Source organism: Talpa europaea (assembly GCF_964194135.1).
Source record: "Talpa europaea genome assembly, chromosome: 8".
NCBI classification, from domain to species: Eukaryota; Metazoa; Chordata; class Mammalia; order Eulipotyphla; family Talpidae; genus Talpa; species Talpa europaea.
The window spans coordinates 51,052,932-51,123,168 of NC_140075.1; the positions used below are offsets into that span (position 1 = coordinate 51,052,932).

General features: G+C 50.4%; 3 protein-coding genes across 3 annotated transcripts; 2 read left to right on the forward strand and 1 right to left on the reverse strand.

The window, feature by feature from the left end:
* Nucleotides 1–6,220: 6,220 nt before the first annotated feature.
* On the forward strand, nucleotides 6,221–7,003 carry LOC311175264 (proliferating cell nuclear antigen-like; the record flags this gene model as incomplete). The annotated part of the gene is made up of 1 exon (XM_084240165.1): nucleotides 6,221–7,003. The coding sequence occupies one exon, from the start codon at nucleotides 6,221–6,223 to the stop codon at nucleotides 7,001–7,003; it is 783 nt and encodes a 260-aa protein (XP_084096291.1).
* A 15,234-nt stretch (nucleotides 7,004–22,237) lies between these two features.
* PIF1 (PIF1 5'-to-3' DNA helicase) lies at nucleotides 22,238–28,225 on the reverse strand (the record flags this gene model as incomplete). The annotated part of the gene is made up of 12 exons (XM_084240167.1): nucleotides 27,665–28,225; nucleotides 26,773–26,905; nucleotides 26,563–26,688; nucleotides 26,287–26,440; nucleotides 26,085–26,199; nucleotides 25,899–26,005; nucleotides 24,802–24,941; nucleotides 24,361–24,467; nucleotides 23,640–23,727; nucleotides 23,326–23,471; nucleotides 22,485–22,676; nucleotides 22,238–22,297 (listed from the first exon to the last, which is right to left on the reverse strand). The coding sequence occupies exons 1-12, from the start codon at nucleotides 28,220–28,222 to the stop codon at nucleotides 22,238–22,240; spliced, it is 1,926 nt and encodes a 641-aa protein (XP_084096293.1). The 5' UTR covers nucleotides 28,223–28,225.
* Nucleotides 28,226–46,282: 18,057 nt separating this feature from the next.
* On the forward strand, nucleotides 46,283–60,436 carry PLEKHO2 (pleckstrin homology domain containing O2; the record flags this gene model as incomplete). Its single annotated transcript, XM_084240901.1, has 5 exons — nucleotides 46,283–46,546; nucleotides 51,248–51,379; nucleotides 55,563–55,667; nucleotides 56,986–57,084; nucleotides 59,420–60,436. The coding sequence occupies exons 1-5, from the start codon at nucleotides 46,370–46,372 to the stop codon at nucleotides 60,434–60,436; spliced, it is 1,530 nt and encodes a 509-aa protein (XP_084097027.1). The 5' UTR covers nucleotides 46,283–46,369.
* Nucleotides 60,437–70,237: the final 9,801 nt, after the last annotated feature.

Genomic DNA, 70,237 nt, shown 5'->3' on the forward strand with positions numbered 1-70,237 from the left:
TGGGTATAGTCAGAAGCGCGGGAGGGTGAGAGAATTCACCAGAGCCAGAGCAGGGAGCAGAGCAGGCAGAAGGACCGAAGTACACTGCTGAGGGGAGCAGCGGGCGGCAGGAGAGGTCTGCGCGCCATGTGGGGCCCTCCTCCAGTGGCCGGGGAGCAGCCGGGGATTGAACCAACACTGCAGAGGCTGCGGGCAGCTTCGCAACCCAGCGATCAACCACTGCGCCACCGGGGAGGCCCTAGTCTAGGATTCTTAATCAAGTGGAGATATTTGAGCTGGGACCTGAATGACAGAAAGAGCTAGCCGAATTAGCATGTACTAAGGTCCTGGGGTAAGAAGGAGATTTGTATGTTTGACTAGCAAGAAGAAGGCCAATCTGGAACAATCACAGTAGCAAAGCTACCCAGGGCTAATTACTTGGATTCTGGAGGCAGAGTGAGGCCCTTCTACAAAGCTATAAATTCAGCTTTTTCTCTGCCCACCTCCATCTCCTCGGTAGCACAGCTACTTGAACCCATGCAAAGTGAATGATGAACACTGTGTGTGAAAAGTAAGTAAAGAGTAGAGGTGTGCTACAAGAGCCTCGAACAAATACAGATTCACTCCCCAGATTACTAGCTGTGTGTCTTGGGGCATGCTGTTGTTCATGTATATTTTTTTTAATGTGTTTTTCCTAGAGAATTAGTACAGTTTCATTTTCTTTTTCAAATATTTATTTTTTGCGTAGAAGAACTGGGGTGTAAGCCAGTGGTGTGGGGTGGAGGGCGGGGAGGTGAGAGGATTCACCACAGACAGAGTTGGGGGCAGAATGGGTGGGATTACTGAAACACTGCTAAGGGGAGCAGTGGGTGAGACAGGGGAGGTCTTCGCACCATATGTGGGTCAGCTCCCTGGCCAGGGATTGAACTCAGGCCACAGCAATGATAGCATCTTACGCTACCAGGGAGGTGCCCTGTTGTTCATGTGTATAGTCATCGCCACAGTGCCAGCCAATCCTCCTAGGACTTTTGTGAGCCATACAGTTGCATCTGGGTTACAACTGCTCAACTCTGTCCTCGTAGCTGTAACAAGAAAGCAGCCATAGACAATATAAAAACATAGTTGTGTCTGTTCCAATAAAACTTGTTGATAAAATCAGACTATGCGCTAACGCTTGGCTTAAACAGCACTTGATATATGCCAGGTACAGTTGTAAGAACCTTACATGCAATAACATCTCTATAAGGTGTTACAGAGGGGCATGGCAGGTGAGTTCTGTATCTCAGTGTATATCACTCCCACTGAGTTTCAGGTGCACACTCCAGAGATCTACACACACAGTTGTGCATACATCTGGGGAGGTGCAGGAATGGGGAGCACTTTGTGGGCCCCCTGGATGAATGATTTTTAAGGTCCTTTCTGCCTCAGGCAGTGACAGGTGGTGGAAGTGCTAGGAATTGCAGAAGGCTGGTGGGAAGGCTCTGAGAGACAGAGTGGGAAGCAGGGCTGACAAGAGGCTTCTACCCAGCTCTCTGCCAAAGTCTGTAGGTGAGCTCTAGACACCTATTTTCCTAGGGAAAAAAAAAAGGTGGCCCCCACTCAGCCCTGGAGGACTTCCTTCCCTAAGTGAGTAGCAGAAAAAGCCTGGCATGGGGAGGAGCCTGTCAGGAGACCCCCCCTCAGGCTTGTCTCTGGCTGGTGGTGTAAGGTCACACACATCTCTCCAACTGTGTGCCTCCACTGTAAAGCAAAGGAGTTCAATTAGACTCAATCTTTCCAACGGCAGATAGTTGGAAAGAGGAGATGTATAGGGCACCTCCTCTATACATTGGATCCCACCAGTGATGCAGCTGCCTTCAGCACATGAGTTAAGATCATGTGCCCAAGGAGAGTGGGAGACCATTTGCAGGCTTTAGCTACCCAGATGGGAAGGCCCGAGAGACCACAGTACTGGAACCAGATAAACAAAGAGGAGCTTCCTCATCAACAAGGCAGGAAGGAGATTGAACCCAAAGGTGTAGGAGCTAAGGAGCTAGACCAGGGGTCGTGGGAGCAAAAACTACAGGACCTTAGGGGTGTATAGGGGGGCCACTGGGCCTTGACTGAGGCCTGGGCAGAGGGAGCTAGAATAGGACAGAGAAGAAAGTCAGGTTTGGTAGAAAACTTGCCTCTCAGGCAGTTTGAAATGAAAGGTTGGAGCTGAGGAGAGATATGCGTAGAAAAGACAGCCCAAGTAAGGTAAAGGGCAGGCAGTAGTCCCTGCTCAGGGAGATGTTGGTAGTTGCTACAAGAATTAAGTTTTGGAGGTTCCATTGCTCCCCTGCCACCCCTCAACAGTACTCTGGGAGGTTCACAGTGCGCATTAGCATGTGAAAGAGTCAGAAGGAACTGGGGTAAGGGAAAAGAGGTGGATTTAGCTCCATTTTACACTCTGAGGCTGCTGTGGGCCTATGGGCTCGCTGAGGCTCACATGTGAACTTCCTGGAAGAATGTTCAAGACAAAGAAACTTAATCAGGCATCTAAAAGATTTAACCATATGACAAAGTCCAGTGTAATTTTAAAAATGTTTTGCAGTCAGCTAGCTTCAGTTTGAGGAACAGATAAGGGTAAGGGTGGTGGGGCAGGGGCAGAGGTGCTTAAAGCCACCTGAGATTTTTCTGTGTCTAGCAGAACCCAAACTCCTTACAGCATTTTAACCCCTGAGGACGGGGTTGCTATTATTTTTCCAGATGAGGAAGCTGCCAGTTCAGACATGTTTAGAAGATACCACAGGATCACAAAGCAACCCTTCACCAGGCAACCTCTGAACTGCCTTCAGTCACTATAAATCAGTTTGCATTTTCTAGAATTTAATATAAAGGAGTTGTATACTATGCACTCTTTCTTGTCTTCTTTCAGTCAACATAATCATTTTGAGACTCATCCATGTTATTGTATATCTTAATAGGCCGCTCCATTTTTGTTGCTGAGTGTAATGAGTTACATGAATATACAACAATTTGTTTACTATTCACCTGTTGATGGACATTTGAGTTGTTTCCAGGTTTTGGCTACTACAAATAAAGCTGCTGTGAACATCCATGTACAAGTCTTTGTATGGATGTATGCATTTAGGATAAATACTGAGGAGTGGAATGGCTGGGTTATAATCATAGGAGTATATGCTTAATTTGTAAAAAAAAAAAAAAAAAAAAAAAAAAACCCAACACGCCAAACTGTTTGCTGAAGTGATTAGACTGTTTTACAATCCCTCCAGCAATGGACTAAAATTATAATAATAGAATAGTTTCATGTCTTCACCAAACACTTCTGTCTTAATTTTAGAAATTCTATTTTTTTTTAAAGATTTATTTATTTATTTGTACAAGCACTGGGTACAGTCAGAAGCGCGGGAGGGTGAGAGAATTCACCAGAGACAGAGCGGGGAGCAGAACAGGCAGAAGGACCAAAGTACACTGCTGAGGGGAGCAGCAGGGGTCAGGAGAGGTCTGTCATGCCATTTAGGACCCTCGCCTGGTGGCCAGGGATCAAACCAGTGCTGCAGAGGCTGCGGGCAGCTTCGTAGCCCAGCGCTCAACCGCTGGGCCACCAGGGAGGCCCTCATTTTAGAAATTCTAATAGGTGCATGTAATTTTATGATTTTAAGTTTTAAGTCTGTCATTGATGTTGAGTTGATTTGGGCACATAGATATCTTTCAAAGTGTGTGTGTGTGTCTCTGTCTCTTTGGGTGTGTGTGTGTGTGTGTCTGTCCATCCAATTACTCCAGCATCATTTGTTGAAGGGATTATCCTTTTTCCAGTAAATTCCCTTTCTTTTTTTTATAATTTTATTATTTTTTAAAAGATTTATTTATTTATACAAGCACTGGTTACAGTCAGAAGCACAGAAGGGTGAGAGAATTCACCAGAGCCAGAGCCGGGAGCAGCTGGGGATCGAACCGGCGCTCCAGAGGCTGCGGGCAGCTTTGCAACCCAGCGCTCAACCGCTGCGCCACTGGGGAGGCCCTAAATTCCCTTTCTTTAGTAGATGTATGCCTAATTAGGTTATTATTATTTTTTTTTTTTAGTTCACTGACACCCTTTGTGTCTTTTATTATGGAATTTGTCCATTTTATCTAACTTATCAAATTTATTGGCTTAAAGACTTCATGATAGGCTCCCCGGTGGTGCAGTGGTTGAGCTCTGGTTGCGAAGCTGCCCGCGGCCTCTGCAGCACCTGTTTGATCCCCGGCTGTTCCCTGGCCACCATAGGAGGGTCCCACACGGCGTGCAGACCTCTCCTGCCGCCCGCTGCTCCCCTCAGCAGTGTACTTCGGTCCTTCTGCCTGCTCTGCTCCCTGCTCTGGCTCTGGTGAATTCTCTCACCCTCCCGCGCTTCTGACTGTACCCAGTGCTTGTATAAATAAATAAATAAATCTTAAGAAAAAAATCAATTGAACATAGAAACATGGTTTTATTTCTGGATTCTCAATTCTATTTCATTGATTGATATGTATGTGTATCCTTATGCCAGTACTACACACTGGTTACTTTATAGTAAGATTTTTGTTGCTGCTTCATTTTCTTGTTTAAGACTTTCCTTTTTTTTTTTTAATTTTTAAAAAAGATTTATTTATTTATGCATACAAGAACTGGGGTACAGGCCAGAGGTGTGGGGGCGGTGAGAGGATTCACCAGAGACAGAGTGGGGAGCAGAACAGGCAGACTGAAATACACTGCTGAGGGGAGCAGTGGATGAGTCAGGAGAGGTCTGCTGTGCCATGTGGGTCACCTCCCTGGCAGGGGATCGAACTCATGGTGCAGTAGCTGTGGATAGCTTCATAGTGCTGCATCTTAACCCCTTGCACCGCTAGGGAGGCCCCAAGACTTTTAAGAGCAAAATTGAAAGGAAGATATAGAGATTTCCCATACACCCCTTGCCTTCCAGTTATATCACTCACAAGAATGTTACACTTTTTTCTTTTAACCAAAAATGAACCTGCATTGACACATCATAATTACCCGGTATCCATAGTTTACCTTACAGATCACTCTTCTATGGATTGGGACAAATATATAATCATCTATCTATCATATATACAGAACATTTTCACAGCCCTGAAACAACTTTGTGCTCTGCAGAGGAAGTCACAATCTCTGTAGTTTTGTCTTTTTGAGAATGTCTCATAGAGTTAGAAACATAGAGTATATATAGCTTTTTCAGGTTTGCTTCTTTCACTTAGTAATAAGCATTTAAGGTGCAGTAAGTCTTGAAGTCAAGAAGGGTGGATTCCTCCAACTTTGTTCTTCTTTTTTCTAGATTGTTTTGGTAAATCTGGGTTCCTAGCAATTCTATGTGAATTTTAACATTACCTTGTCAACCCCACAAAGCTGTGATTCTGATTGGAACTGTGTTGTCATCTGTAGGTCAAATGGGGAATTCTTCCACCCTAATATTCTTTCTCCTGACCCATGGAAATGAGATATTTTTCCATTTATCTAGACTTCTTTCAACAGTGTTTTCTGAATTAAATCTATTCTTAAGTATTTTATTATTTTTGCTGCTATTATAAATGGAATTTGAAATTTTTTTCAGATTATTGGCCTGTATATAGAAATACATCATAAACTAATGCTACTTCAACAAAAAGAAAAAATACAGTTTATTTGTGTATATGGATATTTGAGCCTGCAACTTGTCTATTGCTAAGTTTGTTTATTCGTTCTCATAGTATTTTTGTGGATTCCTTAGGACTTTCTATATATAAGATCATGTCATCTTCAAAAGGTTTTACTTTTTCCTTTCCAATCTTGATGCCTTTATAACTTTTTACCTAATAGCCCTAAACAGAACCTCAACTACAATGTTTAATAGAAGTATCGAGAGGAGACATCCTTATCTTATTTCTGATCTTAGGGGGAGGCATCAAGTCTTTCACTATTAAGTATGAGGTTAGCTGTGGACTTTTTCTCTTGTCCTTTGTCAGAGTGGGTAAATTCCCGTCTATTCATTATTACAAAAATTATTATTATGAATGGGTTTATGAATTATGAATGATTTTATCAAATGCCTTTTTGCATCTAGTGAGATAATCGTCTGTTGTGTTTTTTTCTCCCATTCTATTAATAAAGTATAAGCGGTCTTCCTGGGTCTCAGGCTCTTGCCACTGTGTTTATTCGCTCGCTCTCATCCGTGAAGTCAAAGCCAGCTACCTTTCTCCTTTCTACGACCTGTAGCCTTGTCGTTGGGATTCTGCCACCATGTTTGAGGCACGCCTAATCCAGGGATCAATCCTGAAGAAGGTGCTTGAAGCACTTAAGGATTTCATCAATGAGGCTTGCTGGGATATCAGCTCCACCGGCATGAATCTGCAGAGCATGGATGCGACCCATGTCTCCTTGGTACAGCTCACCCTGCGCCCAGAGGGCTTTGACACTTACCGCTGTGATCGCAACCTAGCCATAGGTGTGGACATCACCAACATGTCCAAAATACTAAGGTGTGCAGGCAATGAAGACATCATTACACTAAGGACTGAAAATAATGCAGATACCTTGGCGCTAGTATTTGAAGCTCCAAATCAAGAGAAAGTTTCAGATTACGAAATGAAGTTAATGGATTTAGATGTTGAGCAATTTGGAATTCCAGCACAAAAACATAGCTGTGTAGTAAAAATGCCTTCTGTTGAATTCGCACGTATATGCCGAGATCTCAGTCACATTGGAGATACTATTGTGATTGCCTGTGTAAACGATGAAGTGAAGTTTTCTGTAAGTGGAGAGCTTGGAAATGGAAATATTAAGTTGTCACAAACAAGAGGTAAAAAAGAGGTTGAATCTGTTACCATAGAGGTTAATGAGCCGGTCCAGCTAACTTTTGCATTGAGATATCTGATCTTCTTTACACAAGCTACTCCACTCTCTCCTACAGTAACACTCGGTATGTCTGCAGATGTACCCCTTGCTGTAGAATATAAAATTGCTGATATGGGCCATATAAAGTACTATCTGGCTCCCAAGATCAAGGATGAAGAAGGACCTTAGGTATTCTTAAAATCCAAGAAAATAAAGCTAAGGTGTTTGAGAACTGCTTCTGAGATGCCAACATTTACATAAATCTTCACTGTCATCAAATTTGTACCCCTGAGTACAAATGTAGGTAATAGGTTTTGTAAATGACCTATTTTTCCTGTTCTCTACAATTTGATTTAAGGTACTAAAAATACTTCCGTTTCACCTAGCAATACTTATTATGATCTGTATAACAAAAGGATGTTGTCTCTAAATTGTTTTCAATTGAAACAAGTTACTTAAATTGGAAAAAAAGGTATTGATTTTTGGATGCTAAACCAATTTTCCATTCCTGGATAAATCCTACATAGTCATGGTATGTAATACTTTTCATGTATTGATGGATATGTTTTGCTAGTATTTTGTTGAGGATTTTTTTTGTGTGTTTATATCCATAAGAGATACTAATCTGTAGTTTTCTTACATTTTTATCTACTTTTGTTATCAGAGTAATTCTGACCTGATAGAATGAGTTAAGAAGTATTCCTTTTTCTATTTTCTTGAAAAGTTTGTGAAGAATTGGTATTAATTCTTTAACTGTTTGGTAGAATTCATCAATAAAACATCTGAGCCTGTGGGTCATTTTAAAATTAATAGTTAAATTTCTTGTTTGTAGGTCTATCTAGATTGTCTGTTTCTTCTTGATTAATATGATAATTTCTTTCTAGGAATTTCATCTAAGTTGCAATTTATTGGTGTATATTTGTTGATAGTAGTCCTTTAGAATCCATTTTATTTCTGTAAGTTCAGTTAGTCATGTACCCTCTTTCGTTTCTGGTTCTAGTAATTTGTGTCTTATCCCTTTTGTTCTTTACTATTCCAACTAAAGATTTGCCAATTTTGCTGATCATCTCAAATAACCAGCTTTTAATTTACTGATTTTCTCTATTTTTCTGCTCTCTGTTTCATTAATTTATACACTAATCGTCATTATTTCCTTAGCTCTGATTGCTTTAGGTTTAGTTTGCTCTCCTTTTCCAGTGCTTTAAGGTGGAAAATTAGATTGTTGATTTGAGCTCTTCGTTACAATATATAGGCATTTTCAGCTATAAATGTCCCTCTAAACATCCCTCTAGCTGCATCCCATAGTTTTGGTTTATTATGTTTCCATTTTTATGTATTTTGAAATATTTTCTAACTTCCTTTGTGATTTCTTCTTAATTAAAATATTTTCTAACTTCCCTTGTGATTTCTTGTTAGGATCATTTAGTTATTTTTAAGTTGTGGCTTAATTTCCAAATATTCTGTGAATTTTCCAGGCTTTTTTGTCATTACTACCTAATTTCATCTCATATGACTTCACTTTCATTTTTTTAAAGATTTTTTCCTGGGTAAAATATTTTAAGTCAATATATATTTTTCTTTTTGTATTTAAAGATGTAGCTCCACTGACCTCCGTATTTTTAAAACATGTATTTTCTCTGGCTGCTTTTAAGTCTTTTTTTTAATCACTTTTTAAAAGCAATATATAAAATAAAAGTAATAAAAGCAATATATGATATATGTTGGTATTATTGTTTTGGGTTTTGTTTGGGGCCTTCATACTTTACTAATTATATTTTATTAATGGTACATGACAAGGTATCATTCCTCCTAGCTCAGTGGGGATCTGGAATGAAAACTCTATCAAGAATGCAAGATTCTCTGTGTGTTGAGAGATTGAGTTGGGACAGGGACTCCCCAGTGGCCAAGGACCTTTGTTTCTCCCCCTTTGGTACTCTCTTTTTTTTTTTAAAGATTTATTTATTTATGCATACAAGAACTAGGGTATAGGCCAGAGGTTTGGGGGAAGAAAGGATTCACCAGAGACAGAGTGGGGAGCAGAACAGGTGGATCTACTGAAATACGCTGCTGAGGGGAGCAGCAGCGGGCGAGACAGGAGAGGTCTGCTGTGCCAGATGGCTCAGCTCCCCTCCCTTGCGGGGAGGGGGGGTGGATAGAACTCATGCTGCAGTGGCTGCAGACAGCCTCATAGTGCTGCATTTTAACCCCTTGCGCCACGAGGGAGGCCCCCGCTTTGGTACTTTCAGTGGGGCTGGTTGTCCAGCGGGCTCTTCTTTGGAGACCATGTGGATCACAAGGTCCATTATCCTATTGTTATAGTCAAATTCATTGTCATGTCAGTAAAATAAGCTTGACAAAGTGATTGTTGAGGGCAATACCAACCCTAGTATCAAAGGTAGGAAATAGTGGGTGTCACTGTTAAAGTCACAGGAGGCAATCTGCTTCTCAGCATATCCCACTATGCCCTTTAGGGGGCTCTCTGATGCCTGCTTACCACTTTCTTGATGTTATCATATTTGGCAGCTTTCTCCAAACATCAAGTCAGATCCATAACTGATATATTGGGGGTAGGGATACAGAAGGCCTTGCCATTGAGCTTCTCATTCAGTTTAGGGATGACCTAAACTCGTGACTTTGGCAGTCCCAGTCGAAGCAAGGATGATGTTCTGAGCAGTTCCTTGGCCATCACTCTACAATTTCCCAGAGCGACTGTCTTCTGGGTAGTAGCAATGTTGTGGATTATGGTCACAAGTCATTCCATGATGCCAAAGTTGTCATGGATGATCATGGCCAGGGGTTCCAAGCAGTTGGTGGTACAGGGGTACCGTTGACAATCTTGAGGAGGTTGTCATATATCTCATGATTCACATCCATCACAAACATGAAGGCATCAGCAAAAGAGATAGAGATGATAACCCTTTTGGCCCCACCCTTCAAGCAAGCCCTGGTTTACACAGGGTAGTGAGGATACTAATGGACTTAACAACATATTCAGCATCAATATCACTCTATTTGATTTGGCAACATCTTTTCCCCGGAAAATGGAGACCATTTTATTTTAAGATTTATTTAGTTTTTTTTATTTATGCATAGAACTGGGGTGTAGGCCAGAGGCGGGGAGTGGGGGATAGGTGTGAGGGGATTCACCAGAGACAGAGTGGGGAGCAGAAAAGGCAGACCTACTGAAATGCACTGCTGAGGGGAGCAGTGGGCGAGACAGGAGAGGTCTGCTGTGCCATGTGGGTTGGCTCCCTGGCCTGGGATGGAACTCATGCCACAGTGGCTGGTGATAGCTTGATTATGCTGAGACTTAACCCCTGTACCACCAGGGAGGCATTAAATCAAAATTTTTAAAAATTTTCTTACGGGCCTCCTTGGTGGTACAAGGGGTTAAGACGCAACCTATGAAGCTGTCTGCAGCCACTGAAGCACGAGTTCCATCCCTGGCCAGGCAGCTACCCACATGGCACAGCAGACCTCTCCTGGCTCGCCCGCTGCTTCCCTCAGCAGTATATTTCAGTCATTCTGCCTGTTTTGTTCCCCACTCTGTCTCTGGTGAATCCTCTCACCCCCCACTCCACTGGCCTGTACCCCAGCTCTTGTATGCATAAATAAATAAATCTTTTAAAAAAAATTTTCTTACATTGTTAAATTTTGGAAAATAAGATGGAGGCCATTGATGACAAGCTGCCCATTCTCGGTCTTGACTGTGCCTTTGAATGTGCCATGGGTGGAATCACATTGGAATATGTAGATGATGTAGCTGAGGTAAATGAATGGGTCTTAATGGTGACAATATCCACTCTGCCAGAATTAAAAGCAGCCCTGGTGACCAGACCACACTTTTACCATTGTTTTCTCAGTGATGCAACCAGCACAAGAAGATATGGCTGGTGGTTGGATGGGAGGAGCAGAGAGTTTGGGTATACCTTCTTTTCTCTTCTTAATTTTTTTTTTAAAAAATATTTATTTATTTATTTATTTATACAAGCACTGGGTACAGTCAGAAGTGCGGGAGGGTGAGAGGATTCACCAGAGCCAGAGCGGGGAGCAGAGCAGGCAGAAGGACCGAAGTACACTGCTGAGGGGAGCAGCGGGCAGCAGGAGAGGTCTGCGCGCCATGTGGGACCCTCGCCCGGTGGCCATGAATCAAACCTACGCTGCAGAGGCTGCAGGCAGCTTCGCAACACAGCGTTCATACGCTGTGCCACCAGGGAGGTCCTCTATTCTCTTCTTAAAAAAAGATATTTGTTTATGCATACAAGAACTGGGGCTCTGTACAGGGGCTAAGAGGATTCACCAGAGACAGAGTGGGGAGCAGAATGGAGGATCTACTGAAATATATTGCTGAGGGGAGCAGCAGGCAGACAGGAGATAACCCATGTGGGTTAGCTCCCTGGCCAGGGGGAGTGTGCTGCAGTGGCTGGCAATAGCTTGATAGCGGTGTCTTTAACCCCTGCGCCACCAGAAGGCCCTGTTTTGGTATTATAAATATTCCTGAACTTTGTTCTGGGGTGCAAAAATTCCTTGGAAATAATTTGGTCCTTTTGGATCTTGCTTTTGTAGGTGAGCCCAGAGCAGTCCTCTGTTTTTACCCAGTTCTGAGTCAAAAACTCTTGAAAGTGCTCCACTTGATTCATTAATTGTGAGCTTTCTACTTTAGTTTGTGGGGCCAGCACTATTCCCAGCCCTGTGAAAATTCCAAGAGCTCGATAATCCTTTTTGGGCTGTTCTTATCCTGGTCTTTTTCACATACAGGCACTAAGCTGCACTGCTGAAGGATGCCTTCTGTAGGACTCTGTTCTCTCTGTTGATTGCTCTCTCTTGTTGCTTTTCTGCCCTGTGCCCCCTGACTCGCACCTTCCTTTTTTCAGTGAGACACGACCACAGACTCCATCTGCCTTCCACTCACTGCATTCCAGTCTGGAAACTCTTCATGCTGTCAGCTGGAGCAGGCGTAGGACTCACCTCATTTATTTCCTGCTCTCAGAAGTGTTTTTCACTGTCTGGCAACCAATGTTTTGAGAGCATTTGCTTCATATATTTAGTTGGGCATTTTAGTTGCAAATGTAAATTCAGTCCCTGTTACTCCATCTTGACTGGAAACATCCTTATGATCCTTCGCTAATTGGTTCAGCTGCATTTACTGGGGGAAAGCCTGATGTGTGCCCACCTCACATGGGCCTTGCAGCTCTCTAAGCACTCCAGATTTTCCATGAGCCTCCCTGGTGGCACAAGTGGTTAAGTCTCAGCACTATGAAGCAATCAGCAGCCACTGCAGCAGGAGTTTGATCCCAGGCCAGGAAACTAACCCACATGGCACAGCAGACCTCTCCTGTCTCCCTTGCTTCTCCCCTCAGCAGTATATTTCAGTAGATTCACCTGTTCTGCTCCCCACTCTGTCTCTGGTGAATCCTCTCAATCCCCCGCCCCCCAGGCCTACACCCCAGCTCTCATATGCATAAATAAATAAAATAAATAAATCTTTAAAATCAATCTTTAAAAAAAAAAACACTCCAGATTTTCTACCTCAGGAACTCTGTATGATCCCTTTCCTGTGACTGGAATGTACTTTCTAGCTATCCTTTCCTTAGCACAGAGTTCTCTCCGCCTCATGTAAAGTGAATTGCTCTCTTTTATTTCCCACCACACTTCTGCTTCCCCTGACAACTTTTTTTTTTACTAGAACACAGGCAGGAGTTTCTGTCAGATTCCTGGAACAGCTCAGGGCCAGGCACACTGTAGATTCAATAAATATTTATTATATGAGTGAAGTCTCCACATATTTTGTGCTACCTGGATATAACAGAGTTCAGTCAAATCTGGGGTGCTTGGCTGATAGGAACACTGCTAAAGCTTGCTGCCTGAAGATCCCCAGCTGGGAAGGGATACTGGGCCCCTGGATTGAGCCACACTCTCTCGGCTGCACTCTCCTTACTGATAAGGAAGGTCCCCACTAGCCGCTGGGGAGGCTGACAGGTGGGGCTGATGAGTTCCAGACCCAGGCCGCTTGGCCCGCACAGCCTGAGAGAGCTAGACCCTGGGCAGGAGCCAGAGCTAAGCTTCCATGACGTGGTCGTCCTCCAGGGCCATGCCCCTCCCTAGGCCCTTGTTGGGATTTCAGGTCTTGTCTACCCTTCTCTGCCATCAGGCTCTGGGGAGAGAGGGAACAGTCCCTCTTTCCTTTTACTGATAAGAAAACCGAGACTGGAGGCAGTAGGTAACCTCCCTGCAGCAGCTGGCCCTCAACAACTGACTAAGCAGTGTTTATACCCCAGGGTGTTTATGCCCCAGGGTGGAAATCTCCAAGCATGTAGGTTTTTGGCTTCTCTTCTCTTTGCAATCTCTTCTAATAACTTGTACTTCCTGCCAGCTACTCTGTCCTGGGCCTTTAGAGAAAGTTTTTGAGAATCCTTTTGGTCTGACAGGTGAAAAATCTCCAGCTGAGAGGATTTTTTTGTTTGTTTTTGAGTTGGTAATGAAGTGTGTCTGGGGGTCAAATATAGTCCTGTGTCTAAAACACAGTCCTGGGGAAGGAAGTAGAAGCAGGCAAGACCCCAGTGTCCTGCCTGTGAGCCCCCGGTCATGCATTTGCCACAAGATGGTGAGAGCTGCATGGGATGGGGGAAAGCGAGTGGAGTCCAGTCCTGGGGATGCTCCACATGGCCGAGGTCACCTCTGAGGGGGCCTGCCTCACTGGGCCAGGGATTTGACTTGGAGGATCTGGTCAATTTGGATGAAGGAGAGTGGGGCAGACTGCCTTTGCCAGGCTCCCCAAGTGTGTCCTGCTGTGTCCATGCCAGTCTCAGAGTGAAGGGGTGTTAGTGTTGTTTGGCAGATGAGGAACCTGAACCCAGGGTCTGAGACTGTAAATGGGATGTGCTGAATACCAGGTGATAGATGGATCATTCCGGGGGAGCCTCAAAGTGGGGGGTATAGTTCCCATACCTCAGGAGGTTACCAGGGTAATATGTGGTGTGGGGCAGTTCATTGGAGAGGAAGAGAGTGGAGTTGAGAGACTGTGCAGCTGTGGGGTCAGGGGAGGCGCCTGCAGAGGCCTGGGCTGATAGGCAGTGCAGGATCTCTCAGAGATCAGTGATCCAACCTGTTTTACGAAAAGTAGAAAGGGGCTCTGCAAGGGCACAGGAGAGGTTAATGGTAGAACTCGAAGTGCAAGTTACTCAGAGACCAGCTTCCTCCTGTGATAGATGCGTTTCCCCTATGGATCAAAACTCCCATCTGAGGTTACTAGGAGGATCTAGCCTGGCTTCTTCACTGTGGACAGACCCCAGGCCTCTCCTCCTCTTTTGTGAAATGTTTTCCAGTCTTGAATGAGGCCCTTTGGTCCAGCTCACCGCCTTGGCCCCTTTCTGCTCTAAGTGCCCAGAGGAAGAGGAAGCCAGAGCTTCTTCCTCACTCAGATCCCTGTCCCCCAAGTCCAGTCTGACACTGACCCAGGGTGGGGCAGGCCCTCCCTCTGTGTTCACATGCCTGGGGAGTGAGAGCCTGGTCCCAAGAAGGCAACATGATCTGCAAAGGATCCCTGACCACCCTCTCTGTCTGAACCCTGGAGAGGGCATCTCAGTCACTGTCGGTGAGGGCCACAGGGAAATTAACCTTAATGAGGGGAGGAGCCCCCTACCCCCCAAGGACTGGAAGAAGGGAGAGAAGGAAGCTGGAGAGGGAGACCTAAAGCCTCCAAGGGAAAAAACTTACTGAGCTTCTGGAAGGTGTCCTAGCTTGGGTCCTTTGGAGCTGGGAGCATACTCAAATCAAGGTAAGCTGTTCTGGGGCCCAGGCTGGGTGGGGGAGAACAAGAGGCCAAGCCAGGAACCAAAGAGAAAAGGTAAAAGGGAGGTATGGACCTGGATAAAAGAGGGAAGCATTAGGAAATAAGTCTCTCTCCCTCTCTCTCTCTCTCTCTCTCTCTCTCTCTCTCTCTCTCTCTCTCTCTCTCTCTCTCACACACACACACACACACACACACACACACACACCTCAACTATTTGGGCAGAAGCAGGGGCTGTGCAGGGGACTTAGCATGATGCCTGATCACTGTTCAGTGTTGCATACTGTCCTGGTCAGGAGAGGGGAAAGTGTTATAGGGCAACCCCAATGTGAAATGGGTTGGCCTGAGCGTGGGTCCTCACCCACGTGCTTAGAAAGAACTTAAAGTGAGACCCAACTGCAGGCACACACTAAAAGGTTAATAAAGGGTTTATTTACAAAAAGGGGAAATGAAGAAAGGAATAACCCAGGGAGAAAGAGGGAGAGATAAATTGGTGAATGCGTCCTGTCAGTTCCGCTGAGCCGGGACCCCAAATAGCACACTGAAGGCCAGTGAAAAACCAACACCACCAAGGCCCAAATGTCTGGTTATATGCCAACCTTGGCTGCTTAGCTCCACCCTCAGGTCCCAGCAAGCCTCCCTTCGGTGGAGATGACATTATGGGATTTGTATTCCTTGGTGTCTTGGATCTCTTTGATCTGGGGTGGGGGTGGTGTCCACAAAACTTGAGTCTGTGGAATTTGTTCAGGACATCCTCTCCCCCAAACAAAAGTTTTTAATTTGGCAGTGGCCAGACCTGGATTTCAGAGCCTTCAACTTACTAGCTGTGTGGTCCTGGGTGGATCTCAGTCTCTCTGAATCTGGACTTCTTCTAGAACTAAATAGCTTGTTTCCTCCTTCACACTGGGCAGGCTGTGAGGTCAGATGTCAATCCTACCCCACCCAGACCTCCCCAGTCACCCTGGTTGTGCCACTTCTTTACCTGAGCTTACACCACCCCCACCTTGGGACTGCCATCCCCACTGCCCTCTGGGGTCTATAGAAGATTTCTGGGAGTTCCCCAGCCCTTCTAAAGGAGTTTGAACCAATCCAGGGCCTAAGGAGGGAGGAGACCAAGTGGAGACTGGGGTCTGGGGGAGGGGGCCCTTTTTAAAGCTCACTTCGGGAGGGGAGTGCATACCTGCTTCACCTCATGTCCTTTCTATCCCCCTCACAGGATATTTGGGGCTTTCCTCCCCTTCCCTCCCCTTTCCCTAAGCTCTGGCCCTGCTAGTCTCCACAACAAGGAGTGAATGTTATTTAAAAGGAGATCAGGAGATTTGCCTTAAATAGGCATGAAGTGCTGTGCCACAGGCCAGTGGGGAGGGGTGGGGGAGGAGGCCGCCCTGGGTGGTGCAGTGGAGCTAGAACACCCTCTCCAGGGGGGTGCACAGCCCTTTACAGTTTGCCAAACAGTCTCAGGATCCACCCTGATGTGGTCAAGCAGGCCCTACCCCCCACCTCAATGCTGTGGATGAGGAACTGAGACCCAGCTACAAGCACCATGCTGTGAACAGATGCTTGGATCTTTCCGCCACAGTCCCTGGAGAGGGGAGCAGGGCTAAGGGAGGCAAGGAGCCCGGATGCTAGGGGGCTCCCCTGAACACTTGCCCTTTCTATCAGTTCCCAGGTCTTTGGCTCCTGCCCCAGGATTGCCCCTGTTTGCCCTCTCAGGGCCAGCTTGTAACTGGATGCTCTCCTCACTCAGCACCTTCCCAGGGAGCTGAGGCTCTATTTACTGAACCCAACTCCTACTGAGGAAGGAAAGGGAGGGGGCACCTGTGGAAGGGGGTGGGCATCTGCCTACTGAAGGTGAGGCTGAAGGAGGCAGCAGGATCCTAGAGGGTAAGAGAGGGGGAGTGGGAGGAAGGCCAGCTGCCTCCGCACTCCCAGTAGGACCTGTCTGGCACCTGGGGCTCTCTTCCCCATTCAGGGTCTCCCTCCAAGCCCCTCCTAGCCATTGATGTCTCAGCAGGTGATGCTCTTGAAATCTTAAAGAAATGGAGCCCTGGGTGTGGAGTGTAGAGACAAAGCTAAAGGAAAGAAGGCATCCATGCTTGCGAAGGCCCTGAATACCAAGGTGAGGCCTCAGACACTGGGATGACCATCCTGGCTCTGTCATTTACAGTCATGTGACCCGGAGTTGGCTACCTTCTGTGAGCCTGTCCCCTCCTCTGTAAACTAGGTCTAAAGTTCCCCTATCTGCTGTCAAAGACGGAGGTTGAAGGAAGTAGGGGGCAAATGTGGAAAATGCATGCACTAACCAGGGCTGAGGCCTCGTGATTGTTGTAGGAGGAGCAAGGACCAGACATGCTGTCCTCCGTCCTGTCCTCCTTCCCCTTAGTGGGTAGGCACAGCTCGGACCCTCCTAGAAGGAAGACTGTGAAAGAGCCATTCATTTTCTCTGTTTGCCAGTGAATTCCTTTGTTATTCTCCAGAAGACTCAGATGTCTAAGTGCGGGGAGGGGAAGTAGAGGCTGTGCTGGGCGACCCCCTCAGGTTATAGTAAAAAAGGCCACTGGATGCCAACCTGGAGGATTTACCAGGGCCTGGCCCTACTCAGTGCTTTACCTGTCCTTACCAATTTATCATTTCATGATTACCACTAGGGCTGAGGATTTAGGCAGCATTTCCAAGGTCACGGAAGCAGTAGCTGGCTTCAGGGCCCTCTTCTGACTTTGTAAAAAGCCCAGGACCCTGAGGCTTGCAGTGTGGCCTTGGCCAAGTCTCCTCACCTCTCAAAAGTTTCCTTTTCTCTCCCCAAAAGGTAGGGACAACGTCCCTTTGTCCGCTCAGGGTTATTGTGAAAAACAAACAGAAGGGTTAATGAGCACAAACCATGAGTCATTCAGTAGATGCCCAATGCAAGCTTCTCAACAAAGGAACCACCCCTTCCCTGTATTTCTCAGCATCGAGTTCTTGAGATTCCATGTGCCTCACAGGGGCGCAGACAGTAGACAAAGGACCAGGGAAGGGCCCGATCGTCCACTTGGCGCCATCTAGTGGTCCACAGTGTGTGGCGCTTGGGGAGTGGGAGGCCTCTGAGATTCTGTGGGCCGACCTCAACTGAGGTGGGAGGGGAGAGGGTGAGGTAGTTAAAATATGCCAGCATCTCAGGAAGGGTGAGGGCATGCCTAGTAGCTAAGCCCTCCCCTGGCCACCCAACCTAGGGCAGGGTGAAGGTGGCGCTCCTCCAGTCCTACCATCTCAGCTCCTCAAAGTCCCATCTCACTCTGATAGCTCCAGGAAGACCAAGGGGGGCATAGGGTTCTAGTTCCAGTTCTGTCACTGCCTAGCTCCCCAGGTCTCAGGGACCTCCTTTGCAAAATCAGAGTCAACATCCCTACCTCTTAGAACCTGGCACTGTTCTTTCATTTCTCAAATATTTTATGGAGAGTCTCCTCTCTGAAGTCTTCAGCCTGTGAACCAGGGGACACAAAAACTTCTAAACTGGATCTCCTGCTGCCAAGGGGTCCACCACGTTCTAGGGGTGGCAGACTTATCAATTGTAATTACACCCAGAGGACGATCACATCTGGTGCTGAGGAGGAAGCATGGAGGCAGGGAGACAAATGGGAGCCAGCCGGAAGTGGGACTCTCCCCCCACTGAGCTCCCCACCTCAGGCCCCTCAGCTAAGGTCTGCCTCCCCCAACACACACTTTCTCCTGCTTTAAAGTAAAGTGGACCACTGTGCTCTGTTTTTTACACTTTCATCCTACACAGTTCTTTTTCTTTTTTCTTTTTAAGATTTATTTTATTTCTTTCTATTCATATAAGAGCTGGGTAAAGGCCAAAGGGGCGGGGTGTGTGTGTGTGTGTGTGTGTATGTGTGTGTGAGAGGATTCACCAGAGACAGAGTGGGGAGCAGAACAGGCGGATCCACTGAAATACACTGCTGAGGGGAGCAGCGCGCAAGACAATAGAGCTTTGCTGCACCATGTGGGTGAGTTCCCTGGCCTGGCTGCGGATAACTTCTTAGTGCTGAGACCTAACCCCTTGCGCCACAACGGAAGCCACAGTTCCTTTTTCTTAAATGCCATCCTTAACTTGTTCACCTGACACACTCATTTCTCATCTTTCTGGAGGATGGAGGAGAGGAGAGGAAATCCCTGTCACTGGACTGGGCACTGGGGTGCAAGAGGCAGGGTCTCAATCCTGTTCTGGGGAACATTCTGGTGCAGGACACAGGCTCACAGTCAAAGACAACACAGTGTAGGTGCTCAGAAGCAGGACTGGACCTTTTTGCCTAGGAAGGGGCGAAAGGATAGAGCTAAGTGCTGAGAAACAGTCACCAAGGGTTAATCTGGTCATTTCAGGCTAGAAAAAAGCAACGAAGCCAAGGAGATAAGAGGGGGACGACATTCCCACCCTGAAGCTCCTCTTTAATTATTTATTTTGATTATTGAACACTTGTCACAGTTTGAGATGATGTTATTTGTTGCTTGTTCATAGTCCGGATCCCTCAGCTCACTCTAAGCTCCCCAAAGCAGAACCATGTCACTCTGGTTTCCAGTGGGATTTCCAGAGTCAGCCCAGAACTTGGTATAAATATTAACCTTGGTTAATATTTGTTGAATAAACGAATGAATGAATGAAAGAATGAATGAATGAATGAGCATACACACACATGAATGGTGGGGGGAAGTCTCCTTTATCTCAGTATGACAGGATGGTTGTTGGGCATATTTTTTTTCTTTGTTCTGACGATTCTTACTTAGACTTACACCCCTGTCCCTATGTTCCAAATGGGGTTATTAGGCTTCTTTGGCTCAAATCCAGAAATTACCTGAGAGGACACAGTTTTCTTGGCTTTTGCTTCCTGGGTCCAATCCCTTGAGGGAATTGTGCTGGGGAGAAGGAGAGAATCGAGAGAGGGTTCTAGAGACTAGAGAAGGGCAAGTGATCTGAGAGCACCACAGGGAGGTGACAGCTTTCCCCAGGGTACAGTGAAATTCTGGCTCCTCCATTCCAGCTGGGGTCCAGGCAGAGTTGCTGAGGTGTCAAAAGTCACCACAAGGCTGAAAATGAGAAACTTGCTCCTATAAAGCTCCCTGCCGGTATGACCCTGGGGTTGGGGAGCCCCTAATTCTTTGTAAGATAGGGTTCCCCTACACTCCTCTCCCTAGCAATACAGGTTTGAAGTTAGATTAAAATAGACATCAAGAAAATTAAGAACTGGGGCCTCCCTGGTAGCACAAGGGGTTAAGCACAGCACTATGAAGCTATCTTTAGCCTCTGCAGCACGAGTTTGATACCCGGCTGGCCAGAGAGCTACCCACATGGTGCAGCAGACCTCTCCTGGCTCACCCACTGTTCTCCTCAGCAGTTTATTTCAGTCAGTCAGTCTGCCTGTTCTGTTCCCCACTCTGTCTCTGGTGAATCCTCTCACCTCTCACATCTCTGGCCTGTACCCCAGCTCTTGTGTGCATAAATAAATAAATCTTTAAACAAAAAAAGAAAATTAAGAACTGGGAGGTTTCTTGTGCATACCACTCATGGTTAATCCACTCTCATGACCTGGCCTGAGGGCCAGGGATGCCTAGAGCTCCCCCTCATATAGCCTTCCCCCAGGGGCCCTCTGGAGAGTGTCTCCACAATGAAAAGGGATGCTAAGGGTAGAACTTTCTGGTACCCAGGCAGTCTCCTGAGGAAGACATCTTTAAGTATATCATGTCTCCATGAGACCAGGGAGAGCAGAGATTAGTTCCTGGGTAAGGGGGAGAACAAGGGGTGGGGATGAAGTGTGTTGAGGGAGGGTCAGAGAGGAGAGTCCCAGGAAGGACACCCAGACATCCTCAACAGCCTGGCTCTGAGGGGGTGATGGGAGACTCATCTCCTGGCAGAAGTCCTGTCTCTCTTGTCCCTTGGTGGCACCTTTAGCCTCTTGCCAGTGACTACCTATTCAGGAAGCCACCTTTAGGATCTGGATGTGATGTGAGGAGGCAGGAGTGCAGAAGTCCCTCCCTTGGTGGCTACTCTTGATGCCCAGGTAGTGGTGGCTGCAGGGGTTGCACCCAGCTCCATTCCTGACAGTGGTTCTAGTCACCCCAGTTCCCACCTGTTTCTGGGCATCAAAGCAGTTCTGTGAGTCAGCCTTCCCTTCCCTTTCTTTCTTCCTTGAGCCTTTTTTTTTCTTAAAGATTTATTTATAAAGAGCCTCCCTGGTGGCTCAAGGAGTTAAGAAGCAACCTATGAAACTCCCCGCTGCCACTGTGGCACCAGTTCAATCCCTGGCCGGGGAGGAACCCACATGGTGTAGCAGACCCCTCCTGACTCACCCACTGCTCCCCTCAGCAGTGTATTTCAGTTGATCTGCCTGTTCTGCTCCCCACTCTGTCTCTGGTGAATCCTCTCACTCTCCACACCTCTGGCCTGTACCCCAGTTCTTGTATGCATAAAGAAATCTTCAAAAAAATATTTATTTATACATACAAGAACTGGGGTGTAGGCCAGAGGTGTGGGGGTGGTGGGTGGGTGAAATTTTTATTTATCAGCCAGAATTGATACCTTTCCCTCATAGGCAAGGAATCGTAACAGTTTTAGCCAGCTTAGGTGGACCCTGAGCATTTTCCAATAAGCGTTTTGATCAATGAAGTTCATTTGTTTGATGATTGCTTCCCATCCGTCAGAGCCCCAGAGAGGCCCAAAGTGATAGTGTTTCCAGCTTGGCTGCCAGCCTTTTTGGGATGTTGTAACAGGTCTGTTCCATCTCCCATGTGAATTCTCTAGTGTGACCTTATGTGACTATTCGGTGACAGTGATTCACCTGTGGTTTCATTGTGAGTCACCAATTTCAGAGAACTCAGCTTTCCAAACAACCAGTGAAACTAACAAACCCTCACCTAAGGGTGCCGTGAGCCCAGCCATCTGTGGTGTAAGCAAACACCTCTGTGCACACGTGCACAGGAGCCTCCCTGGACCAGGTACAGCTGATGCGCCAGGCAGGGGGCCTTCTTAAAGAGAGCAGACTCATAGTTTTCACATAATTCACATGTTTATTTGTCCTAAATAAATACAATCAGAGAATATCCACTGTACACACACACATACAGTATTGTTTCTTCCCTGAAAAGGCAACATCAGATCTGGGCACTGGGTCTGCAGTCCACATTCTCAGGCTGGGATCAGGGAGTATCCTGGCTGCACCCAGGTTCCCCTCTCTGTTGGGGGCCTGTTATTGGCCTGAGCCCCTCAGGACTCCAGTAGCCTGTTTCTAGTCCTGGGGCAGCCATCTTTGCTGCCTCTCCCCTCCACAGCCCAAAGAGCAGCATTCAGGGCATTCATGATCATGTGACTCTGTGACCAGCCCTGGCAGAGAGCTTCTTCCTGTGCCACCAGGCACCACCACAGGCCCATTTCTAATTGGCACAGTAAAGGCTACCCCTGCTCCTGGAAGCAGCTTCCCCAGGGGAAGGGTAGAAACTGAGGCACAGCTGGTAAATGGATGGCAAGCTCTTCCTCAAGCCTCCAGGAGACTTTTCTACCCTAGTGAAAGGAGAAAAGATACTGACTGTCCTCTCCCAGTTGTTCCCCCAAGGTCCAGTCCAGCTGTGGAGGAGGAAGCTGGGAAGACCTCCCTCTGTCTTCTTTCATCTCATAGGTTCGGGTCCATGTTCTCCTGGTCTGAGGCTGCCTCTTCATCATTTGGGAACTCCTGGATCAGTCAGAGAAGCCCAATCAAGGGCCTGTGCTGTCTCCCAGGGATACAACCTGGGGGCATCTCCTTCCTCTTACCCTGCTCCCAACAGAACCAGAGAAGATTCTACCACCCCTTTCCAGGGGGTCCCTCTGTCCCAGATTGCCCACAGCCATGTGGTCTACTTTGGGTAACTCCCTCTTACCAGACTGAGGCCCCTGTCCTGCCGTAGGGCAGCATAGAAGCGTAGCACACGGGGGTCACAGCGAACCACCATGGGGTCAAAGTCCAGCACACGTAGGCCCTGCATGTTCCGGGCCCGGGAAAGAGCCACATAGGCCTGGCCACTGGCAAACACACGGCCCAGTGAGATCTCCACACAATCTAGGGACATGCCCTGGGGGATGGAGGGACAGAGTTGAAGCCAGAACACCCTCAAGTCTTTCATGCCCAAGAGCCTAACCCCACTTTTACCAACCCAGTTATTGTCCCTGAATCTCCTCCCTCAGTCCAGAAAATCTCCAGGCAGAGAAACAGACTGACAGCAGATGTGTAGCCAGGAGACACAGATCCAGGATAAGAGCAGAGAATAGAGGAGAAAGGAAAGAGCTCAGGCTCTAGGTCAGACAGACATGGAAATAAATTCCGGCTCTGCTTCTCACTAGCTGTGTGACTGTCAACAAATGACTTAACCTCTCTGAGTCCTCGTTTCTTCTTCTATAGAAGAGGAATGATTAACACACCTATTCCTCAGACCGTGGGTCGAAGAATTACATTTAACACATTGAGTAGTGACTAACTACTCAATGAGTAGAATGGCAGGACAGGAGAATACAGAGAGGAAGTGTATGTGTCTGGGCAAGGGAGAGAAAAAAGGCAGGGAAATGCATTAAGGAAAGGGTTTATTCTAATTCTGGTCTGGAAATTTCTATTTAGGACACGTTCAACCCCCATAAGCCTTTAAGGCCTCCCCATTCAACGTACCCCAGGCCTGTCCTATCCCTCTCTGCCATGCTCTGCCCCCATCCCATGCACCAGCTGCTCACCTGGCTCTTGTGGATGGATATTGCCCAGGCTAGTTGGAGGGGCAGCTGCTGTCGGCTGAGGAGCTGGCCGCCAGAGGCCTGCACTGTCCACCGGTCAGCACGGATGACTTCGGTGACTCCACAAAGGAACCGTACCTGGGGCAGCCCTGAGGGAGGTGTGGAGAAGTTCAACTTTTCAGCTCTGCTTCAGGGCTCAGAGGTGAGGAGCAAAACCCACCTTGCCATCCTAGCCTTTTCCTCCTCATACTTACCCTGGGACTATTGCAAACAGCAGAACTGTTCACTCACCCTCCCTCCCTCAACCCACCATTTACCTCTCCCCTGCTTCTCGAAACCAACTACTACCCCTCGGGCGCCGTTCACCAGGCCTCGGGACACAGCTAAGTTCTTCACCAGCATCACCTGCAAGGGAAAGAACACTGAGGCCTGGAGAGCAGCAGCTCCTTTCCCCACCTGGCCTCAGCTCCAGGGAGCTCTGTGGTGGTTCTTAGAGGCTGGGGGCTTTCGTGAAGGGGCGCCGAATCCTAATCCTTAGCTTATTCACCAGTGGCAAACTTTTATTTTCCCAGTTTCCTCTCGGGTCAGAGGGAAATGACATGTGCTCAGTTTGCCTCAGAAGAAAATATTAAGGTAGCAGATATCACAGGGCTCTGAAAATCATCAGAGTGTGGGGTATGTGTGTGGGCCACAATCTTGAGGCATAGCCCCCAGGGCCTGCTACCCCCTCTTCCAACCACAATGTGCTGATATTTCTCCTGGGGTGCCCTTTGAAACCTGGGAAAAATCTCCCTTTTGGCCCACCCCCAACTGCATGGAAGAAAGCAGGACTCTCTCATTACAGGGTACACCACAGAGCCGAGGAAACTGAGCTTCAGTGAAAGAAAGACACTGTCCAAAGTAAGACTTCTTGGTGCTACAGGCACAGGAAGAGGAGAGCTGTGGAAAGCTGAAGACAAGAAGGTGGGTAGGCCTGGGCAGAGGGCCAAGGCCCAGGGAGTCCCAAGCTCCCAGGATCTAGGCCCTACTCCCACTCACCTGGGCACCCAGCTTTAGCTGAAGGAGTTGACCAACAGGACACTGGGCATCTAGGGTCTGGGCTTGCTCAGGGTCACTGTCCATAGCTTCAAAGCTGTGTATCTCACCTGGGAAAAGAGAGATGGACAGACAGATTACAAGGCATTAACTTGTGGCTCAAGTTTCTGAAAATACATATTAGACTAGGGCATGGGAGGAGGTAATGGGGACAGCTGAGACCTAGCTGGGACTTTGGAATCAGAGACCTGGATCCAAATTTCACTTTACTGACTGAGTGAACTTGACCCAGTCAAAATCACATCTCTCAAAGTCACAGTTATCTCTGCAAATGTAAGGGCCTTTATGGTCATGGAGGTTGGGACCCAGATAACCATTTGACCCCAGGATGCCTGGAGGCCACTCCTGCCTAATGGTCCCTCCCAGCCCAGGCTCCCTGCTCACCTGGCAGCTCCTGTAGCCGCCTCTCGTTGGTAAGGGCCACATCATCTTGGTGGGTGCAGAGCCTTGTGGCCACAATCCCGTCTCGCCCTACCTTGTGAGCAGCTGTGGCCTGGAGCTGACGGGTCACCTCATCTGAGCACCTGTGGGGTATGGGCTGTCAGCGCAGAGCCTATGTGAACCCCAGGGAAGGTGGGGGAGGGAGGCAGTATGGCCCAAGAAGCAGGCCATGGGTCAGGCCTGGGGATTGGAAAAGGGCACCAGGGCATGCCTTGCTGGCCCCTGGGCTGGCCAACTTGGACTCCAGACTGGGGAATGAACATGGGGCCAGGAGAGGCAGGAGTCAGTGCTTGGCTGTGATCATGGGTGGTCAGCCTTCCTTGTGCTGCCCCCATGTAGGAGCTAATAACCCTCCCACCTACAGTGCACCTGAGGAAGATACAAGTGAGCAGAGGCCAGAAGTTGAAAGGACCTAAACCAGGTACCCTGTAACACTGATACCCTATAATCAGATAAGCCTCGAGTACAATCTTCTATTTTCCTTTACCTCAAGCCTGGGTGTGGCAGCCGCTTGTGTGTGAAGAAGGGAAACAAGTTGGGACCATCTCTCCCTGTGCTGCCACTCAGCCTTCTCCCCTTCCCTACCCAAAGGTCTCAAGACTGGAAGGAACCTGGATTTTAGAGCCAGATCTGCATTCAAATCCCAGCTTGGCCACTCACTAGCCATGACTTTGGGTAAGTCATGTCACCTCTTTGAACCCCAGTTTCTGCATCTGTGAATTAGTATTAATATCTCTGTGTGCTCTCTGTGTGTCCATCTGTCCATCCTTCCTTGACACCTACTCCATACCAGGCCCTGTGCTGGGGCAAAAAGACCCAACCCTGGGGGAGGCTAGATCTCAGGACTCTGCAGATTTCCTATGGGGTCATGGCATTCTTAACCCCAGTCTGTCCTGGACTGCCCCAAAGCCAGCTTGAGGCACTGCTTCTTGTATAGACTGCATGCTCCCACAAGCATTGCTCCCCCTCTGCTGGGTCCCTATGCTCCTGTCTGACCCACACTTGGTTCTGTGGCCCCTTCACTATTCACCAAGGCCCACCTGCCCAGCCTCACAGCCTGCAGCAGAGAGATGAAAGTCTGGTCTGCCTGCCTCCACACCTCTGTCAGCTCCAGGGTCACTGGGACACACCTCCTCCAGCTCTTGGCCTGGTGGGGGCAGGATGGGCGTGTCAGGGAGCACAGCAGACCTCTGGGGGTGGGGTGGGGGTCAGAAGGTGAGTGGTACCTGGAAGCAGAACTGTGGGGGCTTGGAGCCTTTGGTAACAGGTGGCAGTTGCAAGAAGTCCCCACAGATGATGAGCTGGATCCCTCCGAATGGCTGGTTCTGCTGTCGGACAGCTCTGGAGATGAGCATTGGTGCTTTAGGGACTGCATGGGAGGGTTCCGTGGAAGGCCACCAGAACCTAGCCCTCACCCTACATACTGACCTGGCCACAGCCTCCAGCTTGTCAAACAGGTCTGCCTCCACCATAGAAATCTCATCAATGACAAGCCGCTGGCAGTTTAGCCAGCCCTGCCGCACACCTGGCCGTTGGGCCAGAGCCACACACTGGGCCAATGGAGCCTGGCCGGAGCCAATGCCTGTGAGAGATATTCTTCAGCCTGGGCTGAGGCCCCAGCCCTGTCTCAACCCCATCTTCACCCCCCACCCCCACCACAGGCCTGATTTGGTTCTAGCTCGAGCAGCAGGTGCTTCCACTTGCCTGCAAAGGCATGGAGGGTGGTACCCCCGATGTGGCAGGCTGCCACCCCAGTGCTGGCAGTGGCCACGGTGCCTGTGGGAGGCAGTGAGCCCAGGATACGCTTCAGCAGATAAGACTTCCCTGTTCCTGGATAGAGGACAAAGTTAGGGCCACCTGTCCTTTTATCCCACCCATCACTATCTCCCCAACCCACACTCTGACCCCTACTACCTGCACTCCCAGTGAAGAAAATGCTCTGGCCTTTCAGGACGACTCTCAGCACAGCAGCCTGTTCCTCGGAAAGTTGTGGTTTGGCAGGGGCCAGGCTCAGCCTTTTCACAGGCAGCGGCCATCTTGGGGCTTCCTGGAAGAATAGGACTGTTTCAAGGCCTCCTCCCTTTCTTGGCCTGCAGTGCTAGGCCTGGTAGTGCTTAGTGTCTCTGCCATCTTTGCTCCTTGGAGCCCTTGGTTCACCTGGAGATGCCAGTGACTACTGGGGTTTCTCTGAGGAAGGGAACAAGGCTGAGTTTCCACTGACCCCCGATACCCTGAGCTCCCAGTTTGTGGGTCTGGACCCTCTCTCTGCTTCCCCCTGGGTCCCCAGCTCTTCTGGTCCTCTCACTCAACTTTGCTTCTCATTTCTATTCTGGTCATACCTGTCTCTCTCACCTTGACTAGCAAAAACCCTGCTACCCAAGACCTCTTCTCGCCCCAACTCCATTTTCTCACCAGCTTAATCTTAAAGCCCTTTATCTTTTATTGCTGTCCCTCTTGATCAGACCTGTTGGCTGCTCCAGCCACCAGCGGATTATTTCATTCTCTCCAACCACGTCTCTCCTTCAGGCCCACGCCAGGTCAACTTTTCTTTCTTAATTCTCCTTTCAGACCTCCATCTCTGCTTTCTCTTTTAATGTGGCCCGCGCCCCCCTTTTCTGTTCTCTTTACTCAATATCAGGGATTGTACTACGTGAAACACAAGCATAATCCCATGCCCTGTCTTACTCAAATGTCCAGTGAGCATTTCCTCTGACATAAACAGCCCCCTCACATACCACCACCTCCTCAGTCTCCCATCAAAGTGGCGCAGCCACCCCCCAAGTCGTCCTCCCGTCACTGTCCTCACCGTGCTGGGCTCGGACCCTGCCCGAGGCTCCGTGGCCTGCTTGACCCGCGCGGTGTCTGGTGCCCTGGTGGCTGCCGCGCGCCGCACCTCCTCGGGCTGCACTGGGCTGATGGTGATGAAGTCGCGGGGCCGCGGGCCGAGCAGTTGCATTCGGGCGGAGGCCGGTCCAGGCCCCGGGGCCCCCGCGAGCTTGAGACGCAGCGTGCGGAGAAAACGGCGCAGGCGGTCGGGGGGACAGTCGGAGAGCAGCAGCTGCACCGCGCCGGGTCGGGGAGCATCGCTGGCGGGGAGCCGCAGGGTGCTGCGCCCCTCCGAGGCGAAGCGCGTGAAAAGGCGAGCGGCGCGCAGGGCAAAGCAGCGGGGGCGCCCCGCTGACCCCGGCCCCTGCAGACGCAGCATCAGCTCCCGGCGCTCGTTCCGACCCAGGCTCAGCTCCGCGGTGCGCAGGGACTGGCGCCTTCTCGGCTGCCCGCCGGGGCTCAGCTCCTCCACCGCCACGCGGCACCGCAGCTCCGCATCCTCGCGTTCCGCGGCAGCTGCCTCGGTGCCCGGCAGCATCGCCACCACGTCTCGGGTCTTCCAAGGAACCGAACGAAGGAACCGGGATCACGGGACTACCGGGGCATAATGGGCGGATGAGAGGCCGGGGATTCGGTGAAGGCTACACGGTGTCCCAGAAGCTGTCACCGGTAACACAAGGAGGTCACGGACACGGTAAAAGGGTCTCGGGATCAACCAAAAATTCACTTAGAAATGTACGCTCCTGCACAAGAGTTTGCAGAGCGGCTGATGAGCAGTGGCAAATATACCCAGTACTGGGGAACCTCGGCTGTCAGGCACACCTGCTTCCAAAAGGCCCCGGGAGAGCTCGGGAATTCTCAGCGTCCTGGCCCCGGGAAGCAGGAAAACCTCACGTGAGTGGACAGACAAGGGTACCAGCGGCCTCAGTTGTCCCTGGTTTATACGCAGCCAGGCAGATCTCACTGTCCCCCGTGTGCGGAAGTGGAAAGAGGCTGGAAAAGGCCACAAGGGCTGGGAAGAGTTACAGCTCCTGTGTTTCCCATCTCCAAAGTGGTGGAGATTATTTGAGGCCGGAGTGGAGGTGGGAGGCCCTGCGGCCCGGGGATCTGTACTCCCTGCGCCTGACCCACTCGTCTGCACCCTCCCGGCAGAGACTCCTTGAAGAAGCAGGGTCTCTGCCTCCCCCCTTGGGGCTTGATGGACACTCACTTGCACGAGCACTCGGAAGGGACAGCAAATCGGCCAGCTGGCGAGGCTCTGGCATTAGGAACTTTCAAATTCTAGGGGTAGGGAGTCAGCCTATCAGCGGCTGGATCTTTAAATTCTCCAGCCAATCAGAGGCAGGGGCGTGACAGCGGCACGTCGGCGCTGGGTTCCGACTCCCCCGCGCTTGGGCTGTACCAATCGCTCGCGGGAGGCAGGACTCTTACTGTGGTGGGGGAGTCTACCGCGTCGCGTGGACGAGAGGGTGTGGTGGAAGTAGGGGTGCTGCGTCTGTGTTGTGCGTGGTGTCATGTCACCTCTTGCGGCTCTAAAAATTTATATTCAAAGCCGTCTCTCCAATACACTTGCCCTCTGCACCAGGTCTCACCCAGCGGCTGAATTTGGCTTTGGGCACGAACTTCCTCTGGTCCCTCCCAACTGTTTCCCCTCACTGGCCGGTTACCCACTCCAGGGCAGACCACCTGAAGGTCTGCAGCTTCCGTTGCCCCTGCTCCCCTGCTCTTCCCAGGTATGGCTTCTGTCTTCCAGGTATATCCTCTGCCTTTATGAGAGTCCTTTTATACATGTCTGTCCACTCAGCTCAGGCGCACCCGTAAGGAGCTCTGAGACCTGCTGCATCTGAGGCTCAGAGGGTACAAGGGAAGTGTGAACCCCTGTCTTCTGGGAATTCTTTTTTGCGACAGCTTAATAGCACTGAGACTTTAACCCCAGCGCCACCTCGGAGACCCCGGGATTCTTTTCTCTCTTGTTTCAGTGGATGCTCAGGAAACTTGTTTTTAATTACCTTTCATTTTCTCATTGAAGCTTGGACTTACATACCTGGACGGGATCTTATAAAAGAGGAGAGTCTAACTCCCTCTTTTATTGAATAGCCCTCATTTTTCAGATGAGGAAACCAATACTCCAAGAGGTTTGGATCCAAGTCTAAACTGGCCTAAGTGTCTGCTTGCTTAACTACTACACACACACTGCTCCCAGGTGAGTGATCTAACTTCATGGAGGGAGTTCATGAAGGCCTGGACTTCAGTTCAGCTCCTGACAGCCACTGCAATGCCTGTCCTCACCCTGTCCAGCTTAGATGTTATCCCAAGCAAGTTTCCTTAATGTGGAAAACCTTTCTTTCCTCAATTGTAAAAAAAGAAGAAGGATGAAACTGATGATGGCACAATTCTGTGATTACACTTAAAACCACTGAATTGTTTTCTCTAAATGGGTAAATTGTTAGAATGTGAATTACTTATCAATAAAAAGAGACATATTTTTTCTCTTTAGTGTTGTCTTGACATATGAGTACCACTGGCCCCAATCCTTAAGTTAAGAAAAAAATTTGAAGTCTCTGGGGTAGTCAGAATAACCCACCACCATTTCCCTCAAAGATGTCAATGGCCTGGTCCCCAGAACTGGTGAAAGCATTACCTTACATGGCAAAAGGGACTGTGCAGAGGTGATAAATTAAGGAATTTGAGATGAAGAGATTATCCTGGACTGTTTGGGTGGGCCCAGTGGAATCACAAAAGTTCTTAGAAAAGAAAGAGATGTGATGAGGGAAGCAGAGGTGTGTGTGGGTGTATGTGGGTATGTGTGGGGGGAAGGAAGGAGAGCGATTTGTAGATGCTACTGCTGGCTTTGAAAATGGAGGAAAGGGCCATGGGCCAAGTCAAAAAAAGGAAGTTTCTAGAAACTGTAAAAGTCAAGAAAGTAGATTCTTACCTAAAGTCTCCAGAAACAACAAAGCTGATGATTTTAATCCAATGAGACACATTTTAGACCTCCAGCATTGCAAGACAGTGAATTTGTATTGTTTCTAGTCACTAAAATTGTGACTTGACTATTGATGCTGTAATGTGTTATAGCATCAACAGTAATAAGAAATAAACACAATTCAATAGCTGGAAAGTGAAAGAACTGGGATTATGAACCTGGGTCTATTTCCAAAGGCATTCTCTCTTCCCACTACTGTCTCCTCAAAAAAACAAACCCAGCACACTCACAATAGTCTGGTCATTTCCACCTTTTCTCTGTGCAGTACTCCAGACTGCCTGTAGAGAAGGCACAGAGACTTGCACATGGATTTTCTCATTTTTTTTCCTTTGGCTTTTAAACTTTAATTGTAAAATATATACAACACAAAAATTGCCATTTTAATGTTTTAAGTGTTTATTTCATTGCCATTAAGTTCATTTAAATGTTGTATAACCATCATCACTATCTAGTTCCAGAAAAAAATTAACACCCCACAAAAACTTTATACCCATTCTTTTCCCCCAACCCCTGTGCCCCCCAACATTTTATTCTGAAAATATTACAAATATACAAACGAATTTTATGGTGAACACCCATATACCTATCACTGAAATCCTAAAGTTAATATTTTGATGGTGTGTTTTATCTCATATCTGTCTATTCATCCCTCCACCCACCAATCCATCTTTTTGTTATGCATTTTTTAAAAGATTTATTTATTTATGCATACAAGAGCTGGGGTACAGGCCAGAGGTATGGGGGGTGAGAGGATTCACCAGAGACAGATTGGGGAACAAAACAGGCAGATCCACTGAAATACACTGCTGAGCAGTGGGTGAGTCAGGAGAGGTCTGCTGTGCCATGTGGGTAGCTCCCTGGCCAGGGATCAAACTGGTGCTTCAGTGGCTACAGCTAGCTTCATAGGTTGTTTCTTAATCCCTTGTGCCCACCAGGGTGGCCCTTGTTATGCATTTTTAAGTTGCAGGCAATAGTATCTTTCTAAACACTTCTATAAGACCAAACATAAAGAGTCTGTGCTTACCTTTTTACTTATTTGTGTTAAAGATTTTATTTGCGTAGAAGAACTGGGGTGTAGGCCAGAGGGGTGTGTGTGTCTGAGAGGATTCACCAGAGACAGAGTGGGGAGCAGAACAGACAGATCTACTGAAATACACTAAGGGGAGAGCGGGTGAAACAGGAGAGTTCTGCTGCACCATATGTGGGTTAGCTCCCTGGTTGGGGATCAAACTCAGGCCACAGTGGTTATAGCATTATAGTGCTAAGACTTAACCCCTAGACCACCCTGTGCTTACCTTTTTAATGTGAACTTTACATACAATGAAATGCACAAATTGTAGGCTTTTCTTAGAGGAGTTCTGAAAAATGTGTATACCTGTGCAGTCCAAACCCTTATCAGGATACAAAACTGCCATCTAGTATGGTAGCCACTAGCCACTGGGGGCTATTTAATTTTAAAGTGATTAAAATTAAATGAACAGGGTGATAAATAGTAAGCCCATTTTAGATTCAGGTTTTTGTGGTGGGGAGAAACCTTTCAGCAGAGTGGATATTTCAGTTGAGACCTGAAAGCCACTTACTAGGACATTTCCCTTCATTGCGCAAAGTTCTAAGAATATTACATACCTTAGAACATTCCCCTCATGCTCCTTTCTAGTCAGTCACGACCCTCAATCCTCAGATAACCGTGTTCTAATTTTGTTTCATTCACTTTAGATTATTTTACCTTGTTCTAGAACTTCTTGTAAGTGGAACTATATAGTGTATATTCTTGTGTGTTTTTCACTCAGCATATAGATTTTTCACGTTGCTGCATGTACAATTAATTTTTAATTTCTTTTTCATTGATTTATAGAAGTCCATTATGTATAGATAAACTACAGAGTTTATCCATTTTCCTGTTGATAGCTAGGCTTTCTGCGGAGTTATACTTTAATTTCTTTAAGATTTATTTTATTTATGTGTACAAGAGTTGGGGTGTAGACTAGAGGTGCGGGAAGGGTGAGAGGATTCATCAGAGACAGAGTGGGGAGCAGAACAGGTGGATCTACTGAAATTCACTGCTACATTGGGGAGCAGAGGGGAGCAGAGGAGAGGTCAGCTGTGCCTTGTGGGTCAGTCCCTGGCCGGGGATCAAACTCATAGTGCTGAGATTCAACCCCTTGCACCACCAGGGAGACCCTATACTTTAATTTCTTTTTCTTTTTTTTAAGATTTAGTTTTATTTATTTATACAAGCACTGGGTACAGTCAGAAGCACGGGAGGGTGAGAGAATTCACCAGAGCCAGAGCGGGGAGCAGAGCAGGCAGAAGGACCGAAGTACACTGCTGAGGGGAGGAGCGGGTGGCAGGAGAGGTCTGCGCGCCATGTGGGATCCTCCTCCATTGGCGGGGGAGCGATCGAACCAGTGCTGCAGAGGCTGCGGGCAGCTTTGCAACCCAGCGCTCTACCGCTGCGCCACCGGGGAGGCCCTATACTTTAATTTCTTTTGAATAAATACCCAGGTGAAAAATTGTTGGGTCAGAGAATGAGTGTTTAGTTTTACATTAAAAATTCCAGAACCTTTTTTTTTTAATTTTTATTTATTTATTTATGCATACAAGAGCATCCAGCAGTGTGGGGGTTTCTCCCTCGCAGGGGATCAAACTCGTGCTGCAGAGGCTGCAGACAGCTTCACAGGCTGCGTCCTAACCCCTTGCGCCACCAGGGAGGCCCTGCAGGCCCTTATTTATTTTTTTCTTATACACATTACCAATATATTTTTGAATTACTAATATATTCAAAAGGTACTTAAAGAGTTGCAAGAATTCCCATTGAAAAGTGTCTGTCTCATGTCTAGTCCCATCCCCATATTCAGTTTGCCTTCCAGAAAAAAAAATCAGTGTCCTGATATACTCTTCCAAAGAGTTCAATGCATATGAAAATAAGTTTATATGTTCCTCTACAGTTACTTTTTATAACTTCATAAAGTGTAGTATATATTTGGGCTTCATCTTGCTTTTTTTACTTAAATTTATCTTAAAGATCATATCTTAAAGATCTTAAAAATAAGATGTCATCTTATTTTACTTATTTATTCATGCAGGGCCTTTTTTAAAAGCAGTTATGTGCCCATCCAGTTTTGTTAAAGGCACAACAGTGAGTCCTTGTAGGGAAAGGAATTGAATGAACAGCTAGAAGCGGTCTCGCTGTAGATGAACGGCCCTTGGCCGCGCCCTCCCCCGCCCTCGCCAGGTCATCTGGATCCTTATTGGCTAACGGAGGAGGGAGGCGGAGCCAGAGGGAGGGCCTCCTCCCATCTGGGGCCGGACTTCCGCCTTCGGGGCTTCTGGCCGCTTCTGCCCGGCCGGGTGTTGGCAAATGGATGCTGCCGCGGGGCAACTTTCCAGTCCCCGATCCCCTCGCCCAACCCAAAGCTTGGTAAACGCAAGGTCTCAGGAACAATGGATTTTCCTCACTATGAAATTTCTTTCTCACTAACTTTTCCGTCTGTCTTATCTGCTCTCATTGGTAGTTTCAGTTTAGCCCCCGCTCATTAATAGTAACAACAGTAACATTACGGACTGGGCGTTTTACAAAATCCTTTCCGGCATTATTTCATTTGATATTTGATATTCAAAGAGCCCCTCCATCCCCTCTTAAGGTCTTCCAGCTCCCAGAGCGCGATGGCACCTCCAGCTGCTTCATTAGGGGACACTCATTTCCTTGAACCCAGTACAGCTGATCAATCCCTCCTTGAACTCCTATTTTCTCTTAACTTTCCCAACTACACACTCCCCTAGTTTCTTCCTACATATTGGCTTCTCCTTTGTGGTCTCCCATGCTAGTCCTTCTGCCTCAACCAGACATCAATGTGGGAGGACTTGATCTTTTCCAATCCCACAGCTTGCTTATCAGGCGATTCCCAGTCTCTACAGCCTGCCCATCTCCCCTGAACTCCCAACTATATTTCCACTTGTCCTCCTGTTTTCACACAGGTACCTAACAAGCAAGACAAACTCATTTTTCCAAAACAGAGCTCTTAACTTTCTCACCCCATACACACCCATTTTTCTCCTGTCTTCATCACCTCATTAAATGGCACTACCAATTTTTTCGTTTGGAGTCAAAAACCAACACCATGTCTTTGATTCCTTTTACAACTACCACATCCATTCCACCATCAAAACTTGTTATTTCTGCCTCCAGAATGCATTTTGAATGTATCCAATTTCCTTCATCCCTGTCCCTACCCTGGAGTCCCGAGATTATGGTTTTCCATCTCTCCTCTGAATTACATTAGTTACCTTCTAGTCTTGCTGGATTCCTGGCTTCTACTCTGGTCCCCCTTCCATCTTTTCTCTAAACAGCAGCAGGCTGAGCTTTTCAAATACATAAATTTGCTACTGCTCTAGTTAAAAGCCCTCAATGCCTCCCTGGACTTAGATTAAAATCCACGGCTGGGGCCTTCCTGGTGGCGCAGGGGTTGAAGACACAGTGCCATCAGGCTATCTGGCAGCCACCACAGCAGGAGTTCCATCCCCTGGCCAGGGAGCTGACCCACATGGCACAGCAGACCTCTCCTGCCTTGCCTGCTACTCTCCTCAGCAGTGTATTTCACTAGATCTGCCTGTTCTGCCCCTGACTGTCTCTGGTGAATCCTTTCACAACCCCGCCCCATACCTCTGGCCTACACCCCAGTTCTTGTATGCATAAATAAATAAATCAAAAAAATAAATAAATGAAATCCATGGCTTTTCCATAGCCTTAGGACTACTCTCTCTGTTCTTTCTACTGTCTACCACTTTCTCCCAGGCTCTGTCACACTGGTTTCCTTGGTGTTCCTTGAACATCTAAAGCTTAGTCCTAAGCCAGGGTCTTTGCACTTGCTCTTTGCTCTTCATGAAATATAATCCTCCTTCCACCTCACCTCTTTGTGCGGTTATCTCTCATCTTTCAGGTCTCAGCTATATCCACTCTGCAGAAAGGCTTCTCCCACCCACACGCCGTATCTAAAATGGGTTTCCCAGTTACTATTTTACTACCCTGTTTATTTCCTTTAGAGAACTCACAGCCTGTTGGTAACACGTTCATTTACTTTTTTGCCTATCATCTCTCCTAGCATTATGAGGGCAGTGATCATGCCTGTTACGTTTACAGTCCTGTTTAAACAGTACCCCAGTCGAGGTAGGCACTCAACAGGTATTTATTGAATGGCTGAATCAACGAATAATGAAATTATTCTCTCCAAGTCCTGATCTCTCCCCTCCCCTTTATTATCTCTTGAATCTGTGCCTGCTTCAATGTTTCTGTGGCCCCCTGCTTGCAGGAGGAATTTCAACCCCTTGGGTCAGGATTCAAGGCCCTTAGTGCTCTAGCTCTTGCTGCCTTTTTGAGAGCTTGTTTGGAGGTTCTAGCAGGGGAGCGCAGCTACTCGTATACCCTCGACCGAAGACCGGTCCGTCTCTATTTGGGGAAGGCAGTCCTCTTCGACCGAGCGCGCAGCTTCGGGAGGGACGCACATGGAGCGGTGAGGGAGGAAGGGGACACCCGCCTAGCCAGCCAGATCAGCCGAATCAACCCTGGCGATCAATGGGGTGACATGTCGCAGCCAGATCGCCCTCACATCCTCTTGCTGCCTTTTTGGTGGTGTCTTTCTGAATTTCCAACCACCACTGCATGCATGACTGCACAAATCTGCAGCTCAGAAGGTTCTACAAGTCCTCATTTTTTGGGTGCTGTTCCCTCTTTCTGAACTCCCCCTGCTTCCCTATCCTCCTGTGTAGCTGACCCTGTTAGGATAAAGCTCAGTCACTCCAGCCCCTCCTTTGGGAACAGTGATCACAGCACGCTGTGTACTTATTCACCAGAGCCCTTCTCAGGATTTGTCTACCCTCCTACTGGTCACCAGCTCTACAAGGCAAGGCCTGGATCTTGTGTGGCCTGGTCACATAATGATGGCAAAACAGGTCATTTAATAGAGAGCTCAGATTCTGGAGTCAGGGAGATTTGAGTCTTTGCTCTACCACTCACCAGTCAAAGGCCCTTGAACACATTCAAGCCTCTAATTCTTAATCTGTAATGCAAGGATAACAATTGTTTCTGTTTCCTTTTGGGAGGATTAAATGAGATACATATGAAGACTCTAGTACAGTGAACAGAATACAGAGGCTCCCTAAATTCTCGAGTGAATAACTCAGGATGAAGTATTGGAAAGCACTACATTTTGTTGATTAAGTGGTGCACATGCAAAATAGACTGCATCGTTTCCGCAGCCAAAAATGTGTAATGATTTCCCTTCCTGAGGTTAAAATGTAGTCTCCTTAACACAGCCTTCAAGACCCTCTCTACACTGAACTTTGGCCTCTCTAGATACACACACACACATACAGTTTTATGCCTTCATTGCATTGTTCACATTGGCACCTTTTTCTAGAATTCTCCCTCTCTGTCCTGGTTTTCGTGCCTTTCTCTGTGCATTTACTCTCATATCTAACACATGATGTTCTTATCTGCTTACATGTCTTTCTCTCCTGATAGAGGACAGAATGGTCCTACCATATATCTCAGCCATTACTGTAGGGCCTGACAATTAAGGGAATAAAACATTTGTATTGAATGAATGCATGTGATGTGGAGCATGGCCTGGATGGAAAAAGTGCCAGAGTGATTATCAGTGACTTCTTAAAGTGACAGAGCTATCTGGATATCAAAATTGACCTTATCCCCATAACTACACTGGGGTGCTTCTGTGTAACATGAATTCCCCAGGGTCTCTGATCTCCCAGAGGTGCAATCTGAGTTTTCAGATATGGGATCTTCTGAGCCCTCAGCATGGGTGACATTAGTTGCACAGCTCTAAAATCATGTGGTGGCTGCAACACTGACATTCTCTGATCCCAAGGTTGGATTTTTTTCATCCTTCTAGATAACGGAACTCAGGCCCAGACATTAGAAAAAAGTTTGTCCCATCTTTTTCCCCCTTGACCCTTGGGCCCCAAGCCTGCTTTTCAGGACTACAAGTGAATTGGGAGTCTGGGAGTTTGATCAACTAGTACAGTAGCTGCTATGGCAGCCAGAGCCAAAGGAAGTCACCATCGATCCCACAAGCACTTAGTTTTTTTTTGCTGCAGCATGGGGCAGGGTTGACCCTGAGGGTGAGGAGGAAGAGGAGTGTGTGTGTGTGTGTGTGTGTGTGTGTGTGTGTGTGTGTGTGAGGGGGATGGTGCTGGATGCTGGAATGCAGCCAGTAATTTTCTCTCTCTGGTTCTATTTCTACAAGAGTAAAATGAAGGTTCAATGTATAACAACACCATTCTCTGCTGGTTCCTAACACCATTCCCCAACAAGGTTGTCAAAACAGCAAGACCACCATAGTATGGGGTTTAAGTTTGGGTGGCCCTGCAGAGAGGGGCACAGCTCTGAGCAATGCTCAACGACAGTAAAACACTGCATTTGGGGAACCCCTGAAAGCCAGGGGGTAGAGGTCTTCTCCCAAACGTACCTCAAATTCCAGATAAACTGCCCCAGTTATTCCCGTTATACAGCTCTCCCCACCTCACAGGAGCCTCCCCACGGTGACTCAAACTCCAGGTCCTGCCAGTAGTTTTCATGGGGAAGAGGACCAGGTTGTCGCCACTGCCCTGACATCTAGGAGGAAAGAGGGAGCGTCTCGGTGCCCCCATCGTCGGCCTGTCCCGGGCCGCTGGGGTCAGCCCGCGATCCCAGCCCCCTCGGGTCGCGAGACCTACACGGCACAGCCCGGCTCTCCGGGTACCGCCCCGCCCCGGCCCCGCCCCGCCCCGGCCCCGCCCTTTTGGTCCCACCCGCATCCCCGCTGGGGCTGGCCGGAAACCCCCTCCCCCTGCACGGCCCCTCGCACCCCTTCATCCCTTCCAGCCCCTCAGCGGGTTAGGGAACCCTCTCAGCCCCGGCCCGCCCTCTTCCTCCACCTCGACTCCTCCCTCCAGCTCCCTGACGCGCGCCGGCCCCTCCCGGGCCCCGCCCTGGGCCCCGGCCCCGCCCCCCGTTTCCCGCCCCAGACCCGGGCCTCTCGGCCCCCCAACTCCCGCCCCAGGCCCCGCCCCCGGCCCCCGGAAGCCTCTCCCCGCCCCCGGCCCCGCCCCCCCGAAGTTTCTTGGGCCCCGCGGCGGCCGGCGGGACACAACCCCGAGAGCCGCCGCCCGGCCCGCGCGGATGGAGGCGGCCGAGCCCGCGCGGCGCCGGCTGTGAACCGCGGAGTGGCCGCCCCTCAACGCACCCGCCATGGAGGAGGAGGTGAGGGCCGGCCCGGGCGGGGCGCCTGGGCTGGGATCTTTGAGCCCCTCACGGCGGTTGGGGTCCAGCGATCAGGCCCTTGTCCCTCCCCGCCCGGCTCCTGCCGGTCTCCGGATCCCCCCACCGCCACCCCGCCGGGCGGAGCCCCGAGTGGTGAGGCGGGCGGGGGTCGGGATCCGCGTCCTGTGCGGTGCGGGGTGTCCCTCGCCCTCTTTGGCTTCTCTCACCAACTGGGGGCGGCGTGGTTGTTATTGCTCCCATTGGACTGACCGGGAGACTGAGGCTCTAGTCAGTTTGAGGACTGGCGGAAAGTGACCGGGGTCGCTGGTCTCGAACTCCCGTTACTGTTGCTGCCCAGTGCTGGCCAGGTAGGATCCTGAAGGGGCAGACTGGTGTGTTTTCGTGTGTGTTGGTCCCTGCTGGAGTCCCTATCTCAGGAAATCTTGAGGCCATGAATGCATCTGGTGACTGGTGGACTGGATCCCTTACATTTTTCTTCGCCGTTATTTGTTCCTGTGTGTCTCCTTTCTCCTGTTTTCTTCCCTGTTCCTAAATCAAGTCCGTGTAGGGGCTGATCCTCCCCTCTACCTTCCCCACATCGCTAGGGGGGAGCTAATTTCCTGGGGCAGCTGGGCCACTGGATCAACGGTACCCTGGAGCCTCCCTCTTGCCCCTCAGGGCCCTCTTGGGGTCAGCATTCTGTGACATCCCCTCCCCTGCATTACTTGCAAACTCAGTAGTCCAGCAGCAGCAGCATCCAAGCACACAGCAAGCACTTAATATCTGTCTGTGGAATAAATTAGAAGGAAAGGCCTACTGAGTCTAAGGACTTTTGTTTCTAGTCGCCTAAGGGGAGTCTCAGCTTCTGTCCCTCCCAGCCCAAGGGAAGTGGATGTATTTGCTTCACTTTTAGGGCAACCCTGGCCAGCTGAGGGGACCAGGCTTCTGTGTCTCTGTCAGTGACCATCACTCTGCTTTCTGGGGTCACCTCACTGCCCAGGGTTAGCTAGGCCAGGGCTTGCATTTCTGTGGGATGGTAGATAAGTCACTTCCCCACTTAGCCTACATTTCCTCTTCTATAAAATATAAGGCCCGGTCTCCTCCCTGGGTCCTGATGGTATAATTGTGGCCCCTTTTTTCAGAGTGGATGCAAGTAGGGGGCAAAGTCAGGCCACTATGATTTGCTGTGGTTTCTTGCTGACAGGGGTGGGGCTGCCCTTCCCCTCAACATCCCAGGCCCCTGCTGCTGGGCTAGGTTCTCTGGTCATGGCCCCTCCCCTTCTCCCAGAGGATGTGGGATGGGATTACTCCATCTCCTGATCTGCTCTGGCCCCCAATTAAGGGAAGTTCTCCTGGGGCTTCCTGGGCCGATGGTTTGTCTTGTGGCCAGCCCAGCCCAACCCAGCCACACATTCTCTCTAGTCCTGAGCCTAACATTGCCACTTACTGACTCCCAGATGCCCAAAACTCCCTGCATACCTGGGTTGTCTAAAGTCTTGCCCACCTTCTCTCTGGACAGCCAGGGGCTCCCTGTCCTCCTCTTCCCCTTTGGCATCCCTAACTCTTTTCCTGCTATTTCTTCTCCCTCTAGCTTCTCCTTGTTTCTTGAGGCCTTAGTGGCCATCTTTGTTTCTCTAAACCACTTCTTAGATCACAGTCACTTGCTCAGATCACAGTCACTTGCTCTGCCCCATGAACCCAGGCTGACCTCATCACCTTGCACCCACAAAGCTGCTTTCAGCCTTCCCCCTAGCTTTGGGTTTCCTCCTGGTGGTCCAATACCCTGGTGCCAAGCCCTCTTATCCTCCATGACCTGGTGCAATGAGCTGGTAGTCCCTATCAGACGAGGCTTGGTGAAAGTCTCTGTGTGAGCACTGGGCAACTGTCCACCTGTGTTTTCAGGGCGTCAGTTTGCATACCTGTGAAATGAAGGAGGTCTGCCTATTCTGCTCTCTACTCTGCCTCTGGTGAACCCTCTCACTGCCCTCCCGTACCGCTGGTCTGTACCCCAGCTCTTGTATATATAAATAAATAAAATAAATCTTTAAAAAAAAGAAATGAAGAGGTGGGTGATCCACAAATACAATGATGTATGTAAAAACTTTGAAAATTGCAAATATCATTGTGTGGGATTGTCACTGCAGCTGAAGTAAGGAGTAGTGCCAGGTGTTGAGGACCAGAGGTGAATCTGACCCTATCTGGTAGGCATGTACCTGGCACCCTCCCCTCCCCCTTCAAGTTGATAAGGGCCATAAGATGTCAGTGGCTAGTCTTGCAGCTTCAGGGTGGCCATCATGTCCAAGAGAAGGGCCCTAGTTTTTTCGTTTTTGTTTTTTTTTTAAAGATTTATTTTTATGTATGCATACAAGAACTGAGGTCTAGGTCAGAGGTGCAGGGGGGTGAGAGGATTCACCAGAGAGAGTGGGGAGCAGAACAGGCAGATCCACTAAAACACACTGCCGAGGGGAGCAGTGGGCGAGATAGGAGAGGTCTGCTGCACCATGTGGGACAGCTCCCTGGCCAGGTATTGAACTCATGCTGCTGTGGCTGGCGATAGCTTGATAGTGTTGAGACTTTAACCCCTGCAAAAGGACCCTAGTTTACTCTCATACCAACAAAGTCAGAGTCCTTGGTGCCCTACTCATATAGGAAGGCCACCCCAAAGTCCTCACTTGAGGCAGGACTTCCTGTTTCTGCCTTGGGCTTCTGCTCCCTTGCCTTCTTGCAGAAATGCCTTTCCCTGTTTCCAGCTGCTAGTGTCTCCAGTTGCCCATTGCACTTACCTGTTTAGGGCAGCATCCTGGCCCAGAATTTGGCTAATCTCTCACCCTTTCTGGGCTGCACTTTCTCATTCTAAAGTAAAAAGGTTGAGCCTGTGATATTCTTTGTGCCTTTGCTTCTCTGAGCCAAGATGTATGTCTCTGCTTCCTCATACTTTCCAAACTAGCTCCAAGTCCCTATCCCACCAGAGACTGGGGGATGTGTCTCTCTGGGTGGGTGCTATGTCTCTCCTAACAGGTTGGGGCCCTCTCAGTTGAAAGATACCCACCCAACCCCCAGACCAGGGGTTTCCTTGAGCAGATCTGTGCTGCCCTCATCAGACTGACAGCTCCCCCAGGACAGAGGCTGCGCTTGCTCTCTCTGATTGCCCTATTGTGGCGCTCTGACATGGTGGGTTCCTAGCAAATTTTGGTCAGAGCATCACTGGGTTTAGTTAAAGGGCAAAGGTCATCATAAACTCCCTTATGATGTGCGGTGCTGACAAGGTTTCTTCTGCTGGTCTCTGGTCTCTGTCATGGCCACTGAGTTGTGTTTCCACTTCTCCCTTCTGTGCACAGGGTCCAGGTGACCTGGCTTTTTTTTTTTTAAGATTTATTTTATTTATACAAGCGCTGGGGTACAGGCCAGAGTAGTGGGAGGGTGAGAGAATTCACCAGAGACAGAGCTGGAGCAGAACAGGCAGACGGACCAAAAGCACTGCTGAGGGGAGCAGTGGGCGAGACAGGAGAGGTCTGCGCGCCATGTGGGTTTCTCCCTGGCCGGCGGGGATTGAACCCACACTGCAGAGGCTACTGACAGCTTTGCAGAGCTGTGCTCAACCCACTGTGCCACTGGGGAGGGGAGGCCTTTTTTTTTTTTTTTTTAAAGATGGACCCATAGACACCTCTGTATCGGGCAATGGGGAGCCAGACTGTGGCCGTGGGGTGCTTTGGGAGCTGCTCACAGTGGGGGCAGGGAGAGTGAGGATGAATGGGAGAGGAGAGGGTGAAACAGGAAGAGCAGTGGTCAGCTGGTCAATGAGAGGAGAGGAGGCCGAGAAACTGGGCTGAGCAGGACAAAACCTCCCCTGTGAGCCCTGCCAAGGGGAAGGGCCAGTTATGAAAACTTTCTGGGGCATAGCCAGGCCCCCTGGTGGGAGAGTGTCTGAGGGGTGGCAGAGGGCCTGTGTGGAGGGTAGCCGGCAAGCAGGACTCTGGCCTCCAACCAGGCCGCCCTTTAGGTGGCCAATTCCTGACAAGGAGACCCTTCCCTGGACTTTGGTTCTTGCCACCTCCAGCCCTCCATTTGTCACTCTCCCATCCCAAGCTGCCTTCTCCGTCCCATCCTGGGCCCACCCATCCCTGGAGGCCCTAAGCTTGCTTCTTCAGCAGATCTCTTCATGGTATTCACTGAGTAGTGCTCTCCCTTACCAGGGGAGGACAGTGGTGAAGGCACAAGGTTCCAACCTTGCCCCTGAGAGCTCCAGCTGGCAGGAAGTTTTTACAGTCAGGCAGTGGGTGAGGCAGCTGGGCCGGGGAGGTCACATATGGAAGGGGCTGAGAAAGGGGGATGACAGCCCATGGAGGAAAAGCGTGAGGGATCAGGGCAGCAACTTCACTCTCTAGGCTATACTGCCTTGTTGAAGAGAGTCTATAGGCCCAGGAGGTGGCCAACAACCCAACAACCCTGTAGTTGCTGACAGAGGGGTGTGATGTATGGAGAGGGGGGTTGGGCACATGATAAGATGTGAGAGCCGGGCCTCCCCGGTGGCGCAGCGGTTGAGCGCTGGGTTGCGAAGCTGCCCACGGCCTCTGCGGCGCCGGTTCGATCCCCGGCTGCTCCCCGGCCACCGGAGGAGGGTCCCACATGGCGCGCAGACCTCTCCTGCCGCCCGCTGCTCCCCTCAGCAGTGTACTTCGGTCCTTCTGCCTGCTCTGCTCCCCGCTCTGGCTCTGGTGAATTCTCTCACCCTCCAGCGCTTCTGACTGTACCCAGTGCTTGTATAAACAAAAACAAATAAATAAATAAAACATGCCTCTATTAAAAAAAAAAACAAAACAAGATGTGAGAGCCTCCTGCAGTCCCTTCCCCTGGTTATGATGGCTCATAACTGGCCTGTAGGCAAGCCTCCTACTTCCTCATTCCTCCATCCGGGAAGACCTTTTGGGACCATTCCATTTCCCCATTTTTTTTGCCATCTATGAGCTAGGGTAAGACCCTGAGGGGCACCTCATGTTCCTGGAGCTCCTGGATCATTGAGGCCCAGTTGTTAAATCCAGAAAGGCCTTGTTGTGAATCTCAACAGGCCGAGGGAGAGAGTCCCTGAAAGTCAGAGGGGATGGCAGTGACGACAGTAACAATGACAACTTTCATTTACTAAGTGCAGGGGATCCTAGGCACTGCTTTATATGCTGTGTATTTATTCATCAATAAACATTTATTAAACACCTGCTATCTGGGCCTTCCCGGTGGCGCAGCGGTTGAGCGCTGGGTTGTGAAGCTGCCCGCGGCCTCTGCAGCGCAGGTTCGATCCCCGGCTGCTCCCCGGCCACCGGAGGAGGGTCCCACATGGCGCGCAGACCTCTCCTGCCGCCCGCTGCTCCCCTCAGCAGTGTACTTCGGTCCTTCTGCCTGCTCTGCTCCCCGCTCTGGCTCTGGTGAATTCTCTCACCCTCCCGTGCTTCTGACTGTACCCAGTGCATGTATAAACAAAACAAACAAACACATAAATAAATAAAATAAAACATGCCTCTATAAAAAAATAAATAAATAAATAAACACCTGCTATCTGCCAGATTCTGTCCAGGCACTGGAGATATAGAAGTAAACAAAACACAAATCACTGTTGTCATGGAGTTATAATCCTTGCAACTTCTATTAGTATCTCCCTCTCACAGATGAAGAAGCTGAAGCTTAGACAGATTAAGTGACTGAAGGTCTGTGAGACTTAGGCTTCAAAACTCAGAACCCTGCCAGCCGGGTATGCATGTCAGAGGTGCAGGGCCCACAGTGAGACCCAGGCGGGGGCTCTCCTGCTATGACAAAGAGCAGGGAGGCTGTGCCCTGCCCAGCTGCTGACAGCTCAGCACACCTCGCTGTGCCTGGGCTTGTCTTTCCAAAGGTTTCCGTGGCCACTGGGTATCCCTGGGGAGAGGCGTGTCCCTTTTAACCGGGGCCCCTTTTTTGAGCTTTATGTAAATTATAAAGTAGTCAAAATTAGTCAGTGCTAATTTCCTCCTCGCATCCTCTAGGTTCTGACATGTTCTTGACCTCCCCCTCTCCTTCCCCTTCCCCTTCGCACTCGCTGCTGGGGATACCAGTCACTGAAGTAAAGTGGTTAACTAATTGGGTGTATTTTTATTTTCATTTCACAGCTATTTTTTGAGCACCCATTATGTGTAAAAGAACAGTGCTGGGTGCTGGAGACCAGAGGTGGATTTGACCTTATCTGACAGGCATGTACCTGGCACCAGCCACCCAAGCCAGCCGTCCAGGGCCATACAATGTCCGTGGTTGATCTGGAGGTCCAGGGTGGCTGCCGTGTCCAAGAAAAGCGTTCAGATTTATCTCCCTTACTAGTCTGTAGTCAAAGGCAGAGAGTCCTTGGAGCCCTCACCAGATGGGGTGGCCACCCCAAAGTCCTGGTGTGGGGCAGGGATAAGGGTAGAGTTGCCTTCTTCGGATCAGGAGGTAGGGACTGCCGAGTAGCTTCTCTTGAAGCGGGGGCTAGAGAGGCAGATTTTCATTCTGCCTTCTTCCTCCCAGCCTTTGCACTTGCTTGGAGCTCCTCTTCTCTGGGGGGCCTTCTTGGGTCACCCAGAGCAGAACCAGGTCCCTCACTGTCCTTCTCACTCCCCTGTTCACCGTTTCCTTCATAGCATTTCATACTTAACGTGTGGTTATGTCTGGGTGTTCAGCTCCTCCTTCCCTGCCTTATGAGGGCAGAGGCTTTATGTTTGTTCTTCTCCGCCTGCTTCAGCATCCGATGTTGGAAGTGCTCAGTACATTTGTTGATTGGTTGAATGAGCACGTGGGTGACAGAAATGGGGGAGGAGAGCCAGTATGAATTCTGGCCCCATCCCTCCAGCTGTGTGACTCTGGCAAGTCATCTCTCCTCCCCAACTTCAATTTGCTGTGACCTATGGATAATGATGCTACCTCCTTGGAGGGTGGTTGTACATGAGAAGATGTGTGTAAAATGTAATATGGTAACTCCATCCGTGTAAGTGGTTGCTGCTATTATTACTGTTGTTGTATTGTTGTTATTACTGTTATTTCTTCTTCTTCTTTTTTTTTTTTAAAGATTTATTTATACAAGCACTGGGTACAAGTCAGAAGCGCAGGAGGGTGAGAGAATTCACCAGAGCCAGAGTGGGGAACAGAACAGGCAGACTGATGAAATACACTGCTGAGGGGAGCAGCGGGCGAGACAGGAGAGGTCTGCTGCGCCATGTGGGACCCTCACTGGCAGCTGGGGATTGAACCAGTGCTGCAGAGGCTGTTGGCAGCTTCGCAGCCCAGCGCTCAACCACTGCACCACCAGGGGAGGCCTTGTTATTACTATTATTTCTGATAGTGGATTAAGATTCTGCTTTGGGGGTCATGGATGACATCAGGAGGAACCCACAGAGACACAATTCTTGCATGACTGGTGGACCGTGCGACCCTTGGCAGCAGCCCTCATGACATGTCCTGGTTCTGTCTTACAGGGCGTCAAGGAGGGTGGTGAGAAGCCTCGGGGAGCCCAGACTGCAGACAAAGCTGGCTGGATCAAGAAGAGCAGTGGGGGCTTCCTCGGGCTCTGGAAAGACCGCTATCTGCATCTCTGCCAGGCCCAGCTGCTGGTCTGTGAAAATGAGGTAAGGACCTCTCCAGCCATGAGGTTGGGGTGCCCAGGGCAGGAGGTGAAGTGAGGGCAGCCGCCCAGCTGGTGGATCGTGGAGCCTAGGCTGCTCCACTTCAGCATCTGTCAGCTTGGACAAGTTTCCCATCCTCTCTGGATCTCTGCAGTATGGGGATAGCACCTCTAGGTGCAAGTCTCTTGGATGAGGGGCTCTTTAAAATGTGTATGTGTCTGGCTGTTTATGTTCATGAGCGCTTCTCTGTGGGCCCCTGTTCCCGGGCGAAGTTCCACATAAGTCAGTATTCCAGAAATCTCCATTCAGCAAGGAGAGTAGAAATACTTAGTATCCATGTGTGTTTGGAGCTTTGTTCCCTTTATATGATGCTCTATTTTAAAAGATTTATTTATTTATGCATGCAGGAACAAGGGTGTAGGCCAGAGGTGTGGGGGGTGAGAGGATTCACCAGAGCCAGAGCGGGGGGCAGAGCGGGGGGCAGAACAGGCAGACTGACTGAAATACACTGCTGAGGGGGGCAGCGGGCAAGTCAGGAGAGGTCTGCTGCGCCATGTGGGCAGCTCCCTGGCTGGGCATTAAACTTGTGCTGCAGTGGTGATAGCGTGATAGTGCTGAGACTTTAACCACTGCGTCATAAGGGGAGGCCCTGTATGTTGCTGTTGATGGTTCTGTTATAGAACAGGGAGAGGGGCAGCCCAAACCCCGCAAACCTGCCTGTTCTAAATGGGTTCTGCCATCCGCCGCATCAACACAAAACATATGAGACTTTAATGGGAAGGAACTTTAATACAATTTGGAAACAATACAGGAAAGGCAAAGAATCTAGTTTCTAAATCAAGCACCCAAAGTTACCCGTCCCCTCGTGGGTAAAACTCCATCCAAATGGGATCAGCCCAGAACAAGGCCCCAAAGCCTGCCACAAGTCTAAAGCATCTTCCAGTGGGGACCCACAGAAAAGGGTCAGAAACAACCAGACAAGCCCGGAAGGAAAAGAGCAAAATCAACATCAAGATAAAAGCTGCCATTGTCACCTCCCCATGGGTCTCACCCACATCTGTGTCACCCAGTCCACGACCAAAAAGACAAGCACAGTTTCTTCACGTGTCTCTAGGCTCCATGCGCCTCCTCCAGGTCTCCTGGCTCCATCCTGCTTCCTTCCTCAGTCTCTTCTGCAGCTTCTCCTCTCCCTGCTCAGCTCCACCCTCTCTTGGGTGGGGCAGGGAACCTCCCCCGTACCTGGGGACCACCCTGTTACAGTTCCATGAGCATGTCACACTCCTCAGAAGATACTGAGGCCTAAGGTGGCAAAATGCCCCTTCAGTATCTCAGTAAAAGAAGGTCTAGAACCAAGTCCAGTGCTCTCTCCATTCAGAGACCAGTGCTAGCAAACTCCAAAACTTACTTTGGTGCAAATCCTCTAAAATAGGCTAAATGCCCTCTGCTTTCTGCTACAAATGGTGCTGGTTTAAGTGGAGTCTTTCCTTTAGCTCCTGTTTTCAGACCGTCTCACACTGCCAGACCTTGCTTTGTAGTTTTTCTTTTTCCTTTTACATCAAGCTGCTAGTTGCCACTTTGCTGTCCCTGTGCCCCCCCCCCCCCCCCCCCCCCGCCTCACATCTTCCCACTTCTGACTGTGTCCCTTCTCATTTCAGCAGCCTTGGGCCTTGAGTAACTAACAGTGTTACAATTGGGTGTTAAGTATGAGCCCATAAAGCTCGAGGTGAAGATCTAAGGGGGAAAAGTGACTTTTACTTTTGTAGATACTGTTTGGGTTCTGAGAATAAAGCTGTTCGAGGGCTGTTTTACTGAAAATGGGCTAGCACCATATGCCTTTGACAGATGGAATACATGGGGAAGAATTGGCCTGGGAGCAGAGGAAGGAGGATCCTGCCTGTTCCCCATCAGCCGCTCTCAGCGTGCCTCAGGATATTTTGGCAAAGTCATAACTGTCCCAGACCAAGAAAGACTGGGCAACAAGATCTCAGTGTTTAGAGCAGCTGCCTTTGAGAAGAGCCTTGTCTGTCCTTCCCAAGATCCCCATGCTCATGAAGTTGGGGTGTCAGTGAATCAGGAGGAGAAGGAGATGGAGGAGGACAAGGGGAAGGGGGTGTGCAGGCGGCCCTCCAGATGTTCTGTGCTGCTGCTGTCACCAAATTAGGATGTGCGTGGAGGCAGCAGGAGGGTATTTTTATAAATAAAGAGGGTTGTCACAGCTTCCTCCAGTCCTAGCTGCTGAAAGAGTTGAGTGACAGGTCCCCAGCTGTCAACGCATCAGGGGCTGCCAGACTTGTCCTGGGTTGCCTCTCCACATCTGGCCATGGCTGGGAGGCAGGAAGGATTTCACATCCCCCAAACAAGAAAAACCTAAATCCTGCTTTAAACAAAAATCACTATTAAAAACCTCAGTGCAATTTCAAGAACTTAGCACTCATGGGTGGGGGAGCTTGGCTCGGGAGCAGGAATTGAGAAATGCTTATTAGTTCAATTCCTCTTTCTGATGTAAGGAACTAGGCGAGTGCAAGTGGCTCTTGGCTGTTTCTTTGCTGTCCGTGAGGCTGACATTCCAAAACCGCTGCCCCCACCCAGTGCCTGCTGGCTTATCGGTTTTTCTGAGCTGTGAAAGGGCTGGGATGATTCAGCGTTTCGGGTGGGGAGAAGAGACCCAGGACAGACAGTTGTGTGTGGTTGGGTGGTGGAGGTGGACTGACTTTTGTTCCCAGACAGAGGGAGATGCTTTTAGGCCTGTGGGTGTTCAACTGGGGGAGGCCTGTTCACGCAGGGTGCGGGCGGGAGGTTAGCTATGTTCTCTGGGTCCTCGCTACCCATCCTTCCTCAGGCAGCTTCCTTCCTTTGGATGCCCCGTGGGAGGGGACTTCTGGGGTCTCATTCTGAGTCAGGCATTCAGTCCAGCAAACTGGTCCAATATATGGCCCTCTTTTGAGAGCTGCTTCTTGCAGGGTACAGGAGGGGGAACCAAAAGGGGAGCAGATAACACGCAGCAGCGCAGCGCAGGGTGGAGAGAGCCAGCAGGGAATCAGGACTATTCATACCCACAGCAGGATGTCCTCAGCACCTAGAAAGTGTCTGCACCTGGCATCTGCTTTGTGGCTGGGGAAACTTGGGAGGGAGAGAACACCAAGACTCAGGCTTATGGGAAGTGGACAGGGAAGCTTCTGGGAGCACGTGGACTTTATTGGCCTTTGCGATGAGTGGAGGAACCTAGAAGGAATTGGAGACAAGGGGTTGGAAAGACACCATATTGATGGGAAAGATCAGATCACCCTGGCTATCTGTTTACCGTTCCCTGAGGGGCTGAAGAGAAAAATCAGTTGTTCACCTAAACTGCACAATCGTCTACTTTAAAAAATACCAATATCAGGCTTTATCCCCCAGAGATCCTGATGTAATTGATCTGGGATGTTGCTTGGGCATTGGGGTTTTTCAAGTTTCCAGGCACCCCCACGGTTGAGAATCTCTGGCTCTTGAACTCTCACATAGGTCAGAATCACTTGGAGGCTCATTGAGACACAGATTGGTAGACCCATGCTCCTGAGTTAATGACTCAGCAGGATAGCCCCTGCAAATTTGCATTTCTCATAGGTTCTCAGCTAATGTCGCTGCCCCAGGTGCCACACTTCGATGGCCCTATGAGCAGAATAACCTGTTGCTAAGACCTAGTGCCTGACTGGCTGGACAAGTGTGGTGCTGGGAAGGGCACTGGCCTGGGAGTCAGAGGGTGTGCGCTTGGGGCTGGTCCTGCCTCCTCTGTTTGGTCTGTGCCCCTAGTGCAAATCACTTCACCCCCAGGTCTCATCTCCTCATCTATAACAGGAGCCAAATGCTGGGGCTCAAGGCTTTCAGGATGATTGAGAGGCTCAGGAGAATCTGGGGTATAAGGGTGCTTGCCAAGTGTCAGGGTTTCTTGTACAGGCAGATTATTATGGAGGGAAATTGAGACATTTTCTATGCACACAGCAGAATCACTGCCTTACAGTTATCTCACCGAAAACTGCTGAGCATGGAGGCGGGCAGTCTGGGCAGGTGCTCTTGCTGACTCTCTGCATCTCTGCGTGATGTCCAATAGCTAGAGTTGCCCTATGGTTGCGGCTACCGGTGTGCCTAGTGATGAGACCTCAGGGCTGCTGACTGGAGCCCCTGCCCTCTCTGTTGTGCAACCGTGGAGAGTGGCTTCTCACCCCAAGCCAAGGGTCATTGGAAGAAGATGCCAAATGGGGAAGTCAAGTCAGGATCACTGTGGTGAAGGCAGGCATGTAGCCTCAAATGTGCGCTGCTCGTGCTTCCCTCTGGGGCTCTGCCTGGAAAACCTTTTCTATTTTTCCTTATTTTGTCATATCTGCTCCCTCTTGCTGGCTGCCTCTTCTGCACATCTCTGCCTGCCTGCATAGGCTCCCAGGTCCCCTGTTCTAAGACTCCCCACCTTCCCTTCTGTTTCCTCCTTTGGTCTTAGGCACGTTTGAGTCTGCTGTGCTGTGATCGTCATTTCTTGTGTGGGTGACAAGCTTGGGGGCAACCCTCCAACCAGCACATCTCTCTACTTGCCAGGTTCTGAATACCCCTATTAGTGATTGATGATTACCTGAGGTACCCAGAGATGCCTTCGCTGAATGGGATCAGTGTCTGGAAAGGGTCTGCGTATGTCTGCCTCTCACCAGTTCATGTCCCCTCTACCTCCCTCTCCAGGACGAGCAGAAGTGTGTGGAGACTGTGGAGCTGGGCTCCTATGAGAAATGCCAGGATCTCCGGGCCTTCCTTAAGCGGAAACACCGCTTTATTCTGCTGGCAACAAGAACTCACAGTTCTCCAGGCAACAAGGTAGAGTGATGCTGGATGCAGCCTGCAGGCTTTCTGTGGCGTGCAGCTGAGGATCAAACCCAGGGGCCCCCATGGGCTGCATCTTTTTGCTCATTTTGTCTTGGAGATGCCCCGTTTCTGGTTGATAGCCAGTGCATTCAGGGAGCTCTGTTCCCCTCTTCTCTTCCAGGCCCTGGGGCCTCCTTCTAGGCTGCAGTTGGAAAGTAGCCTTTGGGAGGGGAGACCCTTGGCACAGGAGGAGGCCCTGGGCGGAGACAGAGAAGCTTGGGGATGAGATCTTCACCCCAGCAGGCCTCCAACGCCCTGATGTAGTCTGGAGCAGAGGAGAGGGTGTGGGCTCCCCTTTATCCCAGAAGGGCCACTCCTCCTGCCCTCTACCCTAGACTCAGTGCAGCCCCCCAGCTCTCCGACCTGTGCTTTTCTTTCTTGGCTGAAGCTGGAGAAGATCTCTTGCTTGAGAGAGCCCTTCCCTGGGACACGCTGTGTGTGCAGCTGAAGTTCGCTGCTTGCACCACGTTTCTCTGGCGGGGAGTCTGGGTGGGTGTTGACACATGGTGTGGCTTCGCAGATGTCAGGAGAGAGTTCAGATTTGAGGCTCTCGCCAGCTCGCGCCCATCTGCAGCTAAGCCACGCCTCACTCCAATCTCTGCTCGTCATGTGGAGCCTCGCAGGGTGTGGCTGAGTCATGGAGTCTGAGGATTGGGGAGCTGTTCTGGTCTGGGCCTACCGGAGGCCATTCTGTTACTTCCCTGGGAGCCCGGTCTAGTCCCTGGGGCTCTGAGCCCCGGAGGAGACCCTTTGTCTGACTTGGTAGTGGGTAGGGGCAGAGAAGCAACTGTGAGTTCTGATACCAGGGATTGAGGATATACCCCCGAGTAAGGACAGGTTTATAGTGTCATGAGGGTTCGTGGGGCTAGACCCAGGTTTCACTTGACACCTGTAGCTTAGAGGCGTTTGAAGAAGAGGAGAGTCGCATGTTGGCCTTTTAGGCCCTAGTGCTCTGATCCTGTATTGGAGACCCCATCTCCCGAGCAGGCACTGTATTTGTGTATAGTTTTATATGTATGCGTGCACACGCGTGCATGAGTATGTTATGTGTGAGGGCCTGGTGTCTGTGTGCCTGGCGTGCACATCTCTTTGTGTGCAGGTGAGTGTTTACCAGGCCCTGCATCTCTGCATCTTTGTGTCTCAGTGTGCTTACGTGGATGTGGGGCCTGGGGGCCTTGCCTCTCTGGCCTGTGTCAGTGTGTTCCACGGGCCACTTCCTTTAACAGCTCTGAGAATCAGCAAGTGGTGGGCTTGGTGAGTCGGGCTGCTTAGGGCGGGATGTCACCTTTGGAGAGGCCTGTTTGTGCAGCTGCATTCTCTGCTTCTTTGGCCAACATACTCCCTTCTATCCCCCTCTCCTGCCAAGAGTTCAGGTTGGCTCTGGGTGACTCTGAGAACTGGATGATCAGTGGGGAGATGGGGTTAGGGAGCAAGTGGTGAGGACTGTGAGGTGCTCTCTGGTTTAGAACCTCACCTCCCCGGGAGCTCACGCAGAGAATGGGGGCCTCCAGAGGTTAGATGATAGACCGCCTAGAGCACCACATTCCCACATCTTTTCACCTTCCTTTCCTGTCTCCAGTGGGTGTTCCCTATCCTCAGCATGGCCTCCCGAGCAGGGAGGTCACATGACCCCAGCTGTCTGGTCCCGAGGCCGCCTTCCCCCCTCTAATCAAATAAACAAAGACTCCAGTGTCTTGCATGCCCCTCTCCCCGCTGCCTCCCCATCCCCACGCCCCTGCCATGAGGTCACAGGCAACCGCTGCCAGGAAGCAGGGTGGCCTCTGCTGGGCCCTGCTGCCCTGCTGGTCCCAGCCAGCTTGGCCCTTTCCTCTTTCCTGCCTCCTCCTCCCTCCCACTTTTTCCCCTCTCTGCCACTTTGTCCTCCCCCTTCCCAGGCCGTGTGGGCCTATTCTGTGGTCAGTCATGTTAGTAAATTAGCTCCCAGTTAGTCCCGTTCCCCTGGTGATTGAGTAGGAACCTGTATAGCCTGTGGCTCTTCTGGACCCTGGCATGGGGTGGGGCAAGAGGACCAACTTCTTGGTGTTCTAGTTTTCCTTATTCTAACCTCCTCCATGGGATGCCTGGCTCCTTCAGCCAGGATTTTCTCTTAAATTCCACTTAGCTTCATACTCCCTCCTCTAGGGCACCCCTTTTTTAGTATAGAAGGTCTCACCTGAGGACATTTTCCTCACAGGGGAGCAAAAGACCCTTCCTCAGGTGGGCTGGGCCATGGAGGCTACAGTTTGGGTTGGGTCCAGGGGTTCTGTTCTTGTCCAGTGAGGCCCCGAGTAGTGAAGAGACCTATGCAGGGTGCTGTTGCAGTGGGTAGGACTAGAACTCAGTGATCTTGATTCCCAAAACAGTGCTCTTTCTCTGTCCCACCCTTGCGCCATCTTTTGCTGAGTTCAAGGGTATGCCTCTCAGCTCTCTGGGATGCAAAGTCCTGTACCAAGCAGAGCTCCACCAACTTTGGGCCTTCAAGCAGGAGTACAGCTGGGCTCAGAGGGGCTGGCCCTGGACCACTTTCTTGCAGCCCCCATCACAGGGTTGGGTGGGCCCTTGCAGAGTCCGGATGCAGCACAACTCCCTGGCAGCCTCAATGGCTGGACTGAAGCAGTTGCCAAGGTGCCCTGGGGTTTCTGACTTAACTGCAGATCTGCTGCCAGGATCTAATTTACCCTGGTCATGCAAATGAGCATTTGGCTGTGCCTGGCTTGGGGAGGTGGGTGGACCCAGGGCCCTGTATGAGGAGGAGGAGGCTGTAGCCAGGAGGAAGTTATATAAGGAGGATGCTGAGGGGCCAGGCGGACTGTGGTATTACATAACCGAGAGGGAAGGCGCTATCTAACACCAGGGCGGGGGGGATGGGCGTGTTGGCCTTTCGCCCAACAAAGAAGTAGGGCATCTTGAGGTCAGAGAGTAGGCAGCAGACCAAAAAACTGGGCAAGAGAAGAAACCTCAGACCAGTTCATTCATTTATTGGCTCACTCATTTAGTGACTATTTACTGAGCGCCTACTATGTGCCAGGCCTTAGATTTGGTCATTTTAACTCCCTCAACATTCTTTGTGGTCGGTGGTATTACCCCTTTTTCCTGATGAGGAAACTGGGTCAGTTTTGTTCAGAAGGAAGGCAGTGGTGATCATTCCTAGTATGAGGTGCTCATTCTGCCCAGCTCCACATTCAACTCTTTACTTACATCAGTGATTTTCCCAGCTCTGAGCAGCAGGTCGTGGTGGTATTCTTCATTTACAGATGACGACACTGAAGCTCAGGGTTGGTCAGCTGTAAGTGGTGGTCTGTCCACTCAGAGGCCCTGCTGCTCTCCCTACTGTGTGCAAAGCAGCCCCTCAGTTTGCATCACTTCTCTCCTTCTACTACTTGGGGCCTTTCGGGGAGGGGCTCTGTGCACTGCCCTCTGATTCTAATATAGAAGCTCGAAGCTGAGGTGGAAAGGGACCTAGGCATGGGGGGTGTTTGGAAGGGGAGGGTTTGGAGTGAAGGGTGATGGGATTATTTTAGCTCATCTTGACCAAGTCCCATCAGCTGAGCATATTCCCTCATCTTTATGGTAAGAGGGTTGAAACTGACCCCCAGTGCCCTCGCTCTCTCTTACAATCTATGATTCCAGGTCAGAAAGGAGATCCTGGGACTTCTTTACTTGGTATCAGGGCTAGTGCGGGGGGAGTACACTGGGGAGCTGAAGGTGGCCCTGGTTCTAGTAGGTCTTTCCCAGTAGCACCCTCTCACACCCATCTCTTCTGTCATTATCCTCAGCCTGGTATGGATGTAGACTGTCTGTAGACTGGGACGACTATCTTCCAGAGAAAACTGTAGCCCAGGGGTCAGGTAGCTGCCCTGGGTGTGTCACGAGAGCAGATCTGAGCTCTTTCCACAGGGCCAGACAGATTCTAACCCACCTCTCTGGCAGCTGCATGCTGGGAGGCAGCCCCTTCTCTGCTGGATCTGTCACTTCTCTTACTGCGAAGTCCCTGTCCCACCTGCGGTGGGTCATTTTGATTTGTTCCTGCCCAGCTGTGCCAGGGTAACCTTTAGGGTCTTGAGTGGGAAGCTTAAGCCTCTAAATGTGAGTCCCGTTAAACATCTTCCACCCACCCCACCCGTGTCCCCTCCAGGTCAGCGATATCAAATTCCAAGCACCCAGTGGGGAGGAAAAGGAGTCCTGGATCAAAGCCCTCAACGAAGGGATCAACCGAGGCAAGAACAAGGCTTTCGACGAGGTGCGCTACTGTCCCATGGACGGCTCTGGGCACATCCCACCGTGTGTGATCTGAGCGCTCCCTGCCCATCTACCTCAGACAACCCTTTGATGAAGTCACTGCCACAAACACTGGGCATCTGTTGTGGTTACCTTATTAACTTCTCACCACACCCCTCAGAGTAGGTGGTAGTGCTCCCATTAGTGAAAGAAGAAACTGAGGTGTAAGGAAATTAAGTAACTTGTTTAAGATTAAAAAGTAAGTAAGCTCTATGGCAGGTTTTAACTGATTGCAGCCATGCAGCCTTTCCAGCCCTTCTAGAAATAGCAGGTGGGCCCAGGCTGGAGAGGTCATGGGATAGGGAGTGAGCTGAGAGCCTGAAAGCTTATTTTTCAGTTTGGCCATGAAATTGAGGCCAGGCTGACTCTGGCCCTGGGCTTCCTATCTGACTGCCACGGCCGCGCCATGCCCTGCACTGTAGTGGTGACAGTGTGGCCACGAACAGGCTTGGGGCAGAAAAGAAGTGTCATGGGGTCAGATCTCCTACGGCGGATATCTTTGCCATTATGGATCCATAGCTATGTGGTCTAAAATGGACCTTGGATTGCAGAAGACCAAGACCCACAGGGAGCAAATTTTCCCAAGCAAGTCTCCTTGTAACACCCAGTTCCCCTGAGTCACTGCCATGGCTCCTTTGTTGTGTCTTACGTGACTATGTCATGCATAGTCTATGCCCTGCACCAGCCGGGAGGGGATGATGGGCCATGTTGTGGGTACTGGAGGCCACAGGAGCATTTGGGGCTTGGGCCCCAGTCTCTTGGTCAAGTGGGGTCAGCAATGCCAACAGAGCGTTGGACCTCTAAGTGGGCCTGAGCCCTGAGCCTGAACTGGGGAGTCTTTGCTCCAGTGCCCATCCAGGACTCAGAGAGTGAGTCCAAGGGGCAGAAGCCCTCTTCTTTCCTGGGATACCCTAAGTCCTGGGAGAATGAGGTCAGGGAAGGCCTTTTCCTCCTCTCCTTGCTAAGCTCAGAAAGGGCGAGGTCTGATAGCCTATATCCAGTCAAGAAGACTGAAGCCCAGAGGGAACCTGGAGGGAGAGGGACATTCTCAGTCTTCAGGGAAATGGCATAGGTGGGGTAGAGACAGGGAGAAAATTAGAAGATCTAATTTTCAAAGAGAGGGCAGTGTTGGGGGGCACTGACCCTGGCAATCAAGGATATGGGTGCAGACCCTGCCTGTGAGTCAGGTTAGTTCCTGGGAATTATTTCTTCTCCCCGAGGAAACTGGAAACTGATGTGGAAACTAGTTGGAAACTGATGTGGTTCCCTCTCCTTCCCAGGTAAAGGTGGACAAGACCTGTGCCCTGGAGCACGTGACAAGGGACCGGGTGCGTGGGGGCCAGCGACGCCGCCCACCTACAAGAGTCCATCTGAAGGAGGTAAGGCCTTGCCCCCTCCTAAGACAGGTGGGAGGTCGGTTGAGCCTGGGATCCCATCTTCTCAGGGTGGCAGTCAGGCTTGGGGCCATTTTTCCTGAGGCCTCCAGAAGTTGGGGCTTCCTGAGTGGTATGGGTGTCTCTGTGTTGGAGACACGGATATTATAGTGCTCAGTGTAGATGGGCCTGCTTCACTGGTTAAGTCCACACACTGGCCTAAGCCACAGTTGGTGTCTGCGGGAAACAGACTCCAAGGCTAGTGCCTACCCCCAGAGCTCAGCTTCCAGCTGGAGAGGAGACCTGTCCACAGATGCCTCAACTAGGGCTGTGTACTGGTTTTTGTACAGAGGAGGCCTCAGGGGGTAGACAGGCAACCACAGGACCCACTGGCACATCAGCTGGCCCTGGAAGAACAGGAAGGGTTTTAAGAGGCCGACTTGGTGTGAGGGAGGTACTTGGCCAAGGAAGTGGCATGAGCTGAGGCACAAGGCGGTAATGCCTAAGCAAACTGAACCCCTTTAACTGGATGACGGGTCTCAGAAAGCAGGGCTATGGGGGAAGAAACTGTGGAGGTCTTGAATGCAGGAGCTGGAGGGGAAACAAATGAGAGGGTGCATTCCAAAAGTCAGTTTGAGGCCCTGAGTGGGGTGGATTGAGTTGAGACAGGGGAAGGCAGGGGGCCAGGAACAGGAGGGGGTTAGTCCCTCCAGGCTTCAGGAGGGAGTGAGGAGGGAGGGGCCAGTGGGGAGACAGTGAGAGACTAGTGTTACCTGAGCTGTGGTTGAATACGCAGCTAGAGGGGGAAAGCAGGACAGAGAGGGAGGATGGTCAGAGGTGCCCCCCAAGCCTGAAGACTGGGCAAGTGGAGGCCCTGGGTGCAGGGAATTTGGGAGAAGGTATGGGCAAGGGGGGGGGATAAGGGAACAGCACTTTTCATTCAGTGTTGCTGATGGGGGTGGTGGGTGGAGGGGATCGATTTTGGAGGCCAGGAAAGAACCTCAGCAAAGGCTGTATTTGGGTGTTTGGAGGGCAGTAGGGAGCCAGGGAAGCAGAGGCCAGAAGGTGAGCAGCACCTCTGGAGAAAGAAGAGCCAGAACCTGAGAGTCATTGTCAAGTTGGTGGCCCCAAGTCACAAGAGGGACGGGACAGAGGGACAGGCAAGTAGTGACGCTTTCAGCACTTTTTCTCAGAGAAGAAGTGAGTTGGAACTGCCGTGGAGCGCAGAACTAGGGGTGTGGGGGAGTGAGGACCATGGAAGGAAAGAGAAGTGAAGAGGCCAAGGTCTTTGGAGGGTTCGTATTTGAGAGGAGGCAGCCTGTCCATGTCTGTTAGCTGAGCAGAAAGTCTGCAGAGTGAGCGACTGACATAGCCAAAGAGAAAAGGATTGGCTGTGGGGCAGGCCTAGGAAGTGTGGGGAGGCCAGCCTTGGAGGGAAGGTGCCTCTGAGAAGTCAGGGAGGGACTCAGGTCCCATGACTGAGCACTTGTGGAGGCCAGATCACCTGTCTGCTCGTCAAATGGAGTGAGGTCCGGGGTAGGACCCCCACCATCTGAGAGACCTTGGGAGAGGCCTCCTGCCCAGCACCAGTCCAGGACCTCTGAGGCTCCACAGAGGATTCCCATGTCTGTGGGGTTGCTCGGTGTCCCTGCGGGTCCCTGGAGCCAGGTGGGGACCAGCTGACTGCTCAGTGCAGCTCTTAGCTGGCGGTCAGCTGTGGTCTGGAGCTGCCTGTGTCTGGGACCACATCTGACAGCATGAAGAAAAGTGGGCTCTGGCTGCTGAGCATCTGGATAGGCAAGGCCTTGAGAGATCTGGGCCAGAGGGCTAGGCTGGTGCTTCAGACTAGACAGGGAGGGGAAACAGAAGTGAGTGAGCTCGGGAGACCTATGTTTGAGTCCTGGTCTTGTCGCCTGTTGGCTGTGGGGACTCTGAGTGGGTGGTTGTGGAGAGGGATACTCTTGAGGTCATATGGCAGATCGGGGTGAGAAACAAGCCTGGAAGCATGTCCCTTGTTGACCAGGCAGCACACTTGCCACTAAAAAGAGCGGCCTCTTTCACAGGCTAGAAGAAGCCTGGCTGGGCGCTGAGAGGACACCCTGGCTCTGACTTCCTGGGCTATGACTCTAAAACAGGGAATTCTGAGGGTGTGATGGAGAGGAGAGGATTCATCAGAGAACCACTTCATCTTCTAATCAAGTGGCCTTGGAAGCCAGGGCAGAGGGCATGGAGAGTGAGGGCCTGGGCAGCCTGGATGGGAGGGCTTAACTACCTTGGTAAGTGGGCACACCTCACCCAATAGTCAGTCATCCAAGATACGCCCATGTACTGCCCCCACCAGGTAGCCAGCGCTGCTTCTGATGGACTTTCGCGCCTGGACCTCGATGTTCCGGACAGTGGGCCACCAGTGTTTGTCCCCAGCAATGATGTCAGGGCCACCCAGCCCCGGGAGATACCCCGGCCCCCCATGCCTCCTACCAAGCCTTCCCCAGAGCCTGAGACAACCAGCCTTGATGACAGAGTGGAGACCCCTGCGAGGGAAAAGCCCCCAACCCCTGTTCCAGCTAGCTCTGAGGCCCACTCTGAGAGCCGGGAAGATTCAGAGACTCCGGTGGGGGAGGACAGTAGCTCTGAACAGCCTCACAGTGGGGTCCTGCCTGAAAAACTGAAGGTCAGCTGGGAGAACCCCAGCCCTGAGGAGCCTGTTGACCATGAGAGTGCAGCCCCATCCCAGGGGCCCTCCTCTGAGACTTCTGCAGCTGCTCCCAAGGAGAGTGGGAAGCCCCCTGCACCCCCACCCAAAATCTTATCAGAGAAACTGAGAGCCTCCATGAAGGGGATGGAGGCTTCTGGGCCAGCCCCACGAACCAGGACCTCTGAGACCTCTGCCCTGAGCCCAGAGCAGGTCTCAGTGAATGGTGTAGATGATGGTCCTGAGCCCGCCAAGCCATCCCAGGCTACAGGCACCCCAGGAACTCCCAAAGAGGATGCAAAAAAGTCCACAGCACTGCCCCTCTGGGACCTGCCAACCCAGTTCCACACCCGCTGCTCCTCCCTGGGAAACCTGCTTGGGGAAGGCCCCCGGCATCCATGGCAGCCTGGGGAACGACTGTATCGGGCCCACCTGGAGGTGAAGGTTGCCTCAGAGCAGACAGAGAAACTTTTGAACAAGGTGCTGGGCAGTGAGCCGGCTCCTGTGAGTGCTGAGACATTGCTCAGCCAGGCTGTGGAGCAGCTAAGGCAGGCCACCCAGGTCCTGCAGGAAATCAGAGATCTGGGAGAGCTGGGCCAGGAAGCACCTGGACTGCGGGAGAAGAGGAAGGAGCTGGTGACTCTGTACCGGAGAAGCGCACCCTAGGGCCTGTTGGGCCAGAGCACGGGCCCTCCTGGCCCACCCAGTCCTTCAAGGCCCAGCCCTGCTGACAAATGTGCTTCTGCTCAGGCTATAGAAGGGTCCTCAGGCACATGTGGATTGGCCAGGACCTGCAGAGACTCCTGGTATCCTTCCCGCCACTGTCCCGGTGCCTCCCAGAGGCCACTGTCTTGTAATCTGGCCCAGCCTCTGGGCTCTGAGCTCGGGCTGGCAGCACGCACTCCAACCTATGTGCTTTCGTGGTTGTTCCAAACTGCCCCAGGGCTTTGGCATAATGCTTGGGGTTTCTGGAGGGGGGGGTGTCATCTCCGTTTCCCACCCCCAGTAGTTTACATTCCTGAGTTCTGAATAGAGCACAGCTGAGCCCACCTGCAGCCTCCATGTCTACGTATTCCCAGGCAAAGAACCTCAATGTCATCTACCCTCCCAAAGTCAGCCACCCTATTCCGAGTAGCTGTTGGGCCTGGGGTCCACACAATAGGTTCAGCTGAGTGAGACCTGGAACCGGCCTCTAAGGCAGGTTGGAAAGGGTCCGTGTGAGGAAGCCTCTTGCTGTGTGTTCCCTCTCTGAGCCCAGTTCCCATTATGTAAACGAGGACGTGTCCTGCAGCCCTTCCCCTCTGATGAGATATGATTGGAGGACTCCCAGGAGAAGGAGGGACTTGAAGAATCTGCTGGTCTAGTTCCTGCCCCTGCACCAGCTTGTGCCCAGATTGGCATGTCTGTGTAGAGGAGAACCGCAGAACGCCCGGATGGTGTCAACACCAGAAAACCCTGTGTGTAATTCATTAGAAACCAACCTTCAAGAGAGAGGCCCCTCCAACTTCTGTGCCTCCCCACGTGGGTTGTTCTGTCTCATCCCATTAGGTTCAAGATCTCAGTCATTTCTTCAAATGTTGAGGGGGATGTTGGGGCCTGAAACCACTTCCCTCTCCCTTCTTTTCCCCACCCCTTGGCTCCGGCCCCGGATGGCTGCTCCTCCTGAACTTCCCAGTGGAAGGGAGCATGTTCTCCTGTGCCTTTCCTGGTCTGTGCCTGCACCCTGGGCCTCCCTCCCTCTCCACCCATTGTCCTCGGCTCTGGGAGCATGTCCAGTCCCCATCCTGCTGTGGCTGCAGGACTGAGGGCAGGACCTGTAGGTGCAGAGGCTTTGAAGGTCATAGCCATTCTCTCTGGGGCCTGTGGGAGTGGGAGCAGCTTCTAGTGGCCTGGCCAGGGCAGTTCTGCATGTGCACTTTTGTTTACTGAAGGCGAGAGGAAGCAGGGTCACAACTGCACATTTTAGCCTTTCTGCACACCACCCCATCCCCAGCCACAAGTCCTGCCTACTGCCAGTGCAGGTCCAGGCTTTACTGTACTTTCACATTCACGTTGTTCCTGAGGGTAGTGGCCAGCTATCAGCAGGGGCAGATGTCCACTCTGTGGCCTGTACTGGGCAGGGGTGAGCAGTAATGCCCTGGCTTGTGAAATCCCATTGGCCTCCTCAAATCACTCTCCCTGGACAAACTGCTTCATGCCACAGTCTGCCTCTTCCTCTCCGTCTCCAGTGTGAGAGCACAAATGTCACTTGCCCTTTCTTTCTCCCTTGGGGGACCCTTTCCCCACTAGCAAGCTGTTGCTGGCCAAGTCATTTGCTCCTGGAGACTACAGCCTCAATTTCCTCTTCTGGTGACCAGGCTGGGCAAGAAGCTATGAACCATGCCGGTCGCCTAATGCCATTGGTTCCCATGGGGAGCCCCAAGGGGAAAGCCAGCTTCCAGGGGGATGACTGTGGGAACATGCAGGGGCTGCCTTGCCTGCTGCCTTGAGGAAGATGATGTTCCATGTCTTCTGCGTGTGAAGCATCTTTGTTGAAGTTTTTGCAATAAATCCACTTTGATGGAATTTTCCTGGCACAAACCTGTTTGTTGGTGTGGGATCAGCTTCAGGCTGGCCTCATGGAAGCTGAGGGTAGGTAGTGGTTAATCACTGGCATCCTGGTCCTCCAAACTCAGTTCTAGAGCCTCCTTTCCACATAAACTCGCTCGCTCAAATGGAGGTTTCATGATGTTATAAGGAGGCTTGGTGGGGGGGGTGGGGGGGGTGGGGCACGGAGGGCCAAAAGGGGATGGTGAAAGTTTCTCCTTGTTGTCATAATTTTTAAAAAAATATTTATTTATTTATGCATATAAGAACTGGGGTACAGGCCAGAGGTGTGCAGGGTGTGTGAGAGGATCCACCAGAGACAGAGTGGGGAACAGAACAGACGGATTGACTGAAATACACTGCTGAGGGGAGCAGCGGGCAAGACAAGAGAGGTCTGCTGTGCCATGTGGGTAGCTCCCTTGCGCCACCAGGGAGGCCCTGTTGTCATAATTTTATTAAATGACCAGGTTGAGCGGGGAGGGTGAGCAGCATTCATTTCCTCTAACCCCAGACTTCCATCTTTGCTAAACTCAGCCCAGCTTTCCAATCTCTCACCCCCACTCCGCAACTGGCCCATGTTTCTATAGACCGGGGGCTAAGACTCTTAAGGAATTGTGCTTTTGAATTAAAAAAAAAAAAACAACTTTAGTTGGGGGCCTCCTTGGTGGTGCAAGGGGTTAAGACTCAGCACTATGAAACTATCTGCAGCCACTGTAGCACGAGTTCAATCGCAGGCCAGGGAGCTACCCACGTGGCGCAGCAGACCTCTGCTCCCCTCAGCAGTGTATTTCAGTTGATCCACCTGTTCTGCTCCCCACTCTGTCTCTGGTGAATCCTCTCAACCCCCACACCTCTGGCCCGTACCCCAGTTCGTGTATGCATAAATAATCTTAAAAAAAAAAAAACCTTTAGTTGAAAATAATTTCAAACTTAGAGAAAAGTCGCAAGAATAAGTATAGTACGAGGAACACCGAATCCTCTCCTTGGTTTATCTTTTGAGAGCTTTCTCTACTTCACATTGGTGTTTTTTGAAGAAAACAGCCCCCCTCCCTCCTTCTTAATAAAACATTCCATACGTGGGGTTTGTCTGAGGTTCCCTCATCATCAGACTGAGGTTATGAATTCTCAGTCAGGAAACTGCACAGGTGATGCCAGGTCCTTCTTAGGGCATCATATCTGGAGACACGTGACCGCCATCCTCCCCTCCCTGGTAATGTTGATTTTGATCATGTGGTCAAGGGATCTGATTTTTCTACTGTGTAGTTATAATTTTTCTCTTGAAACAATCTGGGAGAGATTTTAAGGCCATGCATCTATCAAACTTTCTCCCTAGATTTAATTTTGCTTGAATAGGTCTTTTCTTTGATGGTTCAAAATGCTTCCAGTTGTTAAAATAAACCTCAGTGCCTGGTTCTGCTTAAGTGTGAGCCTAAGATCTGCCTCATGCCTGAGGCACCTTAGATAGATCTCAGCAGGATCTTCACCTAGAGCTCTTTGGAAGCTTCTGGGCCAGTGGGCAGAACTCCAAGTCAGGCTGCCAAGGTTCAAGCCCCACCCAGGGACCTCAGTGAGTGTCAGCCTCAGGGCCCTCTTTGCTCACCCATGAAAGAGGGTTAACAACACCCTTACTCCCGATGTGGGAAAGCACTGCTGTGCTCCCCAAAGCCTGGCTCCCTTCCGCCCTTGAGTGCTGCTGGACAGGCCCAGTGGCCAACATAACAGGAAGCACCTGACCCGGGGCCTACTGACTGGCTATGACCCTTGTGGCCCACTTGAATTCCCCTGCCTGACATGTGACAGCCATATTGAGTGAGTGGCCTGCAGAAGTTGGGTACACCACTTCACAGGCCCCTCATCTGTGAGGAGGGCCCAAGGTAAGGATGACTGAGTGTCCCCCGTCCTGGACCAGGAATGAGGTGCCCTCTGAAAGGCCACTTTAAAGGGAGCAGCAGCTGGGAGGTGTTGGTGACCACCATAGTGCTGAGGAAGGATGTGGTAGACAGAAATCTCCCAGTCCTGGGGGTCAGAGGCCTGTGCAGAAAAGGGGAGTCTTCCTTTTGAGTACATGTCTGTTCAGTATCTCAGTGGCCTGAAGTCCTGTGGGTAGTTGCAATGTGGGTACTGCAAACCACAGGTGACCGCATCCAGACCCAGGATGGAACTAAAGGGTCTGGTGGGGGAGGGGCACCCTATTGTCTCCTCCCCTTGATCCCCTCCCCCAAGCACTATTGTTTTTCTGGAGCCACCACATTTTGTAGCTCCCTACAAGTCCTGTCTTCCTGACTCCCCAAATGCTGTTCCCATGACCATATCATAATGTAGATGCTTCAGATAAACTCACTCAAGTGGAGGTTTCATGATGTTATAAGGAGGCTCTGGGGGAGCATGGAAGGCCGAGAGGGGATGGTGGAAGTTTCTCCCCATTGCCATAGTTTTATTAAATGATCCAGAGTTGGAGGAAGTAGCTGGATGTAAGTAGGAAACATTTGACTTTACATTTGGAGGTAGACATATTTAGATTCAAACCCCAGCCATGAATAAGTGACCTTAGGTAAACTGCCTCATTTTTTCCTCTCTGTAAAATGGGTTAACTTTCTCTTCACAGAGTTATTGTGGAACACTTAGTCTACAGCCCGCCTCACAGCAAATGCTTAATAGACCCCAGACCTATACTCATCTCTGACTGTCACCACAGTGGCCTCATGAGGAAGATGTATTTATGTTCACCCTACCCATAACAGTTGGGAAACTGCAGCTCAAACTTGTGTAGGAGACCGCAGTTAGTGTCAGGGCCTGGGATTTGACCTGGGGCCACAATCCGCTTCCTGCGATTTCTCTGGAGAGTCTGACTACAGATGAAGGCTAAGCCCAGGGGCCTTTTGGCTGACTTCGGGCTCCTCCACCTTTCCTGATGCCTGGACTCTCCAACAGCCAGTCATCGCTCAGGGGAGATGCTCTGGAGGCCCTTTCCTTATAAGGACAAGAGCTCAGCTGTGATGAAATTTCTCAGCCTCCCAGCTGGGTGGGCGGGGAAGGGAAATGACTGGCTCCAACAGCTACAGCAGAGCTTGAGCCTCCACAGGAACTCGCCCACAAGCTGGCCTCTCCCCTTCCTGTGTCAGCGCTGAGTGGGGCTTTCCAGAGGGTCCCACTGGCAGGATTGGGGAGGCCAGAGCTTGTGTCCCACAGGAGGGAAGGTGGGTAAACTGAGGCTGAGGGGCCAGAATCCTTGTAGGCCCAGCAGGAGGTATGCAGTCTGGACTCCAAGTTGTCTACTATCTACCCCAATCCCAGGAGAGAGTCCAGGAGAGGAGGCTGAAGGAGGCTCCTGGACAAATCTCTCTTTCCCTTTGGATGTTTAAGGTCAAGTCATAAAAAGGAAGGTGGTTGGGGGCTGGCCGACTTGCTGAATGACCCTATCTGCTTCCCATAACTGTGTCCCTAGTGTACTGCCCTCCCCAACAAATTTCAGCAAATCCGTCTGAGAAACTAATCATGGGATCACAGGATATTAGGACTGATAAGGATCTTTGCGACCATCTAGTCCCTGGGTGGAATGACGTGAACTTGCCTTGCATCTGTTTCACAGAGCAAATAATTATAAATACATATATAGATTGGGGGGGGGGTTCCTTTGTTTCCTATAAAAGTTCCTTTTAAAGAAATCCCAACTTGTTAGTCCTGAATAAAAGGACTAAATTTTTTTTTTTTCCACACCCAGGTCTGGGGATTGGAGACCACAACTGGGGTTGACCATGGGGTGAGGCTGGATGCCAAAGGAGAACCAATTGTGGCAGATGGAGAATCAGTCTCTGACACTGCTGTCCACAAGATGTGTGACCTGCAGCAGCTCTCCAGCCAATCGAACCTCAGTCTCCTCCCTCCTGGCAGGGTGCTTTTGAGATAAATGGGATAATTTAGATAAAGCATCCAGCTCAGAACCTGGCACATAGTAGGGACTTAGTAAGACTATTGTGTATTGGGTACCTAGTCTGTGCCAACTTTACATTTGGTGCGGTATATTCCAAATACAGTAAGGTGGAATCCTTTTCCAAGTTGCTCGCTGCCAGTCTGGGAGACATATACCCTGATTTAGAGAAAGCAATGTGATAAGTGCTGTATTACACAGGCAGATTTTGCAGTAGCACAGAGATTGATAGGTTGCTTTTGCTGGAGAAATCAGGCAAAGCCTCATGGAGGAGGTGACTTTTTCCCAGGCTTTGAAGGAGTATGAATTTACCAACAGACGAGGGTGGAGGACTTTTGAGGCAGATGGAACAGCTTATGCAAAACCACAGAGAATCACAGTGTGTTACTGGAGCTGTGACAAATTCTTTGCATAGTATCCTGTAGGGGTAGGTGCTGAGGGGAGTGGTGGGGGTCTGGTTGGGAGATGAGGGGACAGAAGGCAGGCAGTCTGATGTTCACCGAGAAAGCTTGGACTTTGTGCTAGAGACCAAGGAAGTTTTTAAAGAGGGCCGGGATAAGCTGTCGGGTGAAGACTGGAGGAAGTGAGACCAGCTAGGAGGTGGTTGCAGTGGACCTGGTGTGGAGTAGTGAGGGCCTGAGCTGGGCCAGTGACCCTGGAAGTGAGTGGAGGGATAAATTCTGTTTAAGAGGCAGAATGGGGGATCTGAGTATTTTGTAGATGTGAGAGACATGAAGTGGGAAGAAAGGGAAATCAAAGATGACTCATAGGGTACTGCCGGTTTGGGGGTGCCCTTTCTGAGATGGGAAACTCTGGTGGAGAGGGAGCTTAGAAAGAGGATGGAAAGTATATGGTGGGCTCCAGTGAACTGCCAGGACTGGGCTGGGGCAAATCTGAAGGTTACAGGCCTCCAGACAGTGGTGATTGAAATCACAAGGCAGAATTATGTATTTTGTGTTACTGAGGACTAGATTTGACTGTGACTGACTGTGTGAGGAGATTCATCAGGGCTAAATCCTGAGGTCTGGGGAAGTTAGATTACGTGCATTTCTCTCGTGAGTTAAGTCCAGCAGTAGAATTCACCTCCGTGGCAGCTCCGTGGTCATCCAGGACCCAGTCTCTTTCTCTTACTACTCTGCCATCTTAGCACTTACATTAGGTGCCAACCCCACTTCACCACCCATGAATGACTCCAGCTCCAGTCACCACGCGTGTGCTCTAACCAGGGCCAAGGGGGAAGGAGTCATAAAGGTAAACATCTTCCCTTTAAAGACACATCTTGGAGGTTGCACTTCTCTAACTTCTGAGCTGCTCACTGGCCAGATCACAGTCACGTGGCTCTGCTTAGCTGCCAGGGTGGTCTTGCAGCTTCTTGGTCTTTTTTCCTACTGACCATTATGGCAGTTCAAGATCAAAAATCTTATTGCCAAAGAAGGAAAGAATGAATCTAGAGCAGTTGTCCTCAACTGGGGGCCATCTTGCCCCCAGGGGACATTTAGCAATGTCTGGAGATGTTTCTCTTTGTCATTCTGGGTGGAGTGCTACTGGCATCCAGTGGGTAAGGGCCATATGTCCTGCTCACTGCTGCTAAAGGCCCTGCAATGTATCAGACAGGCCACAGATCATCTAGCCCAAAATATCAGTGGTGTTGAGGTTGAAAAGCTCTGACCTAGAGAGACAATTTATAGCCCCGTTGCCACAAGCAGGAGAGCGTGTAGAGTGATAAACAAGTCACCAGTGGCCATGCGAGACACCTGTCCCTGGCAGACCACAATGTCAGGGGAGCTCAGCAGCAGTCAGGCCCGGGCTCTGGGCTCTTGTAAGCCCCCCACCTCCCCCCGTTTGGAGGGGCTCAGCCCTCATACAAAAGCGAAGAGGCTTTGTTTCTTTGGTTTGTGTCTCTTTGTTTTATTCCTCAGTTGATATTGGGCTCAGAAGCAGAGTCCCAGGCTGGACTTTCAGGGAAGGTGCTTGTTTGAAGATATGGTCATTTTTTTCTCCGTCCAGCTACCCCCTTGGCTGCTGGTGAGGGACAGAGCCCCATAGTGTGGGAGCTAGGACCAGGTTCTGTTTCAGTTCTTCATTTACAGTGTGACCCAGTCAGGAGCCTTCTCTCTCGCCTTGACCACAAGTTGGGCTGTGTGGCCAAGTGGAGGCCTGTGTGGCCCTGAACCCACAGAGATGTCCAGTGTCTCTGCTGGCTTTGCCCACAGCACTGGGTTGGCTCTTTCTGTGTTTCCTCCCTCCTAGGCAGTCTGCCAGCCGAATCAGCACTTCTGGGCCCCTCCCACCATCATTTCCTTCCTGGCCTGTGGCCTTGGGTCTGAAGGAAAGCAGACCTGCCCCCTCTGTGGCCAGTGCCAGGCCAGGCTGAGGCTGAGGCCTGCGGATCCTCAGAGTCCCCAGGATGTGGTATGGCCAAGAGTGTGCCTGTCAGTAGGCTGGGGAGTATGTGAACAGCTCTGCTTCTGGGGAGGGCTGGGGAAAGGAACAGCCTCCAAACCGTTCTGAACTACCTGGCATCCCTGCTGTAGGTCAGCAAAGGTCTCCCCAGGTCAAACAGCCCTGGAATTTACTCCAGTCGAAAGGAACCGGTCTCAGAATCGTCCCCTGGGGCCAGGATCAGTTCCTCGGAGAGAGGGTCTCCAAGAGCTCAGGAAAGGTTAACTTGCCTTGTTTCTGTTGGCCCAGAGGACCCTGGAGTTTTCCACATGTTCGAATACTCAATTTCCTCAACAGGACTAGGTGATGGATTGGCTGGGTGGCACAAACCTTTGGATCATGTGATCTCTGGCACGTGGCCTAACTCCTCCAATCCACAGTTTCCCTACATGCTTGCCAAGGAAATGATGGCCAGCTGAGAGTTGCAAGCATTAAGAAGGCTCATGCGTGTCAATAGTCTGAACAGTCCCTGGCCCTGGAAGTTTCTCAGGAAACCTGTGTTCTCCTGTTATCTTTCAGGAAGCCTTTTCTGTCCTTTCTCTATAGGAAAATCTCCCTCGGCCACCACTCTGATTCTTAGCACGGAACGTCTACAGTGGGGTGGGGTGGGAGGGACCTCAGTAACCTGCCTTTCACAGCTGGAGAAACCAGGGAAGGGACTAGCCCTAGGTCACATGGAGCTTGTGGGCACAGGAACCAGCCCAGATCCACACACCACATTCTTCACCCCATCTTCTCCCAGAGGTCTGCACTCCCACGCAGGAAACGTGCCCAGACCTTTCACGTGCACCATTGTTGGGAAGAGCCCCAGACACCAAAAGGCGGTTTTCCTTCTGTCCAGCTCAGTGCTGATGCCTGGAATCAGGAAACTGGGTAATGGGAAGTGACTGCAACCTCACAGGGCTGGGTTTCCTGAAATACAGCTGTGGCAGCAGCTGCAGGAGTTGGCACAACATTTAGCATTAATTTAAAAAATCAAATATTGGGAATAGAGTAGAAGGAAGAAGAGATGGGACAGAAGTAGGGAAATTAGCATTTCCAGCAAAGAATAAGTGGAGTTACTCTAGAGTTAATAAATCAAGAAACAGAGATAGTAAGCATATTATTTGCAGTCAGGGAGAGAATTCGCAAGAACTAAAAAGCATTCACCATTAAAGTGGTTACCTCTGGACAGTATTCTGAAAGTAGGAGAATTTCACTTTTCATTTGCTACTTTTCAGTACTGTTTGGATTATTAGTATTTGCCAGATATGTATGTTACATCTGTTATTGAAATAGTTAATTCTGAGCTTAGATTCAGGCAGAAGCTGCTTGGGCCAAGTTGCAGTGTAGCTTCTTTCATCTCTAGCCTTCTTGGATTAACCCCTTCAGGAAGTCCTTGGTCAGACACAGGGGAATTCTGTGTTGCTCAGGCTTCAGCTGGGCCCTCACACCCTGCCCCCTCCAATCAGTTAAAATGATTTGAGGGGAGGCGGGGGAGGGGAGAACCACTGGCTGTAGGACTGTTCACA